The sequence below is a fragment of the Gossypium raimondii genome, chromosome 6 (assembly GCF_025698545.1).
Source record: "Gossypium raimondii isolate GPD5lz chromosome 6, ASM2569854v1, whole genome shotgun sequence".
In the NCBI taxonomy this organism is placed as follows: domain Eukaryota; kingdom Viridiplantae; phylum Streptophyta; class Magnoliopsida; order Malvales; family Malvaceae; genus Gossypium; species Gossypium raimondii.
The window spans coordinates 20,218,638-20,290,726 of NC_068570.1; the positions used below are offsets into that span (position 1 = coordinate 20,218,638).

General features: G+C 33.9%; 1 protein-coding gene, 1 long non-coding RNA gene and 1 pseudogene across 2 annotated transcripts; all 3 read right to left on the reverse strand.

Annotated features, from left to right (window-relative positions):
• Positions 1-18,938: 18,938 nt before the first annotated feature.
• On the reverse strand, positions 18,939-26,462 carry LOC105774260 (serine/threonine-protein kinase AFC3-like; annotated as a pseudogene).
• A 1,330-nt stretch (positions 26,463-27,792) lies between these two features.
• LOC105774432 (uncharacterized) lies at positions 27,793-30,236 on the reverse strand. Its single transcript, XR_001127361.2, has 4 exons — positions 30,083-30,236; positions 29,512-29,602; positions 28,263-29,295; positions 27,793-28,172 (listed from the first exon to the last, which is right to left on the reverse strand). It is a non-coding gene; the product is annotated as an uncharacterized LOC105774432 (long non-coding RNA).
• Positions 30,237-37,514: 7,278 nt separating this feature from the next.
• Positions 37,515-40,846, reverse strand: LOC105773411 (protein ALTERED PHOSPHATE STARVATION RESPONSE 1). The gene is made up of 4 exons (XM_012595284.2): positions 39,630-40,846; positions 39,013-39,188; positions 38,629-38,852; positions 37,515-38,441 (listed from the first exon to the last, which is right to left on the reverse strand). Exons 1-4 carry the CDS (start codon positions 40,609-40,611, stop codon positions 37,643-37,645), a joined length of 2,181 nt encoding a protein of 726 aa, XP_012450738.1. The 5' UTR covers positions 40,612-40,846; the 3' UTR covers positions 37,515-37,642.
• Positions 40,847-72,089: the final 31,243 nt, after the last annotated feature.

Sequence of the window (72,089 nt, forward strand, 5' to 3'; positions counted from 1 at the left end):
TTTGATAAATTAATTTGCTGATTTGTTTGGCATAGTAGCCAAAATATTATTTTTGCGAGTGGTCAAACCAGGTACGTTTCGAGCCTTAAAAGAATGATGTGTTGTCAAAATTGCTAGGTTGGCTGCATGAATATGTAATTGAGATTGTTATGCATAATTATATTATGTGATATGAGAATTTTTGATTGAATGGTATTTAATGTTGAGATATTAGGTTTGTGTATGATTTAAATGCATGACATATTTACTATGATATATATATGTGAGGTTGCTATTGGTGCACAATGAAATTTGTAAAGTATGGGAATTGAATGATATTGATAGATACCATCTTAATGGTAATTTGAAAATTGGAGATTCCTTTTCCTGAAAGTATGTGATTATTGAGGACATGTTGAACATGTCGAATAAATGTGAAAAGTATTGAAATATGATTAAGTATGAATTGGTATGACATATTGCATGTGCATTAGGATGGGATTTTGTGGTTGATGGAGGAGTTCTGTGGAGTACCGGCGGCATATTAAGTCTGTACATATTTGTAGTTAGTGCACTACATTTGGAGTACCGAGGGGATTGGCGATTATATCACATTGTTTATTTGGTAGTTTCACTGCATTATATATTATTGGTGGTTTTACCGCATCGAGCATTGCTCACATACGTTGGAGTTTGGTAGATGGGTTCTGGGGAACTCGTAGTTTGTAGCGGATGATATGGGTAGGATCTCACATGTGCATTTTTCATGATCATGTGTATTTGGAAATTATTATTGATAATGTTTTATCGTGTTATTGGTACCTCTATGAAATTGCTTGTATGAATGCTTAATACTTGTTTAGTCTCACATTGAGCTTATTAAGCTCACCCCATTATCTCAACTTCTCAGGTAATGATCGAACTTAGGATCGAAATTGGCATGCAGACGTACGACGGACTTCGGACTTTACTTCGTCATATTAATTTAATTTAATTTAATTATTTTTTTGGTTATTTTTTTAATATTATTCAATTTTGGATTGTAAAGTTTTTTAAACTGTGGTTTGGGACTGCTTGAGATTTTGGGATTTTTCATGCATGCATGACACGCATATTTGGTATAGATACATGATTTTTATAAATATGTTGAAATGGACTATGCATGATATATGACTAAATTAATAATTTGAATAGTAATGGTACATTTCCATTGCTAAGAAGATAACAAAATGATTTTTCAAAGGCAACACCGTCAGTAAGGTTTTACAAAAAATCACCTAATTCGCTAATTTGACGTAAGCATGGTTGGACTAAGTAAATGGACGTTTTCCAAAGCTAGCAATAGAAACCATCATTTTATAAAAAGGAGTACTTGAAGGTTTTTAACTATCGTTAGGGTAAGTTCAACACTAAGGTGTCCAATGTGGCCTTCTCGATTCAACCATGACGTTTAGGCCGGGTTTGGGAGGTTACACAAATTATCAAAATCTTCAAGTAATTACATGAATTATATGATTTTCTTTTGAGAATGAGGATGAACGGTAGTTTTTTTAGAAAAGTAATGTCTAGTAAAATTAAGTTGAATTATCGGCCTAGATCTATAGTTAGACACAAGTTAGGGGATTAGGAGGTAGAAATTAAGGATTTAATTAAGTTAAAAAGAAGAAGTTAAGCAAAATAGATTGTACAAAATAAGTCGAATAAGTATGTGTAAGTGGAGAGTCGTTGTATGAACACAAAGAGATAATTTAAATTATTTTTAAATTCTTAGTAATAAGTGTATTTTTGTGCAAAGCTGAAAACATTAGTAAAGCCTCAACAAATCGGGATTAAGGCAAGCATAAAGTTGTCTAGTTCGACGAGCCGTGGTGAGCTATAGGTAAGTGCATTTGTATTCCGTGTTTTAGCATGAATTGCGAAATCTAGAAAGTCAAAGTGTGGCTTGCAAACCACAACTTATGGCATGATAACCTTGACTTCTTCTTATGCAAATCCTTACAATTTTGGTTGAATCGTTGAGTAAATACACCATGCGATTTTAACAGTGCAAAATGTATGAATTTATAATATATATACATAGGCTTTATTATGTATACAATATATATACTAGTGGGTGTTATATATATATAATATATAATTGGGGAGTTGGTAATATACATATATATATATATATATATATATATATATGAGTGGGGTTGTATATATATACATATATATATGTGGGTGATTATGCATATATAATAATATGCATGGATTTATTTTATATAATATATATTAATGGATTTTGATGTTATATATATAATATATGCATGGTTCTATTGTATACAATATATATAATTATGGGTATGGTTTTATGTAATATATAAATTTACGGGACTTTTAATGTATGCTAAAATTTGACGTGACAAATATCACTAAATAGGTATGTATATATATGTCATATATATTTGTATATGGTTATGTAATGCTTATGACGGGCATAAAAATAAATACTATAATATAGATTTTTATAACATGTGAATTTTATTGATAATGTGCATTTATGTATGCATGAACCTGTAAGTGAATTATATGATATTGCGAGTTTTGATTAGTGCAAAATTATATTTTTTGTGAAATGCTAAGTGCGAGCTCAACAGTAATGCGAGCAAGTTATATTGCGTAAATAAAATGTGATTAATTAGATATCATTGGCATGCCATAGGATTGTGAGTACTCACCCTTTTTATTATGTGTTGGGCATTGTGGCCCTGAGATAGCGTTGGAGAGATAAGGGAATGTCGAGCATAGCTCCATTCACCGTTGATAGTGTGGTGTGTTTGGAGAGTGTAAGCATACATGCTACACTTACATGGAGATAGTGTACGATTTTATGAGTCATGTGGTGTGTTTTGGAGATCCATTTATCTAATGAGCATATAATTTGACTATGTTTCATATTCACGAATTGCCAATATATCACTGTGTTGAGCATGAAAATTGTGTTATATGTGAATTGTTTAAATCCTAACATGTCAAATGTGTATATATTTGTGTTGTATGCATATGTACTCACTAAGCTTTCTGAAGCTCACCCCCTTACTTTACCTTATAGATAAATAGTTCCTGGGTTAGCAAGGAGGGTGGCAAATCGGTGATCCATCGCAAGGCATCTTCTTTGAGTATGTGTGTTGAGATTTTAAGCTCCGAAATGAAGGCAATGTGGGTTGTTCCAAGGGGTTAGTATTAGAGCTAGACTTAAACTTTTTAAATAAAAATTTTAACGGGTTGTAAATGGACATTATAGACTGTTTGTTTTATTTTTTGGGATTTTGAACGTTATAATTGCTTACTCGATTGTTGGTTTAGATGGTTTTAATTACTTAATGTGATGATAATTAAATGGACTAACAAATTTTTGTAGCTAAGAGAGACCGTCGAGTATTAAGGTATGCCTTATACCTTCTGATTGTGTGAATGAAATGATTAATTTAGAAAAGCATGCACTTAGGTCTAATTTCCTATATGAAATATTTTGCAATTGTATGGTGTGTATGGTTGGTTGGTGTGGTTCATGAAGTTTTAAACGGAGAGTCACCTCAGTGGTTAATGTGATGTTCCGAATTCGGGTCGAACCATCCCGTCGAGTTTAGGGCGTCACAGTGGGATTATTTTCTCTCAGCCTTTTTCGTACTTTGTTTCGCACTTCCCTTAACCCCTTTACAGAATTTCATCATCTTGATTTGATAATTATTAACATCTTTCAGATCCAGAGGGACCAATGTGTACTTTTTCCCATGGAAAACAAGGGGATGCCTATTTAATTTACCTTGGTGAGCAACATCACGATCATACTGATATGGTCTTTTAAGTAATAAGTGGTCGACATGCATAGGAACAACATCTTCAAAGTAATCAAGGACTATTTCTTCACACGTACCTCCAAACCTTCATTAAGTTATTGGATATGGTATGGCTTAGGGTGTTTTCTACAAGACAAGGCAAGAGAATCCACAAGGTAACTGCTCACGACATTAGCACAACTCCCACTATCAATGATAAGTGAGAAAATTTTACCTTTAATCAAACCCCTAAAATGAAAGATCTTATTCCATTAAAGATCATGATCAACCCTCACTTGAATGTTGATGGTGCACCTCACCACGAAACAATAGGACTCATAAAAATCATCCCCTTCCTTTGGTGGAGCCAACACCTTTTCTTCACCATAAAATTCGCCTCCATCGTCATCATTATTAATTAATTCAGGCATATCTGGATCTAGTGTGTCTAAATTGAAAGTATACTGACCACGCCCTTTGCACTTAAAACACTTAATTTCATAAGTTCTTTGTTGCTTTTGTAAAGAACTGGTCCTATTGGATTGCTTTGAAGATGAAGAAGTCTTTGTAACCCCACTTTTCAAATCAACAAATTTATTCTTATCACGTTTGGGATGAAACTTATTGGTAGGCTAAAAAAATTTTGAATTCTTGAAAGAATAATAAGAACTTGTGCCTCTAAAGTATTGCGATGAATTGAATGGACGAGGTCGTTGTTGATATTGGTGCTGCTCAATCTTAACTGCCTCGTGTATCGCCTCCTCAAGATCAATATAGATCTGAAGATGAAGAGTATTGGCTATCAAATTGTTTAATCCATCTACAAATCGTACCATGGTAGTCTCACCATCCTCTTAGATGTTCTCTTGTTGTATTAACATATCCATCTCTTTAAAATATTCATCAAGGCCAAAATAAGAGAGCATGGACGTGATAGACTAACTCTACCTTAAAGCCCAATTACAATATCTGAAGCCAAGAAAATCAAATCAAGATTGAACTTGGTTATACAAGAGTTCATGATGAAGGCCTTACAAGCTTACACAAAGGGAAAAAAAAGATCAAGATTCACTTTCTTGGTTACAATAAAATCAAGAAACTGCATGTTGGCTCAATTCCATCTTATATGAAGATTCAAGGATTCAAGAAAATAAAGATTCCAAAACTTGGAATTCTTGGTCCAACAAACCAAATGAGTTGGAACAACATGGATTACATTGACGAGCTTAAATGAGCCAAATCTTCCAATGAAAGGATCACAAATTCAAAATCTTGAAAATCAGCCTAAGGGAACGTCCACAAGCCCATCTTGAATTTTTACCAAGAACTTAGTTGAAAATTTGGTCAAAATTTGTGAAAGTGGCCCATTTTAAGTCAATTTTCAATTTTCAGCTCGTTTTAGGTTAATAAGTGAATCATTTATAGAAATTCAGCCCAAGTAGCCCATATACATGCCTTGGCTGAATTCCACTTTTAATCCACACTTAGGAAGTTTTATTTCATATTTTTATTAGTTAGGATAAAGTTTGTTAATTAGTTTTAAGTATTAGTTGGCGATGAGTTGGCATGTTTATCATTACGCTAAAAACACTCTCTTCATAGTAATCACTTGGCAGCTTAAATATAGCATGGTTGGCTACCCGTTATTCATTATGCTTTCATTGAATAAATACTCTTTGAGTTATTCTTTACGAGAATTCTTCTTGTTTGATTTTAAAAGTTGCTTGTCGTAATATTTTAGCTTTTTTGGGGATCATCTTCAAGCTTTAACCTACTAAGTTTCTTACTTAGAGGGGAAATTAGAACCTTGGGTTATTGAACCATTTCGGTTCAAAGGATTCTTAGGGTGTCATCCATTAATCTATTATTCATTTTTCCATCTTCTACATTCGGCAATATCTATCTTTTCATCTTGTTTTTCTTATCTATCTTTTCATCTTGTTTTTCTTTTCTTTTTAATTTTGTTCTGTTACTTTCATTATTCATCTAATTGACTTGTTGTTTCTTCGGTTTAAGTTCAAGAATCAACCAAGAAGAATCAGATCACACTTATTCACATCAAGATCGTATCAATTTGATGATATCTCTCTCCTTTCTTGGATTGATTGTTCTTTTCTCATCTTGTTGTTTGTTTTTGCTTCAATTTCATTCAATTAAAAATTGTTTGGTGTTTAAATTTTAGATTTGAATTCGGCTTTGTTTCTTGTCCAAGCTTTGTTTTTTTCCTTTCTGCTTCAAGAAACCTTAATTCCATCGGATCTTGGACTCTCTTTTTCAACTATACCTTAAGCCTTTGTTTTACTTTTATTTTCATTTGTTTTTAGTGACTTCTAATCTCTTTCATTTATTTGTTTTCAGATTTGGTCGGCAGCCTTCATCATCATCAAGAATTGATCTTAGAGTTCAAAAACTTTTATTCTTTTGTTTATTTGCTAGTCGAATATTCATCGATTCATTCCCTTTGTTTTTTTGTTTGTTTTTAATTTCTCTACTGTTGAATTTGTTGCTAATCATTCTTTTTCTTTTGCTAGCCTTGATTTCATTAAGAACTCACTAAGAATAGATGTTTCTTTCAACGGTCGATCCTTGCACATTTGAACTTTGACATTTTTTTGTAAATTTTGTACATTTGAACTTTGGGGTTTGTATTTTGGTTTTTAATTAGGTTAGAAAGTTTTAATTAGATTAGGTTCAAGGCCTTAGGTAGCTAGAGGGAACCTACTAGGGACCTATTGAGAAATTAGAAGTAAAACGGAGGAATTGACAGTCCCTAGAACTTGAAAATGAAGAAAACAAGGGCGGTGTCGCGACACCGAAGCTTAATGTTGCGACACTGAACTTCGAAGCTCCCAGGATTTTTAAAATCAGGGCGGTGTCATGACATCGCATCTCCATGTCGCGACATTGCACTTTGAACCTAAAATCTTGTCAAATTCCATCTAGTGTCATGACATTGAACCTCATTGTCACAACATGGCATTTCAAACGAAAATTAATTTGAAATATTTGGCCAGTGCCGTAACATGGCACTTTGAACTTAAAATATGGAGCATTCGAAGTACGGTGTCGCGACACCAACACCTAGTGTCATGACACCATTTTTAGGTCTTCAATTTTTTATCTATTTTTTTGTGTGTTCCGTACATCCCTATATATATGCTAATCTATTTTTAACCCTAATTTTACACTCTGAACATATTCTAAACACCCCCTAAGCCCTCCTAACCGCAGATGATCACTTCCCTTCCATCTTTACTTTCGTTTTTTGTAGTATTTTGTGAGCTCTCGTCTCTTGTTCGTACCATTGTTGTCTTCTCTATTACTCTATGCCATTGGCAATCACCTCTTCACGCAACAATCTCGGTGAAACATCCTTCATTTTTTTCTATTATTTATTTTATTTTTATTTCATTGTATTAGTTGTGTTTGGACTATTGTTTGTAAATTGTCCTTAGAAAAAATTACCGCACCTCGCAACCAACCGACTCAAGGGAATTTCTTTCTACTCAATTTCAGAGCCAAGAAGTCAAAAAATACTTCTTGAAACTCCAATGCAAAACGTTTATTCAAGAACGCAGGTTTGACCCATCATTCGACTTGAACAATGAGATTTGGGATTTAATTCGTGCGAACTAATGGATCAATTTCTGCCTCACACAGAAAGAGTTGACGATTGACTCAGTGGTGTACGAGTTTTATGCCACATTAAAAGAGCGTAAAATTAATAAATCACATCATGACGTGCACACTCATGTCACCATCAAAGGCAAAGAGGTCTTATGCACTCCTCGAGAAATTTGAAATTTTTGTAATGCCCCATACTATGTCTCTGATGCTTTAGATACATTAGGTATAGAATATTTTTGAGACATAGATATGGATGAGATCATTACTTACTTAACCAAGGGGAGAAGCGTTTGGAAACACCAGTCAAGGACCAATATCCCTTTATCATTCGATTAGGAAATCATGTTTTCGGTTGCCAAAATGTTGACGCAGCTTATTTGTATGCGAATCTCTCCAGCCCTTAATGTGTCTAATGTTAATGCTTTTCAAGTTGTTCTGGTTTACTGTATTTTACAGCGTCGACATGTGTGCATCGACAAGTAGATCTACAAAGCGATGTTTACCTACATTAGTGGCAAGAAGGTTGAGATATTCTTCCCGCGCCTAGTGACTGCCATGTGCAAGAAAGCCAAGGTCCCGATGTCCACAATGGAGCAATTCATTAAGCCAACGAAGAGCATTCTTGGGAACTCCATCTAAACTTAGTACATTGAGTTCAATCAGAAGCATATCCACAACTGAAACATACATTGAAAGAAAAAGATGGATGTTCCGCCATCTCTAAAGCAGAAGAGCAAGAAAGCTAAGGGTCGAGTGAGATGAAGGACATAAAGTGGGTCATCCAGTGGATGCAATCGATGACACTGTTTGGAATTTACTATGCCCAACGATTCAGTATTCTAGTGCCAAAGTCACCACCAAATCGATACCAACCTAGGCAATCTTTTAAACAAGATGAAGAGTCGGTCCATAACAAGCACTTTGATGAGATGTTTTGACCAGAACAACCATTCATCAAAGGAGTTAACATTCACACTCTAAGCCGTACTAGCCCTACTAGTTCTACGAGTGTGAGGGTCGGCACACCAAACACAGGTCGAGGGAAGCACACGATGATTGAGGAGAATTGGTTAGATCCCGATTCTGATTAAAAACGTTTAAACCGTTAAATTTTTTTTGGGAGTTGAATTTTTATTTTTAGATGATTTTATTTTTGTTTGAACTTTAGTTATTTATTTTTGCATTAGTTTTCTATTAGCTAATTTTGTGTACGACCTCCGTACGATATGAGGCATTGCAATTTGGAGCAAAACTGGCATGAGGAGGACCACCCGACCACATTCGAGGAACGTCAACGCTCATACTGGGTAGTCTCTTCTCTTATCTATTAGGCGCACTTTAAGGATAATGTGACAAATAAAGTGTGGGGGGTAACATAGAAATTTTTCAAATTTTTTTTTGCTTTTATTAATTATTTTCATTAATTTTTGTTTTTGTGTGTTTGTTTGTGCACAAGCTTGTAGCAATACAAGTGATTGGTTAGGAGCATGTAAATAGGATTTCCTATTTGAATTGTAATTGACTTGATAGTAATTGATTTGAGGTTGTTTAGTATTACACTAATTAGTTCATTTTATTACATTGTGAATAGGTTATAGTGTGTTAGGTATACCAAATGACAAATAGGTACATAAAAAACATATGTGTTTATTTGAATAATAAGTTGTTAAAGTGTTAGTATTTAGTGAATTGTAATCCATGGATTGAGACACTTAGGGATGACCTAAGGCATTGTTTGGAAGACATTACAGAGCTAAAAAAAGCTGACCTTAACTTAAAATGCCTAGTACCCTACTTTTTTAGCCTAAATCCCTATTTCTTAATAAACCACAACGGAAGCCCTAAGCCTTAAAATATAATCTCTTGATCTGATTTTCTTAGTCCCTGCACAAACTTAGACGTCAGACCATTAATATTGAAGGTTAGGTAGATATGACACAGTGGTTTCCAAAATAAAGAAAAATAAGAGTGAACCTAATGGATAGTATAGTATGGCAAGTATAAGAGTCTTGCAAACTTATGCATAAATAGAAAATTTTAAAAAATTACCAAAAGAAAATGTTTGATAATGCTAAAATAGCCAAGCGAGAAGTTCTCGAGAAAATAGAAAAGCAAAGTTAGTGAAAAAGAAATGAAAAAGATAGAAAGGAAAAATTCCTCATTGTTGTATGTAAGTCTCGCTAGGATAATTGTATTCGCTAATATTGTACTACACCTTAGGAATCGAGGAGAAAAGGTAGGTGAGAGAAGGGGATATAATGTGGTGAGCTAAAGGGGTTCATTAAGGAAGTATTAGGGTTAACATAATGTGTCAAACCATTTTCGTGCTTAAACCATTTTGTTGCAACTATTCTTAAATTCCGAACCAAACTAAGCCGTAGAACATGACAAGACAAAAAGACCTATGTAACCTAGGTGATACTATTCGTGGATGAAAATTAGTTGAACGTTGACATTTCTAAATACTTGTATTCTTTGAGCATAAATGTAAATTTTGTGTACTTGTTTCGATGGATCAATGTACTTAACAATCTTGAATTTGTTTACTTTGTGACTTTATGAACTAATGTGTATGATGTTGAAAGTTGAGAGTCTATTATATATCATGTTAGAGTTACTTATTTATTCACATTGTTCTGTGTACATAGCTTTGAACTAATTTGTTATATGTGGCATGTTCGAGCACTGTTTGGTTTTTTTATTTTCTTGTTTTGTGTGTGTGTTTTTATTTTGCTTCTTGCCAACAAGGAACGACTTAAGTTTGGGGGAGTTTGACCATAATTCGTTGTGGCAAATTAAGGTCTTTCTGGCATTTAATGAGCTTGTTTTCTAGTATTTTTATATGTTTTAGTTTATTTTTTGTTTTTATTAATTTATGGTTAATTTATGAAAAATAAGTGTTTTTTTACGTAATTTTGAGTTATATTATGACCTAATGGGCCACTACGGCCCTAGGGATGATCTAACGGCTCTATCTATTGTTTAAGACACTGCTATCATTCTTAGAAGACGAAGGACAACTGAAGCGCCACGACACCAAACTTTGAAGCCAAAAAGATCCAAAAAATAAAGGTAGTGTCACGACACTGGTCCTGTGGTGTCGCGAGACCGAGCTGCAATTAGGAAAATTAAGCATGGGTATTTTTGTCCACACAATGTAACTTAATCAAATTTTTAGGTTGTTTAGTAACCTAATTAGGTCGGGTCATAAACTTTATAAATAGGCAAGTTAAGTCTCAATTTAGGGGCTTGTCCAAGTGAGCCACTTAGTTATTTTTAGGGTTTTATTTTAGGTTTTATTTTATTTCAATTTAGTCCTTTAAATACTTTTTGTTATTGTTTAACTTGGATTCAATTAGGATCCAAGGTTTTCATTTAATAGTTTTTCGTTATTTTCTTATGGATTCCAATTACAATTGAAGTGATTTTCATGACTGTTAAAGGAGATTTCACTTCCGAGCAAAAACTGATATCAAAACAGACTCATTTCTCTATTCCATACTTTTATTTAATTTACTGTTTAAAGAACAGATGTGTGACTAATTAACGGATGAATTAGGGTTGAAATTCAAGTTAGTTGGTTATAATTATGTACGATTAAACCCTAGGAAGTGACACCCTTAAGAAGTAATTTAGAATAAATGAGATCAAGAGCTAAGTTTACCTAGTAAATCATAATTTATCCCTGTCAAGAAAGTGAGGTTGAGAGGTAAGCGTGTATTGGTCGATTAGTTAATTAGCTAGAGGTTGAGAGGTAATAACTGGTTAATTAATAGCTAACTTGATAAAACCTGAGTTCCAAAGTTAATTAGGAACACTAAAGTGAGTTGAACTCTTGCCTATTTTTATTGGATTAAATTTAGATTGTTAATTGAAAGATTTTTAGTTTTAGATAAATTTATGTTAGTTTAATTAATCCATTTTAATTTGGTTTTCATAATATAATTTTGAATTAGTACTATTTAATCCTATTAGTCTAAAGAATTAATTTAGGTTTAATTCAACCTCCCTTGGGTACGATCCTCGGAATGCTTTCCGCAATGTATCGTTGTAACACTTAACTATATTACAATTTGACCATTATACTTGCAGACACTGCTTTTTAATTACATATTTATTTGTTGCAGTATTTCTATCACCAGTCGAACTACAGGATCTCCTATGAAATACAGGGAGTTTAATTATGTGCATTAGTTATTTATTTCTTGAACTTCAAGGTCACTTGTGAACATTGTTCTATAGATTCTCACTAAGTTCTTTCAAAATTACGTGTATTTTACCTTGAATGTAGGGTTAAGGGATGACTCGAGGATCATGTGGAGGGATCAAGCCAAACACTGCTAAGCTCATGCAAGTGGCATCATAGTTGTATCATGCATATAGAGGGGCGCCCTTAGAGTCTACGCCTAAGGTTTCAAATAAGTGAACTTTTATTAAAGTTTTAAATTCCAAATCATTGTATATATATTAACATATACATGCTCAATAAGGTAAATTGATTGTAAGAACCTTAGAAATTATAGAAAGTTTATTTGTAGTTATAGTTTGAAACCTATTGATAATTAAAGAGATTAGAGAAAAAATTATGTGATAAATATGAATTAATCCTAGCGATATTTAAGATGTAAATAATTCAAGTTAGAATTGTTGTTAAGTAACTCGGGTTAATTGTGACACTTGGTACCTGGACCCAGCGATCGGGTTGGTATAGGGTGATACAGTGACATTGATAAAAGACAGATTGAAAGTAACCTTAGATAGACAAAATTCATATGCTGACTTGAAACAAAAAGAAATTAAATATGTTGTGGAAGAAAAAAGTATTCTTGAAAGTTTCTCTATGGAAGAAAATTTTGTATTTTGTCCACAAAGGGAAGTTAAGTCCCAGGTATATTAAGCCATATGAAACTATTGAAAGAGTTAGACCGGTTTTCTATCGTTTGGCTTTGCCATCAAAGTTGCAAAAGATTCATAATATGTTCCATGTGTCATTGCTTCGCGGTATTGATCTAATCTTTTTCATGTGATACTCGTAGAAGTGGTTGAGGTGCAACTTGATTTGACGTACAAGGAAGAGCCGGTAGAAATCTTGGCTCGAGAAATGAAAGAGTTGAGAACCAAGTGTGTGTCATTAGTGAAAGTTTTATGGTGCAATCATAGCACAAAATAAGTTACTTAGGAACCGTAAGAGATGATGAGATCTCAATATTCCCACATCTTCTCAAGTAAATTTCGAGGACACAAAATTTCTTAAAGGAGGGAAGAATTTTAACGACTCGATTTTAGGCAGTGTTGGAAAATATGGTTTTGGAACCCCGTTTCCATAAATCAAATTCATAAGAATAAAATATGAAAAATCACACAATTTATATAAAAAAAATGAAAGATCTATTAAGTAATTTAACTGAGAAAACCATGAATTAAAGTTCAATCGCTATTGAGTTTTAAATTAGAAAATGTTTAAAGACCAAATTAGCAATTAACCAAAGGACCTAAGTGGTTATTTAACCATTATTGTGAAATGAATTAGTGAACGATAGTGGAAACCCACATGCTTACAATTATTTAAGCTAATTAATTAAGTTTAATTAAAGGTTAAATTTTAGATTAATTGAGTTAATTAATGCATTAATCTTAGTATAAATACCAAATAGTGGAGAGAAAATGTACTTCATATTTTTCAAGTGTGTGTTGTCCAAATAGGAAGAAAAAAGAAAGAATGAAAAATTTCTCTTTGTAGTTTAGTCTAAAATCTTAAGGTAATCATGCTTTTTCTTTGAAACTTTTATGTTTTCATGATCATCTAAGCTTGATTAAGGTTACCCATGTCTTAGATTCTTCAGTTGCTAAATATTTATCTAGTTACCATTAAAGGGTATTTGATGAAATTAGACTTGATTTAACGAGAATTAGTATTATGAATTTGGGCAAAATATTTATACATGTTATTTTAATTAACTTACTTTGATCATTTTATATTCCTTTATTGCTAATCTCGTGCTTATACTTTTTAACTTATTATTATAATTTAAGTTCACATTTTTACAATTTAATCATCTTCTTATCATCTTATGCCATATTTATTTATGACTTTCATTTTTTCATCATTTCCCCAAGTTCAAACTCTATTCTTTCTCACATGTCTATACTTCACACCTATTGTCGCGAATCATGCTAAAATTATTATCTAGTCAGGAACAATTTAAGGCTTACTTTACTATCTTTTCAAATTTCAAATTCATATTTCATTATTTTATATTCAATTTTCTTATGTGACTTGTATTTCTAGGCTTGATCTTTGTCTGAGGATCAGCTAAACTTAAGCTCTGATACCACTAAACATAACACCCCTATACCTCATCCGCTCTCCAAGGCCGGGCATTGGAATGTTACATTTGTGTCCAAAGCAACTTCAGATAAATTCAATTCAAATACTCTTCCTAATCAAATTGCAATTAATAATAAATTTTTATTTTCATTTCAAGCTTTAATCAAGCTTTTGTTAGCTCATTAAATAGTTTATAGGTCATTTATGACTTATTTGCAAACTTTTTGAACTTATAACAATTTCTTAACATCAAACTCTTTTACTATTTTTCCTTCTCCTCTCCATTCCACGTCTGTTATGTACATGTGTATTTATGTATATATGTGCCTTTTATTTGAGTATCATATGCTTATATATAACATTAATTAAGATTTCCCTCATTTCATACATACTCTTATTAAGGTTGTCCATTTGAGTGACAGATACTAAATTATTTATATCTCAGTCTACAGAATTTGAAATTAACATCCACTTTTTGTTTTTGAAACTAGGCTCAATAAAGTTTTTACTATAAAAATTCCAAAATTTCTACATAATCAAATAAATACAGTTTTTTCCTCAAATCTTCCATTGTTCTACATCTCGTCAACTGTGACCCTCCTTTGCTAAAAATTAATTATCTAACAGTACAAGTCTTGTACTAGGTTGCCATTTGTTTTTCTTGAAAATAAACTAACTAAACTTTTATTCATATAAATTTCATCTCTTAAACATTTTTGTACATTTTTTTCCATTTTTGTACAATACCCTAAACCCTAAACATTCATGAAACCCAAAATTATTCTGACCTTATTTCACAAAAATCCATATATCTCATAATTTACAATTCTATTGCTTACACTGTTTCTTTTATGCAAAACTAGACTCATTAAGTTTTAATTCCATATTTAATTCAAGCTCTAAATCGATCTCTACAATTTTTGGTGAATTTTAAAATTTAGACCACTATTGCTGTCCAAATTGCTTGGATGAATATGTTTCCTTAAAGTATTTGTACTTCGCTTAAGTATCTGTACATTGCTTAAGTATCGATACTTTTTTCAAAGTACAAATATCTTTATTATAGTATCAATACCTTTATCTTGGTATTGATACCGTTTCTGATTCAATGTTTAAGAATTTAAGAAGAATTTGATTTGGGTTATTTAATCTTAAACCTATTTCATTTCAAAAATTCTATAAAATTAACAAAAGTATTCGGGTTTTACAATTAGGTCCACTTATGTTCACAATTAAATTTAACCTATGTACTCGTCATAGCTAGTATATAATTTCATTAATTACTATCCTTTCACTTAGCATATCTTTCACTTGAATATGCTATTTCAAAATTTTAGTATACTTAGTCACTTTTGTATATTTTTCGATTTGGTCCTTTTCAATATGAAATTCAAGAATGACTAGAAATTAACTTAAATATTACTTTGCAATTAATTCAATAACATTTAACTTTTCATTTAAGCTCTTTATTATAATATCCTATCCATACTTAAACTTTTGTACCTTTTCAATTTAGTTCCTAATGTTATGGAATTTATTTTTCACTACATAAGCACTTTAATCAAATAATCAATTATAATATCTTGTTTCACATAACAAATTCTTAGGCACTTCACATCTCTTGTTTCAATTATAAATTTCACAAAGTTACAATTTAATCCCTAACATCGTGGAAATTCATTATTTACTATAATTTCACCTTAACATCACTTTGAAATCAATGCACTAACAGTTTAACACTTCATTTAAACTCTTTTCATAATACTTTATTTAAATCATAAACTTTTGTACACTTTACAAATTAGTCCTTATTATCATAATTTCAATGTAATTTAGAATTTTATCTCATTCACTTTTTATCTCATCACTATTTCATCTCACTTCATTTATATTCTCTTTCAACACTCAATTCCACAAGACTTATCTTTTTTACTTTACAATTTAGTCATTTTCTACTATTTCAATACACAAATTTATTTTCATACATAATATTTACACTTTCATAATTAAATCAACTAGTTAACATGCTTTATACTTAGATTAAAATTAAACAAAGTAAAATTCCACAACTATCTCCACTTCCACTTTCAATTTCTTTCTTCCAAGATGATATTCTAACTTTCTAGTGTCTCTACTTCACTTCTCCTTTTGGAGTGGCTATTGAAATTTCCAAGGAATTTGGAAGAAAAAGTGGATTTAATGGTAAGGGACCAAATTGTAAGGAAAATAAAAATCCCTTTTCATGTATATATAAGTGGCGTTGGAAGGATGAAGAATTTTCTTCATGTTTCCATACAAATATATTATTTAATTTATTATTTAAATAATAAATTATCTTATAAAATAATAAAATAATCAACCAATCATAATTTAACACTTTTCTTTCTTATTTATTAGATGATATAATTATCTAATTTGAGTAGTGACTATTTTATCCTTCATGTTTATTCAAAATCTCATCCTTGAGTCACTATTCACTTTTGGTAAAATTACAATTTGGTCCTTCATATTTCTTCACTTATTCAATTTGGTCCCTACACACCATTTTGATATCATAAGAATTTTGGGTTATTTTCTTTTTGGTCCTTAAATAAGGAAATGAAAGTGATAAAAGAGAAGGTTGAGGAGTATCAAAGAAAGTTAAATTGAAAGTATGTTGTAGTATATTAAATTAAAGTAAGGATTAAATCGTAAAGATGTAAAAAATTTTGAAGTTCAAGTATAATTATTTGAAATTTGGGGAATGAAGTATAAACATGAGAAAAACTCCTCAACCTTCTCTTTTATCACTTTCATTTCCTTATTTTACTTTATCGAGAAATCAATTGCATACTATCTCGATTTATAATTGCTTTTAAAATATAAAAATTTTAGAAGTGTTACAAACTATTTCAAAACAAATTTAAAATTAATTAAAATCAAAATAAAACCAATCCCGGTTAAAATGGAACATTTTCAACTATTCTATTAGTCCTTTATTAAAAGTAAAAATTCAATTTAACTTCAAAAGTAAACCAAAATTCAATTTAGTCCTATTAAATCAAAATTTTAGTTATTTTTGGAGGTGATCCCTTGGGCCATCAAAAACAAAAAGAAAATACTCACACAAAAATTCTTGTAATTGAGCAAGATATTGAGCAATGATGTCCTATTGAGCTTCAAAGGAAAGTAGTTGCACATGTACTCCTTGGTGACTAAAATAGTGCATGAACTCCTAAAGGGAACATCAACTTTAGTGGATTTCCTCTTAGCTGCAATCCCGATAGCTCTAGAAACCAAACCTCGAAGTATATAATGCTGACCCTCTACTGAAAATTCAATAGCGAGTTTTTGGCAATCCCGTAGAATTGGTCCTAATCCTTGTAACCAATCGACTTCCAATATCATATTTCATCCCATCACTCTCAATAGTTTGAGGCCTGTCAGTACCTCGAATGGCATGCAAATAAATAGCTACCTTTTGTAACTTTTCAGTTTCTTCCACACTGGGTTCCTCCCTCGACTCTAGGCAGTCCAAGATCTCTTTATGTTCTTCAGTCTCATTATTATCATCCACTAAATTTTAGTATAGCTGAGATTTGATAATTTGTGGCCAATTGAGAATTTTGTACCACATCACATGCACAAACATTTCTTTCTATGCTCCTCTCTTTCCTTCATAGTAGGTAGTTTGTTGGACCTAGGTTATTCTATTCTAGTTATGGGATGAAATGAGTGATGAAATATGATTGTTTGTAAGTTACGTAAGGTTTTCCTTGGAATATTAAACTCTATGTATTCCCATTTGTTTAGTAAGATTGTAGGCATTTGTTAAAGCTTTTCAAGTGAAATATCTTAATTGGTTTGGCTCTCTCTGGCATAAGGTTTCTAATAAAGATATGCTAAGTGCATATTCATCCAACACCAAGGAGTCCTTCAACCTCTTCATAATATTCACCCATAGTGTTTACCACAAAGCATGCACGTCGAGCTGCGTCATCACTGTGCGCACCTTTTCTTACTCTCAGGGTTGGTTAGCTTTAAAAAGTTATTCCATTTTCAACAACTATCCTCTGAAATTTAAAGATATATGAAACTTACTATCCACGTTTTGCACTAAAAGAATAGTCCATGAGCACCAACAAAGTATAGTAAGAATATCAAATACCATAAATAACTTTACAATTTTTTTTATAGAATAATTTAGGAATATTAAAAGATGGAGAATAGAAATAAGTTTTTTTAGAAAGTATATAGAAAAAAAGCTTTGTTTCCAAGTTTTGGGTATATATTGGTGTCTTACAAATGAAATTTGTCTCTTATTTATAAGAGCTTTCATGTCCCTTCATAGAGACATAAGCATCCAATATATGCCTATTTAGATAGTCACATCTTTTAATAATGCACACAACTATTTAATATATATTGCTTGAATAATCATAACTTTTATTAATAATCAAGCAACATAACTTCAAGTAACAAGACACGTAACTCATTACTTTCCAATAATAACAATTCTTGATTAGTAATAAGTGTTGTAACTTTTGGTTACTTACAATTTTTCCTTTGCAACTATTGAAATAATATATATTATGAAAATGTTCCAAATCACCACTACTGCTTCACAGCCTTTCGTTGTCCTAATGAAGATTCAACCCAAGATTACTTGGAGCGCCCATGAGCTTGGTTTGACTCTCCATCCTTTTCTTCATATGTGCAAACATGGTCCCATATTTTCATTCCAAAACTTTCCGCACTTTGTTGCATTTCCCATCGTTACTCATTACGGGTTTGCTTTCTCTCGGTAGTAAGCTTTGAACTTGATCCATTTCCTTCAGCAAACGGGTTATTGTTTCACCCCTAAGCAAATATGTTCTGCAAACGATGCATCTTAGAAGACTCCTTTTATGTTTAGTAACTGTGGCTACTTTAGTTTCTATCACGTTTGGGATTTCATCTCCTTGGAAACAGATTCTTAGGGAGCATTTTTAAGCTTTAGGTCTCTTTACGTTATTTTGCTGACCAACTTAACAGTGGTGATTGCTCGACTTCTTTTTTCACGATCATGGATAACTATATGAATAAAGTGACTTTCAAATCATCTTCAATGCATGGAGTCTTTTTTCTCAAATATGTTACGAACTATATGAATAAAGAAAGATTTTCAGCCTAAACTCTGAAGCCATAAGGTAAATAAATTATGTAACATTACCCAGAGGATGACAAGTGATTGAAGCACAAGCTTATTACAAACTATGTTTACTGTTTTATACCCCAATACCATCACTTTTGTCTCCAAGAAACCTCTCTTCAAAACACCGGCCATCGATTTTCTTCAATTCCGCTAAGCTCATGCAGTTTCGCAACATGGATCCAGCATGTTCTTTGAGATTTTCTATGAATCAACATTAATATACGAACATGGAAACCTCAAATTTGGTAGCTGGCCTTTGCCATTCATCTGCCATTTCGAGCACTATTATTTTACCGTCTACTTGGATTCTGAGAAAAAGGGATGATTTAGAGCTTGACGTGCAGTGAGACGTTCAGATGGATCGTATTTTAATAAACCTTCCAATAGGTCTGCAAGAAAATATCTCGAACTCTCTACATGTTGTGATACCATATTCTGAAATAAGGAACCGATACTGAATCAGAGAAAGGAAATCTACATGACAAAACAAACGCATGAAAGGAAATATGACCTTCAGGCGATCAAGCTTCTTAACAGCTCTAATACTCTCCCTAGAAACTGCTCCTTCAGGCCAATTTAGTCTAGAGCCGCTCCGAAATATTTTTCTGAACCTCGGCTGTATCAAACCAAAAATATGGTGAGATGCAATGCAGTTAAAACCAGTTGATTATGTGATTAAAAGTAAGCTTATAACTTACCTAGCCCTTCGAATCATATGCTCAGGAAGAGGTCCTAATACCATCTCCATCATTGCCAAATGCTCCAAGTTCTCATGGGTCTGAAATAATGCTCCACTCTACACATGAATTAACCAGCGTAAGGTCCCATGTTCCACATCTAAACAAAGCTAAATTCATCTGAAGGAATGCAAGACTGACTGTGCATAGTTCAATAAGTATACAACCAACTCCAAAGATCAGAAGGATAACTCCAACCTAGACCTGCATCAATGTATTAATAAATGTATCAAAACAACAAATGGCATAATTGAAGGGAGTCATAACAACAGATGGCACATTTGATCGGTGCCAAAACAACAATTAGCACACTTGAAAAGTGTCGAAGTAATTTAAAGCATATACAGAAGCAATCTAGGCAATTCAATCATACAAGATATTAAAATGGAAGAACTCAAAAGGGAAACCAAACAGTAAGTCATTCGACTATTTTCTATTAGATTTTCAGACGCTGTCCTAAAATACCCTTCCTTGAACTCAACTAGAAACTAGAATAATATCTAGGAAATAGAACAAAACACAAAACAAACAAAAAGAAACAGAGTATTCATTACCTAGAATAATCTCAGGGGCTCTGTAATGCCTTGTGGAAACAATGGAGCTGTGATTCTGATTATCGAATGCAGTGGTACCAAAATCAATCAGCTTAATGGCACTTGACTATGGCAAGCACCTGAAACGCGTTTCATCTGAAGAACTCCTCTGTACCATTTCAAGCATTTTTTATTCATAACCAAGTTTGTACCCCAAATCTAAAAAGGCATAAATTATTAATTATAAAAACCCAAACTACCTTCCAGCCAGGAAGCTTTACATATTCAGAAGAAACAAGAAGAATATTTTCAGGCTTCAGGTCGGTATTGATTAAGAGTAAATCATGCATATCTGCCAGATAAGTAATAGCATAGGAAGACGTTAAACAAAAGAAACATATTAAGCAACCCAATGCCACCCTTGTACAAGCAAACAAGGCCAAGTAACAGAACAAGGTGATTTCTTAGAGAAGGAAAGATGACAATGTTGAGCCAAGAACAATCCACACACATGCTACAGATTCCAAAAGCTGATGAACAAATTCGCGAACAAGATCCACAGGAAATGGGGAGTATTTATTTCTCTTTAGAAAATCAAATAAACTTGGTCCAAGCTTCTCAAACACCTGGTAACACCATTAAAAACACCGTTAAAATGCATTCACAGGAAGATTTTTGTTCAGTCCCAATTCTATAAATGAAGTCTACAAGGACAAAACATCTATAATTAAGAACTCAACTTATCTTAATAGATTCAAGTTTCAATTATCAGTATTTCAACTAATTTGCCTAAAAAGTGTTAAATTCTATACCAAAGATAAAATCTTGAATACAAACAAGAAAACAATACAACTCAAAAACTTATCTGATAGGTGCTATGAGCTATACTATATATAGGAACTATGAAATGATAACTGCATATAATAGCTAACAGCTATTAGTAACTAACAACCGTAACTGACTTCAACAGACTTATAACTGAAAGCAATTGACTTTAACCAACTGAAGTTAATGCTTAACTCATTCATACTCTAACATTCTCCTCAGTTTCTTTGTTGTTTGAACATTCGAGAGCCTCGTTGAGAGTGAAGACCCGAAGTGCTTTGCGAAGGGACTCAAACTGCTTGGGTGTTATTGGTTTTGAAAGAACATCCGCAATTTGTCCTGACGATGGGACAAAATTTACTTGCAAATCTCCAGTGAGGATCTTTTCCCGAATAAAGTGGTGGTCAATTTCTACATGTTTCATTCGTGCATGGTGTGTAGGGTTTGCGGCTATTGCAACTGTTGACGTATTATCGCACCAGACTACAGGTATCGACTGTGATAAACCAATCTCACCAACCAATTGTTTAACCCACAGAAGCTCGGACACACAGTTGGCGAGACTTCTATATTCTGCTTCTGAGGATGATCTGGACACTACACTTTGTTTCTTTGAACACCATGCAACAGGATTTGGTCCAAGGTGCACGACATAACCAGTGGTGGACCGACGATCTTCAACAGATGAAGCCCAGTCAGCATCTGAGTATCCAAAAACTGCAACATTTCCTTTGGTAAAAAACAACCCATGATCACTGGTTCCAATAAGGTATCGTAACACACGTTTGACTGCCCTCCAGTGAGTCTCACTTGGGCAATTCATATACTGGCTCAATTTGTTGACACAAAAGGATAGTTCTGGCCGAGTGATGCACACATACTGGAGCATCCCTACTACACTTCGATATAAAGAAACATCAGAAAACGCAGGACTGCCATCTGAGATAGTTAACTTTGGAACTCTTACCATAGGTGTAGGAACTACTGCAGCTCCTATCATACCAGTTTTGGTAAGGATCTCTAACATGTATTTTTTCTGACTTAGCAGCATCCCTTCCGGCATATGTTTGACGTCAATACCTAAGAAGAAATTCAGCTGCCCTATGTCTTTAAGAGCAAATCAACTATGAAGCTGTCGAACTACACTGTCCACTTCCGTATCCAAACTGCCTGTTATCACAATATCATCTACATACACTATAAGTAGCACCACGCTTCCTGATGTGGAGCGAATAAACAAAGAAGTATCAGCCTTGGAAGCCTTAAAGCCAAGATGATGAACCAAATACTGTTTAAGTGTATGAAACCATGCTCTGGGAGCTTGGCGCAATCCATAAAGAGCCTTATTTAGCTTGCATACAAGCTGCTGTCTATTTTCACCGGATACCTCAAAACCAGGTGGCTGCTCCATATAAATTTCTTCTGTCAAGTCACCGTTAAGGAAAGCATTATTGACATCTACTTGCCTTAACGGCCATCCTCTCATAACAGCCACCGCAAGTATGACTCGGATGGTTGTTGCACGGACCACTGGGCTGAACGTGTCGCAAAAATCAACTCCAGCATTCTGGGAAAAACCTTTCGCCACTAACCGAACTTTATACCTGTCCACAGTCCCATCAGCCTTTTTCTTTACCTTAAACAACCATTTGCAACCCACGGCTCGACGATTATCAGGAAGTGAACACAAAGTCCAGGTATTGTTGTTATGAAGCGCCTGAAGCTCGTTGTGAATTGCGATCTGCCAATGTTCATTCTTTATTGCTTCATGGATGTCAACAGGTGTATCACTTGATGAACAGACTGTTGTGGTTAGGTAAGCCTTAGGTTTAAATATTCCTGCTTTACTACGTGTGACCATGGTATGGGTATTGGGCTGAGTAATGGGTTGAACAACATTAGGTGAGTGACACGTAGAATGTGAACCTTGTAAGGGAGCACCAGGTGGACAAGGAGCAGATGCAAGAGATGTAGACTCTAGAGAGTGATAAGACGGGCTAGGTAGAGCAGGTGGTGTAGAGGTAGAAACAATATGAGTGTTATGAGCTGTAGGTGATGGGACGCGTGATAAAGAACGTGGAAGCATGACCAGCAACTTAGAGCTAGATTTTGAGGAGTCTGTGGTGGTGGGGTCAGATTTATGAGGTGCTGTTTTAAATGGGAATGTGGACTCACAAAAAGACACGTGACGAGAAACATACACTTTGCCATTAGCATCTTGACACCTATACCCCTTTATGGAGAGGCGAATAACCTAAGAATGTGCAGGGACTAGAACGAAATTGTAGTTTATGATTGTTATAAGGCCGAAGATTTGGAAAGCACAAACACCCAAACACTCGAAGGAAGGAATAGTCTGGTGGAACCTGAAACAACTTTTCATAGGGTGACATATTACCTAGAGGTGAAGAAGGAAGTCTGTTGATCAAGTATACTGAGCTGCTGAAGGCCTCATTCCAGCAGGACAATGGCATAGCAGCATGGGCTAACATAGATAAATCAACTTCAACAATCTGTCTATGTTTTCTTTCAACTAACCCGTTTTGCTCAGAACTGTAAGGACATGAAACCCTCTGTTGATTGCCTTGTTGAGACAGGTAGTTTCTTAAGGCCTGAAATTCACCTCCCCCATCGGTTTGTAAAGCAAGCAGCTTGCAACCAAGAGACCGTTCTGCTTGTTTATGAAAGAGAGGAAACACATGCAGCACTTCAGATTTTTTCTTTAAAAAATACACCCATGTGTACCTAGTACACGCATCAGTAAACGCTACATAGTAACGAAATCCATTAGAAAGAATTGGGGCAGGACCCCAAACATCTGCGATTATCAACTGTAACGGGGTAGAATACACAGAGGTAGTCTTAGAAAATGGCAGCTTGCATTCTTTGCCTAAGTGACAAGCAATACACGAAAACGAATCAGTAGCTGAGCCAAACTCTATATTACAATGTTGTAATGCCTTTCTAAGTGTAGCAGTACATGGATGGCCTAGCCTAGAATGCCATAGGCTGAGGGGAAGACGTTTAGCACCAGCACAACAGTAAAACGAAGTAGAGACCTCAACTGGATGAGACGAGCCAGCTAAGTCGAGCTTGTACAGCCCACCATGCATAGACCCTCGGAGTAGAACTTCATTGGTTTGAAGATCTCGAACACGGCACTGTGTAGGCAAAAACTCAAACATCACTCGATTATCTTTAGTAAACTTAGATACCGATAATAGATTTTTGGTTATCCCAGGCACACATAGCAGAGACTTCAGAAACAAAGAACGTGATTGAGTACGAAGAGAGGACTGACCGGTTGACCTGATAGAGAGTGCATGCCCATTACCCATATACACCTTACCTGATCCATTGTATGGAGTACTGTCACTCAAAGCAGTAGGGGAATTGGTGAGGTGATGCGATGCTCCTGAGTCTGGATACCAAGCATTATCGGCCACAGTGTCAGGTGTAGCAATAAGAGCCTGCGATGGAGTTGACGATGGCCCTGGAATAGATGTACTGACATGCTGCATGGGATTAGCAGCAACAGGACTCGGTCACAACTGAGTAGGTGTGGGAGGGACATACCATTGCTGTTGCGGATAGGTAGGTACCCAGGGCTGAGGCGAAACACCATTGCCTACCATGCACACATTTGCCTGAGGGAAGGGTGGTGGCCTATAGTTTGTACTTTTGTAGGTGGTATCAAATCGATAATAACACCGATCAACAAGATGACTAGCCTTCCCGCAGAGTTGACACTGAAACCGCGAGCCTGAAGAACGCCCTCGCCCACGACCACGAGCTCCTGATGAGGGTCGATATGCTGGTAAGGAGGGATTATTGTTAGTAGAGTTAGTAGGCTGAGGCATAACCATGTTGGCAGAACTAAGAGCATCAGGCACAACAAATTGCTGACGTGCTTCAGCATCGAGCAACATTGTGATAACACTCTGAACATCATAGGGAATTGGACTGGCAGTGATGATCGTAAGTACTGACTCATATTCAGAGGATAAGCCATTAAGAATGGCTGTAACATGCTCTCTTTCACTAATAGTCTCCCCACAGCTAACAAGGCTATCACAGTAGCCTTTAATTTTCATTAAAAATTCCTTCATGGACAAATCAGCCTTACGCTGTGAATGCAACGCCCTCCAATAGAACATTAACTGAGATGTTGTTTTGCTGCCAAACAACCGAACAAGAGCATTCCAAATCTGAAGACTCGTATCAAGTCCAATAAGATGGGGAAGAGCTGTAGAACTCACCGATGTTAATAACCACGACGCAAGAGCACCATATTGCTGTTCAAAACGAGCAAACTCCGGATTGTCTTGTGAAACACCATCACCATCAAGAAGAAACTGGGAAGGAGGAACAAACTGAGGATCAAGAAACCTTTGAAGCTTAAACGTTTTTACTGCTAAAAGAACCTGCTGACGCCATAGCAAGTAATTGTGATCGTCAAGAAGTACACTGATCTTCTTGGTAGAGAAAAATCGACTATCAACCATTTCATCTGGTAGAATAGATGACATTGCTGGTGCAAGAGAGTGAACTGCAGATGGGCTGGAGGGAGAAGTCATGAATGACTAACTCAGGAACGAACCTATATCTGATACCATGTTAAATTCTATACCAAAGATAAAATCTTGAATACAAACAAGAAAACAATACAACTCAAAAACTTATCTGATAGGTGCTATGAGCTATACTATATATAGGAACTATGAGCTGATAACTACATATAATAGCTAACAGCTATTAGTAACTAACAACCGTAACTGACTTCAATAGACTCATAACTGAAAGCAACTGACTTTAACCAACTGAAGTTAATGCTTAACTCATTCATACTCTAACAAAAAGAACCACAGAAAACTGAGAAGGAATGAAGGATCATGCATTCTAAGAGAACAAGCAACCACTCCTTTCATAGCAAAATGCAGAGTAAACCTCTTATTTAGAATAAAGTTGCCTATACTAAGGAAAAAACATGCCTGAAATGGAAACTCGAGAAGATGGTTAAAAGAAGGTTCTTGAATACTTACTATACAAATGTGATTGCGGATATCAAACCAATTCCGAATCTGCACACGGCTACAAATAATAACCAAAAGTGTGTTAGCACAAACTATACTAGATACAAATCCATAAACAAAATATAGGAAGACATACCCTGAGGTGCCCTTTTCATTCTTTGCCAGATGCTGAAGTATATCGATTTCAATCATAGCAGCATCATGGTATTTGCGAATGCTTCTAACTATCTTAATAGTAACATACTCTCGTGTTTGACAGTCCCAACATTCCAAAACTCGGCCAAACGTGCCTACAATACTAGCAATTTTTGCTGAGAAGTGCCACAACTAGAATCACAGAAATTAAAAGATCTCACAGCAGAGCACTTTGTCAGCTAACCTTTTCCCATCTTACTAAGTATTTTATCTGTCAAAACATTAATTATACAAATCATTAATCAAAACTACATCACAGAGGATAAAAATAAATAAATAAATAAATAATGCTTACATCTTGGAGTGAGATTTTCACCGAGATTGAAAACATAATGGCCATCATGGTCATCATCCCTCTTGGGCCGCGACGAACGCCGAGCCTTCGCTAGAGCCTTTGTTGAATCGACGGGTGACAACGACCACTTTGAAGTTTGTCATTAAGAAGATTCAGAAAAAGCTGGATAATTGGGATGTTAATCTTCTTTCTTTGGCAGGACGTATGACTCTTGCTCAGTTGGTCTTTATCTATTCCTAACTATTTTATGTAAACTGTTAGGGCACGTTTGGTTCACTATAATGGAATAGAGGCGTAATGGAATAGAGGCATAATAGCAATTCAATTGTTTGGTTGAATGTAATGGAATAGAGGCGTAATAGTATTCTTGTGTTTTTGGTTGAATATAATGATGTTGTAATAGCATAAGGAAAAAAGCTAAAATGACTAGAATACCCTTAGCAGAATTTTTTTAGGTTGATAATTATTGTTATTGTTATTAAATTTTAATAAGATTATTAATATAAATAATAAATAATTTAATCATATTTTAACATAATTATTATTAAATATAATTTAATAAAAATATATAATTTATTAAAATTCTTAATATTAAATATTATTATATGAATTTACTAAAATCATAATATATAATACTATAAAATATAATTTAACATAATTATTATTAAATATAATTTAATAAAATTCTTAATATTAAAAATTCTTATATGAATTTACTAAAATCATAATATATAATACTATAAAATATAATTTAACATAATTATTATTAAATATAATTTAATAAAAATATAATTTAATAAAATTCTTAATATTAAATATTCGATATAAATTTACTAAAATCATAATATATAATGCTATAAAATATAATTTAATAAAATATATAATTTAATGAAATTCTTAATATTAAATATTCTTATATGAATTTACTAAAATCATAATATATAATGCTATAAAAATATTGTATAATCTACTTTATTATTTTTAAACTGCAATACATATCTGAATCAGTTTCATCTTCTATTCAGGGGCTTTCAGAGTACTTTTACCGGCTGATTGAGGTTCAACCATTTTTAAATATTCAAAACATCCACTCCAAATATAAATTCATGACTCCAAGTGGAACAACAACATATATAAAGAGATAATAGAGGGATGCAATTATTTGAATTGCAATAAAAAGCAAAGCTTGTGATCCTGACACTGAAATGTAATATAAATCCAACCTATCTCGTGAATTTTGATCATATCATAAGCAATTTCTAGCTCCATTACTGAATACATAAATGGTTGCATCAAATATTAATATTCCAAACAAGGAAATAGAAGTTTTTTATTTAAACCCCTCAAATTTTTTTGAACACAATCAAATTGTCATGGAAAATAGAGAAGGGGCAACCGATTCAATAGTACAAATGTTTCAGTTAATAAAGAACAGATAACAACTAGAAATCGAGAAAGGATCCAATCAGATAGACCTGCAAAGCATTACTGGAGATTGCCAAAATTTTACTTCTTTGATTACATCTAAGTAGCTTTTTGCTTCGGGGCCTTCCTCCTTAGTTGCCTCTTTGGCATCGAGTTCTTTATCCCCACAAAGAAAATTAATGCACCACATTGCGCAACACACTGCAATTGATTAAAAGAGAAATATCAATGAAGTTCAGACATTGCAATCCCTAGGAACAACACAATAGGTATGTATGCATTTCTAAATACCTGCAAGAAATCACCAAGCAGAACAGAGTATTGGGGTTCATTGGGACGATAGCAAAACAATAGCAAAACAATTGCAACAATTTCCAGTTTCATCTTCTATTCACCAACAACAAGAAGCTAATATCTGAATCAGTACCAAACGAACCAACGAAAACCCCATTAACCAATAGATATAAACACAAAAAAATCCAGAATTTGGTACACCCAATAAGTGAAATTCCAAGAACAATCAATCAATACTGGTAAAAGATATGAAAAAGGCAAAACCTTTTTCATAAGCCAAGTTTGCATATCACAGAGAGAGGGAGGATTAATTCTTCATAAGCCAAGTTTGCAAATAAATGATTAAAGCTTTGAACTACTCATGCTTTATCAATACATTTAAGAAGGCATACCTCAGGGGCCATATAGCCAATAATACCGGTTTCACCTGTCATGTCTCGTGGATTCTGAGCTTCAATATTATAGCTTCAATATTAGTTGTACAAATAGTCAATATTATAAGAGAGCTGACTAAGACAATTTCCCCGTATCCTCCTATAGAAACCCAAAAGCATAACTCCTTACTACACCAATCATCGAGGTAACACTAGTCATGTCCTCTACTATATTGTTTTTAAGTTCAGCAAAGCCTAAAAGCCCAGTGAGTGAGAAACTATTAGCTCCTATAAAGTCAGTATTCTAAACCAAACCGTGTTAGTATTACTAATCATGAACAGCAAACAGAACTCCACTAAAGATATAAACAGCTAAATTAAATGAAACAATATTTATATATAACCATCTTTATTTTGATTGGCAGTTTAGCACACAGATATCTTATATACCGGAACCGGCTAGCGCTCTACACAAAGGATAGAGATGGTCAGACCAAACAGGGACCCTCTATCACCATGCCTTAGGCCTATTCCACACCTTCTGTTTAGAATCCATTCTTGGTGACCAACTTACAAATTCAACACGGCCTGACATCAGTGTTCTCTGCCTCGACTGGTGCAACCAATGACTTTGGTCCCCAGACTACGGTGGCTGCCTACATAAACAAAAATCATGGTTCAAATAAATCAATGCTATCAATAAAAACTCAGCAGTCTTAGTATATTTGTTACAATTTCATTGAAATGAACCGAACCTTTAACATGATTTCACACGGCAAAGACATTAACAACACAGAAAATGGAATCATTTTCTTCCAACAGATATATAGATCATAAACATGAAATTTTGAAGGGAGTCATGTTTAACTTACATATAACCTTCCTTATCTTTGATGTGATAAGAGAACAGATAGCTGAGCAAGATGCCAACACCACAATTGCCAACTGAGTATCAACAGTGCTCTTGAAAGAGTAGGAGGAAACACAAGAAAAATGAAACATAGGATATTAATACAGTATAAACGTCCATAACACTTCAATATCAAATAAACTAATTTATCTCTATATAAGAGACATTGCTAAACCATCGGTAGTAGAAGTGTACCTGGAAAATGAAGAGAATTAAAATGATACGCATGGCCCATTTTACAAAGAAATCTGATCTTTTTTTATCAGCCAATGGGTTAATAAGGAAATCAAACAAGAAAATCAAACAGGCAATACAAACAGTAAAATCAAAGCCCAATGGAAATCATAAGAAAAGAATCAATATCGCAGATTTGAGCAAAAGGAAACGAACGAGAAGAAGAAGAAGCGAACAAAAATCGATTTTAACAAACGAAAGAGAATCGATGGAAGGGAAACCAACAAAAATTGATTTTAACAAATGAATCACAGATAAAAAAAAGAAGCAGAAATCGATGGAAGGGAAAGGGAAATTACCTCTAGAAGGGAAACGTGGAAGAATCGGTGGACGTGACTTTGCTGGCAGCTTCAATTGATGTTGGGAGGGAGAGGGTAGAGGTCGATTTCGGGTAGGGAGGGAGGGTAAAACAGAGACTGTTTTGGGAAGACGTCCGTAATAGGCTAATTGTCGTTTTGGGAAGGGAATACAAAAGCATGGATTTTGGGGAATAGGTTGGTAATGTAATACGCCCGTAATAGGCATTACAGCGAACCAAACATGGGATTAGGTTGGGCACGCGGAATAGATTGGTAACCGCATACCCATTACAGCGAACCAAACACACTGTTAGAATTCCTGTTAATGTTTGAGCTAAAATTGAGAAGCTTGCCCAAAGTTTTATTTGGGGAAAATCCACAGCTAGTCATAAGCCAACCTTAGTAAAGTGGATTGATTGTTGTCAACCCCTCTCCAATGGGGAACTAGGTCTTTAACGTCTCAAGGAACAAAATGAGGCATTTTTGTTTAAATTGGGCTACCATTTTCTTACTAATAAGAATACTTTATGAGTCAGAGTCCTTCGAGCGAAATATAAGATTACGGAAGATTTCCCAACGAATATTTCAAGAGGTTGGTGTTCATTTGTTTGGAGATCTCTAGCTAAGGTTTGGCCACTTGTTCATCACAGCCTTTCTTGCTCAGTGAGTGATGGAAGTCTAGTCAAACTCTAGACAGATTCTTGGATTACAGAGCTTGGTCCATTAATTAATTTTTGTATTAACACTGAGCAGATTGATGATTCCATTACTCTCAGGGAGTTGACGACTGCTAACAGTAATTGGAATTGGAACTATCTATGTCATAATTTGAATAATGATATCATTTCTTATATTACAGGCATTTCGGCACTGAATCCTTTAGTTAGGTGTGATACTCTTATTTCCAAGTGGTATACTAATGGTATTTTTACTGTTAAATCAGCTTACAGTACTCTTATGAAAGATTCCCTACAACCAACGAATAATAATTGGAAGCTTGCATGGCATATTTCTGGTCCTTAGCATGTTCGACATTTTCTTTGGTTGGTTTTTAAAAAACGTTTACTTACCAATGTTGAACGTTGCAAAAGAGGTATGGTTGACAATCTTTCTTGCAAATTATGTAGCGATGATGAAGAATCTACTTTATACGTACTTCGAGATTTTGTAAGGCACGAGAAGTGTGGGAGCAGCTTGTTCCTTTGAGGGTAAGTAATAGTTTTTTTCTCATGTATATTGTTGCGTTGGCTATCTGGAAACTTGATGAATAAATTTCACATAGTTCTTAAGGAAGTTGATTGGCAAACCTTGTTTGGTATTATTTGCTGGAAGTTTTGGAAACAAAGGAATATTTGTGTGTTCCAAGAAGAGCAGTTCAATACTATTTACATTCTTCAGTCCTCATGGTGTTGGGCAAAAGCCATTAAAGATATGTCAGGTAGTTCATATGGGAATCTTAGTAGACAGGATCAATGTCGAACTTGGTCTTCTCCATTTATAGGTTCCATTCAGTTGAACACGGATGGGGTATGAAATTCATGCTCAGGCTTAGCTTCCTCGACAATAGTGGCTAGAGATGACCATGGTAGGTGGATTTGTGGGATTGGAAGAAATATTGACAGATGTAGTGTTGAATAAGAAGGGTTATGGGTGATTGATGATGGTATCCAATTGGCTTGATCTGCTAAATGGACTAATATGATTGTCGAAACTGATTATGCTCTAGCTATTGAAGCCCTTAATGGTAGGCTCCAAGGACAGATGAATAGGGATTTGGTTTTGAAAATTCAAGAACTTTGTAAAAGAGATTGAAGGGCGAGAATTCAACAAGTCTAGAGGGGGACAAATATCGCTGCTCACACTCTAACTAGGTTGATGAAAGGTTTCCCTTATGGCTACCTTTAGGAATGGCTTATCAAATAAGGATTGATGGTCAAAATTTAATTTATAATTCTAAAGTTTATTTGTAATTGATTGATGTGTGTTTTCCCGAAACTAACTAAAAATATGACAAATGCAAGTGCACCTATCGATAAATAGTATAGCTATGGTGAGTAAAGATATTGTATCCACGAGGACTAAAAGTATTACTGATTACCGTTTTTCTATTATTTAGCTGACAAATTGGAGTGATTGATTTAAACTAAGATTTACTAAATTAATCTAACTAAATAACTCAACAGAAAATGAATCAGGAAAATAATTGAATAATAACCAATGAGAGAAACAATACCTAGGAAAGAATCCGCCTAGACTTCATCTATTATTATGAATCTGATTTAAATGATTTATTCACTTAGTATCTTGATCCATAGAAATCCCTAAATTATGCTAATATCTCTTTCGAAAGTAAGAGCAATTGACTCTAGGTTGATTAATTAAAATTTCTTTCTAATTAAAACCCTATTGTGGAATTACTTGATCTATGGATTCCCTTATTAGATTTGACTCTAATACGGTAGATTTATGTCGTCCTATTTCTAGGATTGCATGCAACTCCACTCAGTTATGCTAGATCTACTCTTAAACAGAGACTTTTCTTCCTTTGATTTAAGCATATTAAACATGAATTAATATCCTGAAAATATTAAAACAAGAGATAAACAAATATAACTGAGAACAAGAATAAAGTATTTATCGCATAAAACATAAGTCAAATAATAGAATTCATAATAGGGTTCATCTTCCCTAGGTATCTAGAGAATTAATTCATAATTGTGAATAAAAACATCTCAAAGTTAGAATAACCACAAGAAATAAAGAAACTCATAAAAACTTCAAAAGAAATTAAAAGAAGGTCTTCAATCTTGATGGAAACCCGCTTCAGAGTTGGCTCCAATGTTGTTTTTCGAGTTGTTTTCTTTAATATTCTCTGATGGCTCCATTCTTTTTTCTTCTATTTGGTATTTATAGACTTTAGAATGCCCAGAAAGCCTAAAAATTGAGTTTTCCCGCGTGTTTGGGATGCAAATCGCGAAATCGACACGGTCTGACACATAGCCTTGTGTCCAGCCTGTGTGGCACTAGCATTCTTCTCTTCAGGGGTATCCATGGTAATCAAGGACTCATCCTGGTTGTCAGCAACAAGAACCGCAGCAGCTCCAGCTTTCTGAGCATTCCATGCCTTCAAGGTGAAGAAACAATCGCGCGAATAGCAAAAGCTAATTGAGAAGATAAAAACTGAAACCAAGGGAAAATATGGCCAACAAGTTTAAATCAATACAGTAGGCAATTCTAAATATAACACGTGCCAACTATCAACTACTAACATATTTAAGTACGCAAAACTCAGATTATCACGTGTCACATTTACAAAGATGGAACGTAATGATAACCCATCATAATTTCCAAAATTGGATCATCAATGATACTCTTGAAATATAGTATTTTTGTCTGGTTTTCGCTCGTTTTTCGCTCATTTTACTCCTAAATGCTCTCTTAAGCATAGAAATATGAATTCAAAGGATTAAGAGCATAAAATTAACCAATTTGCATAAATAATCATCCAAAAACGCATTAAGAACGAGATTAAAATATTACTTTTATCACTTATCATTGATCTATAATTATTTTCTTCTACAAAAATAATTTTATTATTTGACATATTAGTTATATATAAATTGTTTTCCTGAATCAGATTAAATTTAAAAGGTTTTACCTTTATAAAAGTGACCATCACTAAATTCAATAATTTATATTTTTTCCGAACCTATAAAATCAAATTTTAATATAATAAAATTAAACTTCAATCTCCTAAATAAATATTATATATATGAGTATGACTATTAGGTTATTTTACGAATGTTACTGTTTAAAGTATAAAAAAATCTAAATTCCTATTCAAAAGATAATATTTTAATAAATAATTTGAGACTGTAATTTTGGTAAATAATTATTTTTAATAATATTTTAGTAAAGGAAAAGCCGTGACTATTATCTACGGGTGAGCAAAACTCGATTCGACTCGAAAAAATAAAAAAAATCGAATTTTGAGTTAAACAAATCGAGTTATTCGAGTTAATCGAGTTATTCGAATCAACTCGATTTTTTTTCAAATTTCGAGTTAGAATCGAGTTGAGTTTTCGAATTCGAATAACTCGAATAATTCGAATATCAAACTATAATATTTTACATTTTTACCCCAAACTCCCAAATCTTTTTACTTTTTCCTCAAAACTTTTACTCATTTCCACTTTCCCCCCAAAACTTTTACTCCCCTCCCCTCCCAACCCCCCAATATACCCAAAATCCATTTCCCACCAAAATTTTACTCTCCCATTTACTTTTTCTCAAAATTTTACTTCCAAAAACCCTCAAAACCTTTTATTTTCCCCCAAAATTTTTACTCCCTCCCACTTTTCCCCTAAAATTTTTATTCCCTTCCCATTCCACCTCTCATTTACCCCAAACCCTCCCCCCTCTAATTTTTTTAATATTTTCCCTCCAAAATTTTATTCTCCCTACTTACTTTCCCTCAAACTTTTGTTCCCCAAAATTTTTTATTTTCTCCCCAAACTTTTACTTCTCACCCTTTACTCTCAAATAAAAAATCAAAATTATCCAAAAAAAATCACTAAACATAAATAGTAATAATTTTATTTATATCTACATTTATATTATTAAATTAAATTTCACATTTTATGTTATTTATATTATTGAATTGTTTAGTCATATTGAATATTTATATTAAAATTAAATTATTAATTATGCCATAAAATATTCTTGTTAAAATTTTATATTGGTATCAATTTCACATTTTATTTTTAAAATAACTTTTATTAAAAAATCATATTTTTACATTTAATATATTTTTAATTCCAAAATAAATAGTGACAAGAATCTGAAGATAATTGAAACAACTAAGAAAGCAAAGAAACTAACCAGTATATAAAAAATTAATAAATAAATTATGAGGTGATGAAAGTTAATAAAAAATTTGATTAAGGTGGACAAATTTTATTACGATGGGTGACAGTGGTTACAAGGACCCAAAATTATTTTTTAAAATTTAACTCGAATAAATATATTTGATTCGATTCGAATTCCATCTCACTCGACTTGATTCGAGAAAACTTCAAATAAAGTTAGGATGATAAAATGAGATACAAAAACTCGATTAACTTAAAAATTTTCGATTCAATTCGATCAAATACTCACCCTACTATTATCTACAAATTATAAAGAGAACCAACTCTAAATACTGCAAAGATTCTCTTGGCTTTTGATCATGCTGTCTTCCACTAGTAAAATAATAGTGAAAATTATGGAAAAGGCGGTGAAGGGGCCTCTGGAAAAGCATTTTCCATATTCTTGTAAATAAAGTTGAAAAAACATGGCTTCAACGTTTAAAAAGTTTTTGAATTTTTTTTCAAAAAAAAGATAATTTTTTGTATTTAATTGAATAATTAAAATTTTAAAATATATTAAAAAGACTTTTAAACTTTTATTGATTTTTATTTTTATCATTTTTCATCACGTCACTTTGTGTTGTGACACGTGATGGCTTTAAGTGGAAAAAAATGGAGGTTGTTAACTTTAGCAGTAAACGGTTAAATTTAATGGTTAAAGGAACTTTATGATACATTTTATAATTTTTATAAAAAAATAATAATTTGTATAACTTTGATTGATTTTTATTTTTTTATAATTTTTTGCCTCATGTCATGCCGTGGTTGTGACACGTGACTTTAATTAAAAAAAATTAGGACTAATTAGCTTTAACAGTCAAAGAGTAGTTTTTATACATTTTATCTATTCAAGTATCTAATTGACTATTGAGTGCCAAAAAAAAAGGGTTAATTGTCCTTTTCTTTAAATTAAAATTTTTTAATATATTTTAAAAGTTTAAGTATCTTAATTAAGTAAAAAAACACAAACTTAATTTTTTTTTAAAATTTGAGATCTTTTACACCTTTAAACAGAAAAAACATTCATAATGTTTTTTTTTTGGTCTTATTTTGAGTGATTTGCATTGAGATCATAAATTGAAGGTAATTTTATTTACCAACAACAACACTGTCAACTGATCAGCAGGAAGAACCAGAACCGAGACACATTCAAACATGCTTCTCAAACATATTATCCTGGGTTAAATAACATTCTGCTGAAGTTTTCTCCTCGACAACTAGCAGGTTTTACGGTTGGCAAGAGACGGGACCGGACAGTTTTTTTTTTCGATTTAATCGAATGCAACAAGAGAGAAGTGAATAAATGGAACGGGACGACTTTTTGCTCCATTTTTAGTCTTCACCCGATTTTTTATACTTCTTGTTTTGATTTTATTCAATAAAAAAATTATTACATTCATCCCATCTCAATTCCTTTCTAATTTTTATCCGACTCTTCTTGAAATATTAAATAATTTTATATACAAATCAAACAGAAATATATTTTAAAATTTTATAAAATAAAAATCCAATAAAATATATAAAATAGTTAAAACGTTACAAAGTCTTGTAAAGCTTTTTATTAATTTTAATTGGAAATAAAATTAAAAGAAAAAAAATAAAGAAAAGGTAAGAAAAAAAGAGATTTTATATAAATGATTAATATGTAGTTTACAACTTGAATTTATCTAAAAATATCTTGAACTTGAATTTATTTTAAAGTATCTTTAGTTCCTATTTACATCTGAATTTGTTTTCATGTTATACATTGTCTCAATTTGTTAACAACATTAACTTTTAAAAATTAACATATAATTTGCCTCATAAACTTGAATTTGTCCAAAAATACTTAGTTGATACTTGAACTTATTCAAAAATTTTACTTTTAAAATTAATTTATATATTTTAAAATTTTTAATTTATATCCATCCCATATCGTATTGAGAAACTACCATATATCATCATAGAATTGGCCATCGATATTGCATCTACATAAACTAATGGTATTAGTAGGAAAGTACCAACTTGAGTAACGAAATATAAGTTCAAATACCAATTAAGTATAAAAAAAAATTTAAGTATCAATTAAATAAGATAAAATTGACATACTATGGGTATACCTATAAATGAAATAACTGTGATTTTAAAGACGGTGAATAGAAAATATTAAAAAAAATTAAGGTTGTTTAGCTGCTTTTAAGAGTCAAAAAGTTCAGCAGCCGAAAGAATGTTTCCTTTGACAAGCTAGTAATGGCAAAAACACTATGGTAAATCTAGTTTCCTAGTAATTGGATTAAAGTTTGATGATCAACTATAAAGTCGCCATCGTAGTTAATGCGGTCCTTGCAACTTGATATATTGGACTGTAAAAAGTAATCCCATTATTTACCAAATTATCCCCCAAAAAAACAATCATTAAATGGATGTTAAAGCCAGACCCAAAATTAGTAAAATCATGTAGACCACTTCACCTAACATTCATGAGTAATGAATATCAAAGCTGCTGATGGTCCAGTGACAAATTTTCATGCAACTTTGAATTCAAATTATAAGGACATAAATAATAGATTGCTATATTGCATTGCTAAGAGGTACTGTTTACCCTAAAAGCTGCAGTTCACTAAAAGATACTATAAGTTAATAGGAAATTGCCAACAAGAGGTGGTGAGGTATGTTATGACGGGGCACCATTTGTTTTTTGTGACTGAGTGACACTCCTTAACTTTTCATAAGCTTCAGAGCAGGCGTGAGAATAGTCCGACAATGCGCGGAATATCTCAGGCAACCGGATTTTAAGACTTCCAATAGATTTCTCTCGCACTTGAATGCAGTGTTTTTTGTGAGCTTCGGCTTCCTCTTCCAACCTCTTTTTCAAGCTCTCGACCACAAGCTGCCTCTCGGAGACAGGATCCTTTGCATTTGCGTCTTCACCTGCATCTATTTCATCCAAAGCAGATCTTCGTTGCTTGTACTTGTGATACCATTCCTCGAATGCCTGGCTCTTGCGCAAGAATTCCTTCCTAGTTTCCTCGCATTTTTCTTTTAGCTTCATCTCTTCGTCTTGATGGATGATTATTGTTTTTATCACTGCAGCGAATGAAGAGATAGCGGATTTGGCAACCTCGTCAGGAAGCTTTTCAAGACAATCGTGCCATGCGTGAAGGAGTGCTTGGATGGGAGGATTCTGCGCTCGTGGAGGAGATGAGATTTTCTCTTTCAAGCTGCTTTCGATAGGGATGAGATTCAACTTTAACCAGTTGTTGAGAGCTAGGATGTATTGCTTTTGATTAGTCACAAGCTTATTAAATTGCGAATGCCACTCTTGGACAACGTTATGAAGTTGGATGGTCCAGTCGTGGTGCTGCTTTGTTGTTTCTTTGGAACTGAGGGCAACGTCAAGAGACTTAAGCTTTTCAACAACCTTGAGTTGCCTATCATGATGTATGCACATGCTTGCCCACATGTTAGCCATCCTGCAAATTAGATGTCAAAATTTATGGTCATGATTAAATTCAATTCAAGCCATTGGCAATGAGTTGGCCTCTTAATCTGAACAGGCAACACAAACAGTCCTGGATAAGCTTATGAAGTAAAGATGCCAATTACAGCAATATTAGAACCAATATACAGTTTTCTAGATATTTTCATAGGAAAACATACCCATCAACAAGCATAACAAGTTTCGGATATAACTGCTCATCACGTAATCGATTGACTTCCGACACTGTTGAATCCATGGACTGCATGTCAACTATGTACCTTGTATGCAAATGACTTACAGCCGCCTTTGTTTTCTCCAATGATTCAGCAGTAGCGCCACGTTTCTTCTGCTTGTTTAACCAAGCTACCTTCCTTTTATACTCGAGCTTCATCAGCTCTCCTTGCTACAATCGGGACCAAATTTTCATAACATTCAGAACAAGTTTAAAGAACAAGCTTAACAACATGCCTATCAACATGGATCGCCATGAAAAGCAGCTGACCATAAAAAAAGAATAAAAAAAGTGAAGAGAGAAACAGATAACCCAGAGTCTTAAAATGTACCTTTACTTCATCATAAAGTTTCTTTTCCCATGCTAGCAACTTATCCAGGACAGTGGCGTGAGACTCGTGCTCTTCAGAATCAAACTCATCCTTCCTGTCTTCAATGTTTGTCATACCTCTGAAAGAACTATTCCATGTAATGACACGCATTACCCTCGCGGAATGATCAATATGTCCTACGATCAGTGAGATCATTACATTAAAGATAAAGCAATTCTCTTTCTAATTGCAACTACAAATTGCAGGACAAGATCTGCACAAAAAATTAATAACTTTTAGATCATTTCAACTATTCCATTTTACTCGATAAAAAATAGCAGCTTTGTTTTGTGGTAAAGAATAAAGTATAAAGATGTAAGGTCAAGGCCAGATTAAAACATAAAGGTAAAGCACAACAAGATCTAAATGCAAAGACACCACTTTACACAAAAAGTCCATTAAATCATTTAAAAATACAAAAAAGAAAAATTTCCCCCAGATCCAAACAGTCGTTCACATAAAATTGCAGTGAAAACCTAAATTTATGAAATTCAACTAGGTGCAGAACAGGAAACAGGGAAAACCTAAACTCTCACAATCAAAACATATTAGGCAACTTAGAAAAGCAAGCAGGTTACCTCGATTATCAGCAAAATTGGAATGATAATGCAACCTGGTAGCCTCCAGCATCTTAGAAACCTCTTGAGCACTCTCTGAGCATTTCAAGAAATGGTCATCAATCTCATTCAAAACCAGCATCAAATTCACACTAGAAACGGTCTTCACCATTCGCCTGAAATCTGCCGGAGCCGTTTTCGAATGCTCCATCTGTACCTGTTGTTTCCCCTTCACATCATCCTCCACCGCCACCTTCTCCGGCCTCTCCGGAGTCTTGGGCTCAATCTCACTATCGGCTCCGCCATGGCTATTAAACCCCACACCACCCACATTGTTAGCGAAAGGTTCAGCATTTCTACCCTCGGTCTCGTTGTCATTGTTGTCCAAATCCAAGCTCGGACCCGGCATGTTATTGTCGACCATAAAGAAGTAATCCCAAGCCATGTGTTTAGCTTCCGGCATCGGCGGCGGGTGGTGGGTCACATTGTTGTTCTCCAATGTCGACGCCGTCATATCTTCCCCATTAGGCCCTCGTGAGTCTTTCCTGAGACCTTCATTATGATTTTTTTCAAGCACCTCTTTTTCTAAATGATTTTCTTCTTCTTCTTCTTCAATAGCGAGAGAAGAATCGAACTCCTTGCGACTCTTGATGGGCATTTCTGGCATGCTGAGGGCGCGTTTGATGGGAGCGACGGGGCTAGGGGAGAAGTTAGGAAGCGGAGGAGGTGGAGGAAGGTTGTCCATCATAGGAGGCGGAGGAGGCGGAGGAGGAGTGGAGTCAAGTGGAGGAATCCCACGTGGTTGTTCTTCGAGGGGCTCTTCAGCTTCCCCATGACCGTAGTCACTCAAGGCAGCGCCGGTGTTCTTCAACGAAATGGCGTACCCAGAGTGACCGGCGGCGAAGGCGTTTCGAGTTACGACCGCATCTTTCATCAAGTTCTTCCGGTCCTTGCATCGAACCACCGATTCTTCGTTCTCTATTCTGGACTGGGCACACCCCATTTTTAGCAGAAACAATTGGCCCAGTTAGCAACCACCGGCTCCGACAGCCAAATAAACCCAATGCTGCGCCGTTCGCGGTGGTTCTTTCGGCTATTATCTTTAGATATTTCGTTTGGGGATTAGAAATATTGAGAGTGGGATACTGCCAAGGATAGGACAGCGAGAAAACGAGAAGACAAAGGCAAATAGTGCAGCAGAGCAGCGCGGAGCTGAGGCAAAGAGAGTGATGAGAGTGGGGTATATGCATTTGTACTCGCTGTCCTTTTCTCTATATTTTTAAATTAACGGTCACATTATTTTATTTAAAAAAAAGCAATAACGTTTCACGACGGCGTTTTATTGCTGATATATATGGTTACTTCTACTTTTACTCCCTATATTATTTTTATGGTTAAGATATGCAACAAGTCCCTATACTTTTCGAAAATTAAGAATTTAGTCTATATACTTAAATTTTAATAGAATTTAGTCTCTCTATTTTTTAGATTTCAAAATTTAGGTCCAATTATTAATAATTTTAATTTTTTGTTAAATTCGTTGCTTTAATATTTTTCAAATAAAAAATTCACTTAATAGCCATGTAACTAAAAGAAGACTTTGTAATTAACTCGAATTTAACAAAAAATAAAAGTTAACAATGTTTAATAGTTAGACCTGAAATTTAAAATTTTAAAATAGAGAGATTAAATTTTATAAAATAAAAATATAAAGACTAAATTCTCAATTTTCAAGAAATTTGTGGCACATTTTAAACTATTTTATTATACTTCTTTTAAGATAACTTTGATTGGTAATATCTAAAAGAATGAAGATAGCTATTTTAACATAAATACTACATGAAATTTGAATCTGGTTTTAAAAAAAAAACACCTCGAAATCTAAGGTTTTTTTTGTCGGTTATTAGGTTTGGCTTTGTTTTCCTACGAGCTCTTCAATTTTTTTCATTGAAGTTTTTGTGTGAAAATAAGATAGAAACAAATAGATTTTAAGTTTTTCATTAAAAAAAACTTAAATAAATAATATTTAATATTTTTTGGATTTTATTAGTTAAAAGTGTCATGTGTCAAAAATAATTAGTAAAGTATTTTTAAAGTAATTTAAGTAATGGAGCATAATTTAAGTATCACTTATAACTAAAAACAAAATTTAAGGATCAACTTAACAAAAATGTGTATAATTTAAATACTATTTCATAGTTTAAGTCTTACTCAAAAAATAATTCATACATAATTTCCGCAACATGAAAATCCAACTAAAACATAAAATGGTAAACTCCACCCATGGTCACTTTTGTTTATCTTAGGTTACATTTTAGTCATTTACGTTATTGTGTTGTAACATTTTAGTTACTGAGCCGTTAATTGCCGTTAACGGTGTAATGATAAGCTGATGTGGCACGTTAAATAATCATTTCAAACAAAAATTTTAGGTAAAATTATATAATCGATCCCCATATTTTTTTTCATTTTGAGTAGTTTAATTTTTTTCTTTTATGTTCTTTAAACTTTTCTTTCTTTTTTTTTCCAGTCTCTTCTGTTTCTCCCTCTGTTTTCCTACCTTCTCCATTTCTTTTAACATATCAGGAAGTTGAATTGGCAGTGAAGAAAGAAATAGGAAGTTGAAAGCCATCATTGCCTATAACCAAAACCCATACCATGCTTCTTTCTTCACTGTCAATTCGACTTCTTGATATGTTAAAAGAAAATTTCAAATTGCTCAAAACGAAAAAATATGGAGACTAATTGTATAATTTAACTTAAATTTTTTGTTTGAAATGATGATTTAACGTGTCACTTTAGCTTACTGTTACACCGTTAACGGCAATTAACGACTCAGTGACTAAAATATTACAACAGGATAATGTAAGTGGCTAAAACGTAACATTTCAAACATAAGTGATTAAAATGTAACCTAAGGTAAACAAAAGTGACCATTAATGTAGTTTACCCAACATAAAAATTTCAAGTAATCAACTTTTACCAGCTTGCCATTGGCCAACTCCAGTTTTGTTTTGTTTTTTAGCTCTATTATTAGATAACATTACTATATAAAAGATTATTGTAGTAGATAAAAAGTTAAAATGAAAACAAACACAGTTAAAAAGGTAGCAACGAATAATCTCCATGGATTAGGTATTAGGTGAGCAGAAATTAGAGAGAGGAGAGAAGCTTAATAGATGAGTATATATTTTTATATATTGTATGTCCAATAGATACATCAGGATCTAAAATCCTAAAAGCTCGAAATAACAGCCTTTTTTGTTATGCATGCTATAATACATATTTTTTTAACATTAATTTTATTATAAATTCTTATCGATATCTTTTTTTATGCAATGTTTAAAATTAATTATAATAATGCTTTTTAATATATTCGAACCTATATTTTTCTGCACTAATAACAATACCAATATCAATTGAGTTAGAACTCAATTAACTTAATAAGTATGCATTGAAAACCATTCAAATTATATAAAAATAAACCTAGGACTACCTTATAAGCTAGATTAATTCGGTGGATGTATGAACATCCATCTCCTTGGCAAGAGTAAGTACGTAATCATAATAACAAGCTTGACCAGAACTAATCATAGGCAGCTTGAGAGGGATAAAGAGCTTCTATTATTTTTTTTATCTACTTTTAAATGCAATTAATTGCCTTGAAATAATTGGATTGGATTAGTGGTGTCAAAACTATTTTTTTTTTTTAAAAGAGTCGAATTTTATTTTTAAAGTGAAAACAAAAAAAAGGGAGTCACTACCAATTTTTTTTTATGAGGTGTGATCAAGTCACCTCGTAAAATGATTATTTTTAATAAACAGTTTGATTTATTAAAACAATGTTTTTTTGGTCTACAAAAATTTAGAAAGTGGGTTTGGGAGTCGGTTACGTACGAGGAAGGATTAGCACCCTCATAACGCCCAAAATTGGTATCTTGTTGATTACTTGATGTTTTTAGTGTCGAAATTTGAAAAAATTGAAGGAAATTTAAAGTACAATCTCTTTTTTTTTTTTTGCATGATGACAAATTTATTCAAAATCATTTAGTTAAATCCAAACGTATATGAGGAGCTTTCTTATTTCGAGTTAATGAAGAGGTCATGTTCCGTAAGTTAGGACATGACGTCCTGTATTCTCGGAAATAAAATCGCTCATCACATAATTTTTGTTTAAATCCCGTGTATTTTAATGTTTGAAGGATATTCGGTTATTTAGATTCAACGAGAAAAATCAAAACCCCATAAGTTAGGGTACGACTTCTCAAAGCTCCAAATACGGAACATTGCCTATTTTTTAAAAATTTATTTTTCCTTTTTTTTGAATAATAACACGTACAATTTAAAACAATAAGTATTTATCTTATGTTTAAACATAATGTATGGGGGTAGAATATTAAATGATATATGATAAATAAATGAAAGAATATTACAATAATAATGATACAATCATGATAATAATTCATATTATAATGATAATAAACAAAATAAATAAATTTAAGAAAGAAAGAAACATGATAATGACGATAGATATGATTTTTTTTTAAAGGAAGCATGACAATGACAATAAATAAACCCAGCATCAAATATTGAATACGATAAAATGATCAATAGGATAATGAGAACAGAATTAAAAATTACGAAGGAAATAATATGAGTAATCTATTTTAAAGTATAAAAGGGTAAAGATATAATAGCAAATAAATAAGTAGATAAATGAGTAAATGGGACGAAAATAACATGAATCAACAAATATTTATAAAGAAAATATTAACCTTACAAATTTTAATATGTATATAGAGAATATAAAATAATAAATAAATACAACATATAAAATACATAAAGGGTTAAAATTAAACAACCAAGGACTAAATCAGAATAAAAATGAAATTAAAAGTAAAAATCATGACAAAATAAGTAAATAAGGACTAAAATATAAGGCGCAAAAGTGCATAGGGGCTAAATATGAAATTATCCTAATTCTTGGGACACGCGTCACTTCAGAGGACGTGGCACTAAATTGAAAACAGTAAAAAAAATTCTAGGGCGAAATTTATAAAATATAAAAAGTGCAAATATGACTAAATTAAAACAACCCAAAAGGCGGAAGGACCGAAAGGGTAAGTAACCCAATTATCAAAAACACGTGGATCCTCCTTGTGCGGGTCGGGTCGGTCCGGGTCTTGAGTAAAACGACGTCGTTTCAAGGCTTCAGAAGACTACCCTAAACGACGTCGTATTGGGGTGTATACGAATACAAAAAATAAACCAAAAAATCTCATTTTAGCCACTTCCTTTTTTAAAAAAAAAATTCAAAACTCTCTCAACTCTCTCATGTTTTCCCTTCAGCCCCATGTCCAGCCAAACCCTGGTCATCGAACCATCGTGGCAGCCGTCGGTCGCCGTCGACGGCACCGTCGTCCACGGCGTCTAGAAAAATAAAAAGGTTTTTTTTGCTTTTTGAGCCCCCGAGCATACAAAAAGTCATTTTCATTGGAAACGACTAACCTCGGCCCTCTATGGTGGTGAAATATGAAGGGTTAGGTAGGTTTGACTTCTTCTTTTTTAATATAACTTTTTAAAATGTAAAATAAATAAAAATAAATAAAAGAAATAGAAAAAGGAACACCTTAGATTTGAACCGGTTTCAAACTTCTCTCTTTTGTGTATTTTCTTGTTGTATTTGAATCTGTGGATCCAATTTTTTTGTTCGTAAAAAAAATACATTGGTTCGATCTGGATTTTATAGCTGAAAATACAACTTTTGCTGCTGTTCATTACTGTCTGCTTCCCCTTTTTGTGTTGCTGTTGCGTGTTCTTTTTCATTTTACAGGTAGCGCTGGAGCAGGTGGGTAGAGGGCGTCTTTTATGCTGATGAAGTGACGACTGCAGCGTTGAAGGCTAGCTAGGGTTTCAACTTTTCTGAAACCCTAGTTTGACTATTGGGTCAGTTGGGTTTGGGCCTATTGGGTTTAGGTTTTAAGATTTGGGCAATTCGAGATTTTGGGCCTGATATGTAATTTTGGGCCTCTTTGCTCATCGTCGTGTAACGAGAATGGAGTAAAGACTTTCAAGAAGGACCAGTTTTTCTCAATGCCGTCGAATCTTGACTTTCTTAGTGCTCTTCTTCTTCAAATAGCCTTGTCCTAACCCACTGAAACTTTAGGGAGATAAGACTGGTGGCTTCAATCTGCTCCACTGCAACTTCAGGAAGATAAGATCCGCCATAATTTGTAGCTTTAATCTGTTCCTCTGCAACGCCAGAGAAATAAGATTCGTTGTCTTCAGTCTGCTCTGCTGCAACTTCAGGGATATAAGGCTGGTGGCTTCAACCTGCTCCACTGTAACTTCAGGAAGATAAGATCTGCCATAATTTGTAGCTTTAATCTGTTGCACTACAACGTTAGGGAAATAAGAATCGTTGTCCTCAGTCTGCTCCGCTACAACTTTAGGAGATAAGGCTGGCGGCTTCAATCTGCTCCACTACAACTTCAGGAAAATAAGATCCGCCATAATGACTTCAATCTATCCCACTGCAACTTTAGGGGTATGAGATTTGTAACTCCATTGATCTATTACACCATTCTCTAGATAACATGACCTGTAAAATTCATTTCATAGGCCTATGTTTGTGCCAAATGATTAGGATGTCATGATCAGAATGAATCAAATGCTCCTAATTGGATGTGTATGAATGATATTTGCATGAATGCAGAATGTCATGAGAATGATCCCTTTTTAATGTTTAGGTTGTTATTGCTCGTTGTTCATCAAGATTCTATCACTGACGCAATATCCTGTCTTCTTGTTCAACTGATATTTTTGACAGAAAATATGAAAAAATAATCACAATTTAGACTCTTCTTTCTCAAATATTTCCAACCCTTAGGTTTGGTGAGTTCTAAATAATAGTCCTATTTCAGGTTCTTGTACTATTTAGAAGCTTCCAGAGTAATATGCAGAACTCCTTTTATGAAAGTATTATTAGTCCATTAATCGTTATTTCAATGCAAAATGCTTGAAAAAGATCATAATGATGGACAAAACTGAAATTTATTAAGAACAAAATTTGAAAAGAATGGATTAATCAAAGAAAACAAACATTACTGGAATATAAAATATCTGAGAGAAAAAATAGGTGCCTCAGATACCGTAACCTGAGCTTCTCTGTACGAACTTCTTGAAGACCATTTTGAGCTCAACATGTGTTTAGGAGATCTAGAGTACTTTATCGATGCCCCAAGACGTAGCATCCCCCCTCATTCTTAATTCAGGCATAGAAAGACTACCGCATGCCCCACCTTCGATCAAAATTTGAATTGCCTCTTTTTGGGTTTTCAATTCAAAACCCTTTTGGTCTCAAGGCGCCCTTTGCGGGTTTTCGCCTTGGCCTCTCCTTTTTCTTTTTCTTCTTTTTTTTTTCAAGTGAAGCATTTCTTGATTGAATCTGAATTTACTGGATTAGGCAGGCTCTTATCGTCCATCTCAGTTAATATCAACGCTCTTCCAGAAAAGGCCTTATTTACCACAAAAGGTCCTTCCCAGTTTGACATCTATTTTCCTCTAAAATCTTTTTGTATGGGAAGGATCTTCTTCAATACCAAGTCCCCCTTATGGAATTCTCTAGGGCGAACCTTTTTATTGTAGGCTCGCATCATTCGCTTTCGGTACATTTGACCATGACGGATAGCTTTCAACATTTTCTCTTCAATCAAATTTAACTGATCATATCGGGCTTGGATCCATTCTGCTTCATCCAACTTCAGCTCTGACAAGGCTCAAAGGGAAGGAATCTCAACTTTGATTGGTAAAACTGCCTCCATTCCATAGACCAATAAGAAAGAAGTTGCCCCGGTAGAGGTCCTGACCAATGTTCGATAAGCATAGAGAGCAAATGGTAACTTCTCATGTCGATCTTTATAAGTCTCAGTCATTTTTCCCATAATCTTCTTGATATTCTTATTAGCCGCCTCAACTGCATATTCATTTTTGGGTGATACGGTGACGAGTTGTGGTGTTTAATTTTGAACTGATTGTAGACCTCTACTATCGTACTGTTGTTCAAATTTAATGCATTGTCCGCTATGATCCTTTTTGGCATTCTATACCAACATATGATCTCCTTCTTTAAGAACTTACTGACTGCCGACTTGGTGACATTGGCATATGAAACAACCTCTATCCACTTGGTGAAGTAATCGATGACCACAAAGATGAATCGATGCCCTTTAGAGGCTTTCGACGAGATTGGCCCAATGACATCCATGCCCCACATAGAGAAAGGCCATGGGGAAGTCATAACATGAAGAGGTGAAAGAAGTACATGAATTTTGTCTCCATAAATTTGGCACTTATGATATTTCTTGTCATAACTAATATAATCCCCTTCTATGGTGGACCAATAATACCCGAATCTCATGATTTTCCTGGCCATTGTAAAACCATTAGCATGTGTTCCACAGACACCTTCATAGACTTCTTTCAATATTTTCTTAGCTTTGACAACGTCTACACATCTTAGTAGCACCTAATCCTTTCTTCTTCTGTATAGGACCTCCCCATCTAAGACATAGTCACTGGCCAGCCTTCTCAAATTTTTTTGTTATTCTCGGTTGCTTGGTTAGGGTATTCACGATTCTTCACGTATTGCAGTATATCGTGATACCAAGGGTGATCATCTCTTTTTTCTTCTTCTTCGATGTTGTAGTAATGAGCTAGAGCCTCATAAATACTCATTTGGATAAGTTTCACATCCTCCTATTTATTTATTTAGACCATGAAAGTCAAAATAGCTAGGGCATCAACCATCTAATTTTCGTCTCACGGGAAGTAATAGAAAGTGATATTGTTGAACTCATCGATTAACTCCAGAACCAGTCTTTTATAATCAACCAGCTTGGGATCTCTAGTCTCCTATTCCCCTTTTAGTTGATAGATCACTAGTGCAGAATCTTCATATACCTTTAACACTTTGATATTGCGTTCTATGGCTGCACGAATTCCCATTATACATAATTCATATTCGGCTATATTATTTGTGCAATCAAAATCCAATTTGCAAGTAAATGGATAATGATCTCTATTTGGGGATACCAAGACTGCCCTAATTCCATTACCAACAGCGTTTGATGCTTTATCGAAGTTTAGTTTCTAAGGACGATCTTCTGGAGCGTCTTCTTCAGTGTTTACCACATACATTAGATCTTTATTTGGGAAATCAAAGTTCAAAGGCTCATAATCTTCTAGAGCTCTACTAGCTAGAAAATCTACTATTGCGCTCCTTTTTACTGCATTCTGGTTCGCATAAACTATATTAAATTCAGAAAGTAGAATTTGCCACCTGGCCATTCTTCCATTCAAATCATTCAACTCCATCATGTACTTTAGTGGGTCTAGTCTCGAGATTAGCCAAGTGGTATGGTACAACATGTACTGTCTCAGTTTTCGAGTTGTCCAGATCAAGGTGCAACATAACTTTTCAATTGTCGAGTATTTCATTTCACACTCAGTGAATTTCTTACTGAGGTAGTATAACGCCCTTTCTTTCTTTCCTGAATCATCGTGTTGGCCAAGCACACATCCCATAGAATTATTAAATACTATCAAATACAGAATCAATGGCTTATCTGGACTAAGTGGCGTCAGTACTAGGGCATTGGACATGTATTTTTTTACCTTGTCAAAAGTTTTCTAGCATTCGTCATCCCATTCACCTGGATTGTGTTTCTTAAGAAGACGGAATATGAGGTCACATTTCTCAGTTAGTTGTGAAATGAACCGGGTAATATAATTTAGTCTTCGTAGGAAACCTCAAACTTCTTTTTAAGTGCGCAGCGGAGGCAATTCTTGTATAGCCTTGACTTTGTCTAGGTCAATCTCAGTCCCCTTTTCCCTGACTACGAATCCTAGCAGTTTCCCTGACCTAGCCCCGAAGGTGCACTTTGTGAGATTGAGTTTTAGTTGGAATTTTCTCAATCTCAAAAATAACTTCCTCAACACTTGTACATGTTCCTCTTTTGTTTGGGATTTGGCGATCATACCATCGATATAAACTTTAATTTTTTTGTGCATCATATTATGGAAAAAGGTTACTATGGTTCTTTGATATGTCGCTCCCGCGTTTTTCAGTCCAAATGGCATCACCTTATAGCAAAATGTTCCCCATATGGTTACAAATCTGGTCTTATCCATGTCTTCAGGATGCATCTTTATCTGGTTGTATCTTTAGAAGCCATTCATGAAGGAGAATAATGAGTAGCCTGCCGTGTTATCTACTAAGGTGTCGATGTGAGGTAATGGGAAATTATCCTTCGGGATGGCTTTGTTCAGGTCCTTGTAATCTACGCACATTCGTACTTCCCATTTTTTTAGGGACGGGGACGATATTGGCTACCCATTCTGAGTATTTAACAACTTGTAAGTAACCAGCATCGAATTGCTTCTTGACCTATTCTTTCATTTTCAGCAAAACATCGGGCCTCATCCTTTGGAGCTTTTGTTGAATTGGTTTTCACTCTTCTTTTATGGGGAGGTGGTAGACCATGATATCAGTGCTTAGCCCGGGCATATCTTGATACGACCATGCGAAGACATCTTTGAATTCTTGAAGCAACTCAATGAGGTCTCGCTTTGTCTCTGTGGCAATGCAAGCTCTAATTTTCACATCTTTTCCTTCTTCCAATATCACAATCTCTACTGTCTCTTTGTGAGGTGGAATCTATTTCTCTTCTAGTGCTACCATCCTTAACAAATCCTAAGATAAGTTACAGTCTTTGTCATCTTCAAAGTTCTGAGATCCTTCTAGACACATGTCTCGCTCAAAAGGAGATTCTCGGTCAGTAGCAGCGTCGCTCATGTCATTAATATCTGGAGACCTGTTATAGGCACGAAGGAATATCCACAGAATAAATAAATCTAAGAACAGTTATTTATGTGGTATGAATATGAATGAAATGAAGGAATAAAATAATATTTGCTCAAAATGAGGCACAAAAATGCATTTTTATTGAAATAAAGATGTTGGACATGAGCTTATTTCACAAAAGGATTCTTATTGCTTCTAGGTTTAAAGCAACAAGCATTTTTTGAACATTACTCTGAATCAGCTTTAAAAACTACAAGAATCTCTTTCGCAGTCTAATTGTTCAGAACACTTCCAGGCTTATAAGGGCAAATGCTTGATAAATTTTCTCTTCCAATTCCTTCTTCGGATATAGCATTGATGCTCCAATTTCTGAACATTCCTTCCGGGCCTTCAGTATATTCAAAGAATTCTAGTTCCTTATTAGTCATCAGGCCTTACACCAATGCTCTGAATTCATTGCACTTTTGAATCTCGTGACCCTCTTCATCATGGAACTCACAGTAGTTCCTCGCTTTTCCGGGTTTCTCCCCTAAATCCTATGTGATTAATCCTCCTGCCATTTTCTTCCAAACCTCTCTCAGTGGGGTTTTCACTTCTGCTACATCTATCTTGATTCTCCACACTGCACTCTCAATTATCGCGTTTACCCCTTTGTCAGAATGGTTGGGTAACGGATTTTCTGCACTAGATGGACCATCAAATTTTACAATACCCATTTTGATGATTCTTTTGATTATCTTTTTGAAAGCATTGCAGTTCTCGATCGAGTGTCCTGTGATTCGCATGTGGTACTCGCATTGGGCATTCGCGTCATACCATTTGGGGTATAGGGCTGCATAGGTTTTAGGTAGAAAGGGGATAATACATGTACATCAAACAAACTTTGGCACAACTTCCCATACGTGATTGGGATGGACGTGAATCAGAGTTTTTCTAAGTTCGGTCTTGGATTAGGTTCTTGCCATGGGGGGATCTAATGGCTAGTAGTTGTCGTCCTTGGCTAGCTTACGGTAATCGGCTTTGAATAGCCCTTTTTATACATACTCGCATTATTCACCTCATTTTCCCTCTTCTTCGGGGCCTTTAAAGTATTGATTTGGGAGCTCCACTTTCACCTTTTCCGTTTGTAATGATCTTCAAATTATTTTGGGAGCTCCACTCTCGCTTATTTTGTTTTCGCTAGATCATCCAAATCAATGACAATAGGATTGGTTAGATTATCCCCCGGGTTAGAACCTAAACTTGTTAGGAAGTTTATCGGTGTCAGGGTACCGATCTGGTATTGGGGTTTGATGTTAACAGACACCGTTTTTGGATACGCGTTTAGTTGTGCTTGGGTGTTTGTTGGGGTAAAGCCTGGAGGATAAGAAGGGTCCTCGTTATCGTCCCCAGAATTGACCATAGGGCTCTTTCCTTTTTCTAATCCTCCAACCAGCAACTGTGTTAACTGGCTCATCACATTTCTTTGGAATTCTAGCATCTGATCCCTCATATCTTGTTGAATTTTGGCCAATTGCTCTTGCATCTGTATTTGCATTTGCTCTAATCTCTCCAATCTTTGGTCCATTTTTTTAGTTTTTCCTCGTGTATAGATATTCCAGGATAATTGCCAAGATTTTAGGGTCCTTTTGTGAGATTTAATGCATATGATGCAATGCAATGCTAATGTGTGAATGTAATGAATGTAAAAAAAAAAGAGGCGTTGATTCTGATTCAATTCTATTAGAACAACTTTTCTAGAAAACAAATCTTTTTACATAAAACGGATATTTATATGGTATTGCCCTCATACTCCAGGTGAAGACATCGATCCCTTTTTTCATATCTAGATGTTAAGATCAAATCTCGTGAACTTTCCAATAGATGCCTCTACTAGCTTCTTTTTGCTCGATCCAAGCTGTGACCCTTTGCTCACTCATCCTCGTGATACTCGTTAGCTTCTTTAAGAAAGCTGGGACATTGACGGCTTTCGAATAAGCTTTGTCGACTTGAATCTTCGAGCAACAGAGTAATGTCGTGTACTCTTCTACGGTAGGTACCAAATCCACTTTTCCGAAAGTAGAGCAACTATAAACAAGGTTCCAATACTGGGCGAGAGCTCGGAATAGGTGCTCATCCATTTTGATATAGAGTAGATAGGCCAAATCACCATAATGATAGTAGAATAGTTGCTTGATCTCGTCATCCCACTGATCTCGTATTTCTTTCATCTCTTGAAGATTATTTTAGGTTACGCTGATATGAGTGAAATCCTACAACTCCGACACGTATCCCTCCATAAGACTATCACTTTTCTCTCGTTCTGTTGTCTCGGCCCATATCCAGACGACCGCATTACCTTTCACTTTATTAGGAAATCCATTTTCCATGACAAGCTCTCTATTTAGCAACTAAACGTGAATTAACACCTCTTTTCTATGAAAATGCAATACAATCAAAATCAAAACAAAAGAAACACGTCAGTACAAAAAAACATAAATAACAAACAGAGCACCTATTTGGATGACCACTAAGGGTTTGGAGTGGTTCTACCTAAGGTGGGCTCTTAAGGCTCGCTATATGGGGTTCGGTTCTAAAGTAAAGGTACCCAAACTTGCAGATTCCTCGATCCTCACCCATTATAGGCTCATATGGACCGAGTTTAGTTCAGGGGAATACATTTCCTTATGGCTAGATGGAGATGAAAATCTCACGAAGACATAGGTACGGATGTATCTCGAAAGCGATCCACTATCCTACATGGAGGTGAAAACCTCACGAAGGAATAGTTTCTCACTCCCACTTAAAAAGGTAAGATCGACTGATCATGCGATGCAATGCAGAAAGACACCAAAACTTAAACCAACACAGCAATTATAAACTACAATGATGAATATCGTAACAAAGACGGATGAAATGCAAAGAAAGGATCGTACATTTAAATCAAGTTTTCAATTTTCCACAAAAACACAAAAAGTAATCAACTCGTGGCTTGACTCTCTTATTTTGGGTCCCCAGCGGAGTCGTCAAACTGTCGAAACCATTTTTTTGAAAGAGTCGACTTTTACTTTTAAAGTGAAAACAAAAAAAAAGGAGAGTCGCCACTAATCTTTTTTTATGAGGTGTGATCGGGTCACCTCGTAAAAAGATTATTTTTAACAAACAGTTTGATTTATTAAAACAATATTTTTTCAGTCTACAAAAATCTAAAAAGTGGGTTCGGGAGTTGGTTACGCACGAGGAAGGATTAGCACCCTCATAACGCCCAAAATTGATACCTTGTTGATTACTTGATTTTTTAGTGTCGAAATTTGAAAAATTGAAGGAACTTTAAAGTACGATCTCTTTTTTTGCATGATGACAAATTTATTCAAAATCATTTAGTTAAATCCAAACGTATATGAGGAGCTTTCTTATTTCGAGTTAATGAAGAGGTCATGTTCTGTAAGTTAGGACATGACGTCCCGTATTCTCGGAAATAAAATCGCTCATCACATAATTTTTTTTAAATCTCATGTATTTTAATGTTTGAAGGATAATTGGTTATTTAGGTTCAACGAGAAAAATCAAAATCCAGTAAATTAGGGTACGACTTCTCGAAGCTCCAAATATGGAACATTGCCTATTTTTTAAAAATTTCTTTTTCCTTTTTTTTTTTGAATAATAACATACGTACAATTTAAAACAATAAGTATTTATCTTATGTTTAAACATAATGTATGGGGTAGAATATTAAATGATATATGATAAATAAATGAAAGAATATTACAATAATAATGATACAATCATGATAATAATTCATATTATAATGATAATAAACAAAGTAAATGATTTTAAGAAAAGAAAGAAACATGATAATGACGATAGATATGACTTTTTCTTTAAAAAAGGAAGCATGACAATGACAATAAATAAACCCAGCATCAAATATGGAATATGATAAAATGATCAATAGGATAACGAGAACAGAATTAAAAATTACGAAGGAAATAATATGAGTAATCTACTTTAAAGTATAAAAGGGTAAAGATATGATAGCAAATAAATAAATAAGTAGATAAATGAGTAAATGGGACGAAAATAACATGAATCAACAAATATTTATAAAGAAAATATTAACCTTACAAATTTTAATATGTATATAGAGGCTATAAAATAATAAATAAATAAATATAACTTATAAAATACATAAAGGGTTGAAATTAAACTGCCAAGGATTAAATCAGAATAAAAATGAAATTAAAAGTAAAAATCGTGACAAAATAAGTAAATAAGGACTAAAATATAAGGCGCGAAAGTGCACAGGGGCTAAATATGAAATTATCCCAATTCTTGGGACACGCGCCCCTTCAAAGGACACAGGACTAAATTGAAAACAGTAAAAAAATACTAGGGAAAAATTTATAAAATATAAAAAGTGCGAATAGGACTAAATTAAAACAACCCAAAAAGTCGGAAGGACCGAAAGGATAGATAACCCAATTATCAAAAACACGCGGATCCTCCTTGTGCTAGTCAGGTCGGTCCGGGTCTTGAGTAAAACGACGTCATTTCAGGGCTTCAGAAGACTGCCCTAAACGACGTCGTATTGGGGTGTATATGGATACAAAAAATAAACCAAAAAATCTCATTTTAGCGACTTCCTTTTTTTAAAAAAAAAATTCAAAACTCTCTCAACTCTCTCCTATTTTCCCTTCAGCCCCATGTTCGGCCAAACTTTGGTCACCGGACCACCGTGGTTGCTACCGGTCGCCGGCAACGGCGCCGCCGTCCACGGTGGCAAAAAAGAGTCTTTTTTTTTTTTTGCTTTTCGAGCCCCGAAGCACTCAAAATGTCAGTTTTCATTGGAAACGACTAACCTCGGCCCTCTATGGTGGTGAAATACGAAGGGTTAGGTAGGTTCGACTTCTTTTTTTTAATATCTCTTTTTAAAATGTAAAAAAATAAAAATAAATAAAAGAAATAGAAAAAGGAACACCTTAGATTTGAATCGGTTTCAAACTTCTCTCTTTTATGTATTTTCTTGTTGTATTCGAATTCGTGTATCCAATTTTTTTATTTGTAAAAAACATAAATTGGTTCGATCTGGCTTTTATAGCCGAAAATACAACATTTGCTGCTATTCAGTACTGTCTGCTTCTCGTTTTTGCACTACTGTTGTGTGTTCTCTTTCATCTTACAGGTAGCGCTGGAGCAGGTGGGTAGAGTGCGTCTTTTGCGCTGATGAAGTGACGACTGTGGCGTTAAAGGCTAGCTAGGGTTTCAGCTTTTCTAAAACCCTAGTTTGATTATTGGGTCAGTTGGGTTTGGGCCTATTGGGCTTAGGTTTTGAGATTTGGGACATTTGGGATTTTGGGCCTGATATGTAATTTTGGATTGGACCATTAGTTTATTTGGATTTTCTTTGTTTCTGTTTTCGCTGTTTTTTATTCCTGGGCCTGGGAAAAAATGGGCCATTACAAGTGGATTAAACAAAAAAAATGAAACTTTAATCAATTTAAACGATGACATTAATTGAAAATAGCTAGAACCATTTCAAATAAATAAAAATTGGAAAATAAATAAAATCAGATTTTTATTATAATTTATTTTTAACAAAAAAATTGAATTTTTTATTATGTTTTTGGTTCATTTTTATCTTCGATTTTTATGAATATATATTTTTCTGATTTTTATTTTAATATTTAAAATATTCATGAATTGTTTAAATTATTATTAATTTATTCTTTTAATTTTAAAATGATTACACCATCCAAAAATAAAAATGGAAAATCCAAGATCTCACTTTTATAATACTAGTTTCTAGTGACTACAAACAAATTGTCATATAATGACGACTCTCAAGCTTCTTCGTTATACTAATTATTTACTTATTATTTTCATGAAATTTTTTTTCACGACTCTTAAGCTTCTTCGTTTAACATTGTCCATTTACTCTTCTTCGTTAAGCTAGAGTTAAGATTTCGTTTAATCAGTGGATTATTCATCTTTCTGGTAAGTCTTATAGTTCTGTATTTTATGATTGTTGAAGAGTAAGAATGTTAAAAGATGTAAGAATAATAAGGTGTAAGTGGAGGCCCTGCATGGGGGTTGCATATAGTCGAAACGTTAGTAAACTATCTACAAATGAGGATTCTAATGAAATTCCATGATCTTTTAAGCAATTGCTGCTGCTGGATTAGGAAGGGCAATTGAAACAAAAGCTCCAGGATGAGGTATAGGTAGGTCTCTGGTGAGTCTCTAAACTCGACTCCTGTACGTTATCTTATGTATGTATGTATGTATGTATGTATGTATGTATGTATGTATGTATGCATGTATGTATGTATGCATGCATGATTGTATAGATGCATGGATGTATATATGGATGTATGGATGCATGGATGTATGCATGGATGTATGGATGCATGCATGCATGTATGTGTATGTATGTATGTATGTATGTATGTATGTATGTATGTATGTATGTATGTATGTATGTATGTATGTATGTATGTATGTATGTATGTATGTATGTATGTATGTATGTATGTATGTATGTATGTATGTATGTATGTATGTATGTATGTATATATGCATGCATGCATGTATAGATGCATGGATGTATGTATGGATGTATGTATGTATGTATGTATGTATGTATGTATGTATGTATGTATGTATGTATGTATGTGTGTATGTATGTATGTATAGATGCATGGATGTGTACGATGTACTGCATGAAAATGACGATGTGTGGTAAGCATGTATTGGCACTTAGTGTGCGAGATACTTGAGTATCCGATAGTATTCCAAATGGTTCAACAGGCACAGTGATGATATGAGGTTATACGAGTTCGATACGAACTAGTACAGGTATTCATGTGAAATACGAGAAGTAATTTATATTTTGATATATAAACACGTTGGCTAACATGATTGTGATTATGTGATAGGATTTGGGCCAAATTAAGTTGCACCTATGCTTTAATATTTGTTTACTTAAATTGTGGTTGATTTGGTAATTTGTATTTATTAGTTATATGAACTTACTAAGCTTAATTGCTTACTCCGTTTTAATTTCTGTGTTTTATAGTGATTCGAAAGCTCGCCCGGTTTGGAAGTTGTCAGAGATTGCGTCACACTATCAAGCTCTTATTTTGGTACTTTGGACTTTATATTTTGGTTAAATGGCATGTATAGGTTATTTGGCTAATGTAGCCTATATGTTTTGGTCATATATTTAGCCATTTGATTTGGCTTATTTTGGTATATTTTTGTTATGTATATATATGTGTGTAAAAGGCCTTATGTTATGTGGTGTTTAGTTGCTATGGGAATGCCATGTTGTGAATTGGTATTTTGGGTACCAAATGGTTGAATTTGAGATGTGGCATGCATGATAAGTTAGGCACAATGTTTCACATATGAGTTTGACCATTTAGGTATATTTTGGAAGTGTGATTGGTATGTTTTAAAGTGGTCAATGAATGTGTTGGTGGATATCATGTTGTATGTGTGAATATTACATGTTATGAACTTGATATTGGTTGGGTTTGAATGCTTATTTATGCCATGGTTGTATGTGCATTGTTGAGCTTAGGTTGGTACCACATTGGGTGAGATATATGACTTGGAAAATCGCCTAATTTTGTCCACACAGGCAGAGACACTAGCGTGTATCTTAGCCGTGTGTGACACACGGCCAAGTGACACGACCGTGTGTCCCCTAATACTTCTATAGAAATCAAGTCAGTAGCTTCACACGGCCTAGCACACAGGCATGTGGCTTGACCGTGTGGCACAAGTCAATATACCCTCCACTTTTCACACGCCTTAGCACATGGCCTGACACACTGGCGTGTGGTCTGGTCGTGTGACCCTAGTCAGTGAGTTTCACGGGGTAGGACATGGGCTGGGACACGACCGTTGTCCTCATTTCAAATGCCCACACGGCTTGAGACACAGGCATGTCACTTGGCCGTGTGAGATACACGGCCTGGCCACACGGGTGTGTGTCTTTTGTACTTTGAAAAGTTTTCATGTTTTTCTAAAAATTCCTTAAGTACTTGGTTTAGTCCCGAACCACTTTTAATGCCTATTTAGGGCCTTGAGGGCTCGTATTAGGGACTATATGAATGAATTTGAATGGCCTTTGTTTGGAATGAGAAATGAATATAAAATGTATAATTTTTTGAGTTATAAGTCCTGTAATGCTCTATAACCCTGTTTTGGCATCGAACACGGGTTAAGGATGTTACACAATGTGGCAAATACGTAGTCCATCGGGATTGTAAACACGAGGTTCACCAAGGCAGTAAACACGAGAAAATGCTAATATGCAAAATATGTGGAAAGACCATGGCCATGGCACATTCTAGAAATGGCAGAGAAGCCACATTTGTCTACTAGGGTTTCTGCATTTCCCGGGGGTGGTGATGGGAAAACTTCAGGTGATGTTGAGTTTAGACAAATCCATATCACTAAACATGAAAACTTTATATAGTGCCTTAGTGGCAAACCAAACCTAGCATTGGTGGCGGGTTATCTATAAAGCCTTTGTGGCGAGTTATCTGTAAAGCCTTTATGGCGAGTTAATTGTAAAGTCTTTGTGGTGAGTTAATTGTAAGGCCTTTGTGGCGAGTTATCTGTAAAGAATTTTTGGAAAACTATCTATAAAGCTCTTATGGTGAATTATCTAAAAAGCCTATGTGACGTATTATTCATAAAGCCTTAGTGGCGAAGTTATCTGGGAAGCCCTTATGGCAAGTCATGTGGAAAGTCTATGTGGTGATTCTGTAACACCTAAGTGTGAGATGTTAGTCTGTCCTTGTGGCGAGATCTAGGTATGCCTTTGCAACATTTTTTGTAAGAGTTCTCGATAGTGTAACCAATAGATGAACCTGCCATAATAACCCGCTAGGACAGAAAACTTGGATATCTGTAATTATAGGTGGTGTAAGTGCCCGCCAAACCTGGAAGTTCTCACGTTACGTATCGAAGTCATCTAGGATTCTATTGGATTATCTAAAACATTGTATTCATCGGAATAAGTTTGTTGTTTGGATTGACTTAAAGATATGGTATGATTGGAATTCTGTCAACTGCCAAAGCTAGTATAAGAATCCGCCAATAGTAGTATCCGCATGTATATCATTCCTAGAAATGCATCCAAATTCTATCTTCAGAAGAGATTGTGAAATAGGATCCGCATTATGGTGTGAAGTTTGTGATCCACTTATCCGGTGGAATGTGTATAAGGTGGTTAAGTGTAGAGATGGATGTATAGCTATCTGCCAGGAATAAGAAAAGTATCCGTCAAAGTCTGAAAGGAAGTCCAAAATCTTAAATTAGAGGAATCCAATAATAATGTTAAATGTAATATTGGTTGAGACTTATTAAGTTCCATTGAACTTACAGGTGTCTATTTGTAATGTACGTTCTTGGAATTGAACCAATACACTAGAAGGGACCAAGCCAGGAATAAGACAAGGTGATTGTTCGTAGAGCGATATTATGCATATAGAGGGACACTCGTAGGAATGTGGCAAACAATACTCTACACCATGATTAAATGGGTTTTAACTAAGTTTTAAGTTATAATGTATTAAACTACTTTCGAGAATCTACTGCATTTAGTAAATGTCTCTTTTAAAATCTTTTGACTTGAAAGAATATAAATAAATATGAAGTATGTTAAATATGGTTTTCAAATTTTTTGTAAAGTATTTTTGTATTGTGGCATCCTATATCCGGGTCCGATAAATTGGGTCAAGTATAGGGCGTTATAATCTCATAAAAAATTGATCCTACAAAATTAAAAAAGACTCACCAAAATTTTTGAGAAATATTTATCTTATAGAATAAATTATTATATAAAATCAATGAATCTCTCCCATCACTAAAACCTAAAAATTCCAAATTCTTTTATTTTCTTCCAACACTCATCACTTTTTTCTCAAACTTTGTTTATTCTCTTACTCTCTAGAATTTTTACAAGACAAGTGTTAAATCTTTCAATACTTTCATGTTGGTCTCCCAATTTGGTAAAAACTTTTCTTTTCTTTTCATGCTTTATTACTTAATCTCTAGAAAATTAGGATTGTGGCTTTTCTTATGATAGATTAGGATTTTTATACAAGGTTTAGTTTTTTCTTATTGAATGATTTTGGATTATTGATTTTGTATGATATTCCTAACATCGTGATTGAGTAATAATTTTAAAGGTTGATTAATACAAATGCCTGAAGAAATTAGGATTGATTAATACAAACCCTTAAAGAAATAAAGATTGATTAAAAAATTACCATTTTTATTTAGACATTGTTGTTGCTAATGTGATAATTGTGAATCTCATGTTAAAAAATGTAACCTCCCTAACCCGACCTAAACGTTATGGCCAAATTGAGAAGACTACATTAGCCACCAGAATGGCTAAGAAAACCAACTAATCTAATTTTAAGAAAATCGTGGTCGTTACTTTGAGTCAGGTTAAAGCCTTCATTTATTAGGTCATCTATACTTTAGGATTCATTTTATTGTTAATAGTGATGTTTTAGTAAAACCATTGTGTATTCGATTTGTTTTGTAAAACCTGTGGCAATTTAATGCAACGGAAAATCATCAATTATGTCAGATTGTACTTAAACTGAATAACATGCAATTACCGTTTATTAAATTCAAACTACTCGAATGAATAATGCATGTATAAAAATCCCAAACCAACACTACCAAACCATAGTCCAAATAACAAATTTAGAATCCCAACCAGTGAAATAGTTTAATGGAAATTATTTTTTTTTAAAAATAAAGCAGTCCGAAGTTTGAAAGGTCGTCCGCATGTCGAGTACAATCCTAGTCTCGATCATTACTTGAGAAGTTTAAGACTAAAGGGATGAGCTTATGGAAGCTCAGTGTGAGTCAAAATTACAAAACATCATATAAACATTCATATCAGATATAATAGTCAACATTACCAATCCATACCGTTGCATAACAATATTCAATCACTGTATGAGCATGCTATTTTGTATGATGCAATGTAAAAAGGGTCCTACCCAACCATTCACTGCACACCACGTGTTCCCCAGAACCCATCTACCGAACTCTAAATAGTGCGAGCTGAAGCTCGATGTGGATAAACCACCAGTAATAGTAATGCAGATAAATTGCCGGTAAAAGTGCAGTCAAGTTGCCAGTAATGTGGACTAGCCACCAATGTTGCAGATAAGCTGCTAGTAATGTGATTAAATTGCCCAATCTCCTCTATACTCCATAGTGCACTGAAAATAATATTGTGGACTTTAAATGTCATTGGTACTCCACGAAATTCTTCAATCAACCACAAATAACCACCCAATGCAGATGCAATATGTCATACAATCAATAAACACATCATGCTTCCAATAGTAATTTCGATACAATGACATGCTTAACATGCATAGCAATAAACAATATTGGTGTATGCCTTACTTACTTTTCATTTAATGGTAACAGAGGCATGCGTACATGCCTTCCATATAGCCAATATCACATATGGTATATAATTTAAATACATACAAGCTCAATGTCAATTATGGCATATTACATGCATATCAATCAGCGTTTCAAAAATTCAACGTGCTATACATGCATTCAACATAACTTTTAGTACGGATTTAGCAATCAGAGACATAACATATCAAACATGCGATCAACCAAATTATAGCACAAAATCATACATTACATATAGCTCGTACACAATTCAATCGGTCCTAACAAAACCTTTTACATTCGGGTTTCCTATTTAAATATGTACCTTGCTCGATACTCTATTTATTAGCTCTTAGGTCATTCAGCCATGCCAAAACCAACAAGCATAACTACCATTTTAAAACATATGTTAAGATTTTTAGACTAATTCAGCAAAGGGAAAGACCAACACCTTAATTCGTAACACGCAACACTAAACCATAAAATCCGCACTGCTGCACTTAAGCCTTAGATGAGATTAGATCCAAAAACAACACTTAATACATTAAAATACGGTTAATGACCAGCCTTCAAACGCCCCTAAGGGGACAAAGTAGTGTCACATTAACGAATTTTCATATTCGAAATGACAAGCGAATTTACACTGAGTTGATGCAAAATGATGGTGAGGACGAGATCTGACTTCATTGCTGACTCAGAACGTTCCAATCAACACCTACGATTAAATTAACACTTAAAATCAGTAATGATCAATTAAAGGTCTTAGAGCGTTCGACTCACCCAGAAAATTTAACAAAATTAATACGGCACAATAACTCGCTTAAATCAACGTTTACACTTCACGTTAACTAGATCTAAGATGCTGTATGATCGAGATCGGATGCACTCCTAATTGATAGGGTTAAGGGTTGCTTTAAACAGAAGAGAATTGAGGAAAACACTGCTATAAATGTGTGACAAAATCAAAAAAAATTAGCAACCGATAAGTGGTGCACAAAGGGGTGGCACACCACCACTAACAGTGGCGAGAAAAGGGGCTGATTTGGGGCAGCACAACAATGGTGGAAAACACCCTTGTTTGGACTACACAATGAAAAAGAGAAAAAAATGAAGAAGAAAATGAGAGATTTTTTAGAGAGAAGAAGGGTTGGACGACAAGTGAGGCAAAATCAAATGAATAGGCTAAAAAACTTAATGAAAAATAACATATATACCTAGGTTAAACTAAATTGGAAGACACACACATAGAGGACTGGGAGAAAAATAGCAAAATTAATTAATTTTCATGGGAAAGGAATCAAACTTGGATCTCCAAGACAAATGCACCATCTCTTTACTATCTCTTAATCACTAAGCCAATAGCTCATTCTTGAAATAGTTTTACGAACTTTAAATTAAAAAGAATTGGGATGTTACAGAAAAATTGATATATTGCATTCTCATGACACTGAAAAACACTTAAGTGATGTTTATATTTGTGAAAGAAAATTACTAGTGGTATGTTGGCTTCATGAAAGCCTTTGTATGTTTAAGGCTTAGATATATTTGTTCTAAATTGTTAACATAGGAAAACATTTTAAAACAAAATTTACTAGTGAAGTAAAGGAAAAACAATAAAAAAGTTATGCATTAATTTGTATGACTTTTATAAACATTGTAATTTTTTAAAAGGTTGACCCTATAATCTAAATTTCTTAACTCTACCCTTGAATAACATGGAACCAAATATTAGAACCAATGTTAATAATCCAAACTCAATTAGTACTAAAATTATTTTGCAAACTACCTTGTGGCCATAAAAATGGCTTGCTTGATCACACTTGTAGAGTTGGGTCCCCTCTCTCCATCAATACCAACACCATAGCAACTTCAAAGAAATCTTATGATTTTTCTGTAATCCTACATCAATAAAGCATGCTATTCTAAAGAAGTTGCATCCTAGATTCAACCTAAAAGCACACCAACTTGAATCATCAATAAAAAATTAGCATTGACTAATTGTAGTGAAAAAGGTTTAGAATCCTTTATATATATATACATACATATATATATAAATAATAAATATATATATACTTACAATAGAGATAAAGAGTAACACTAAGATGATGTTAACTAATTCATTAATGAAACAATACAAGCTAATTAGAGTTTGAAAATCCACTAGAATTTTCCACTTACAATCTTATAAATGAGAGGTAGGAGAATGTTTGATAACTCATTTTACAACTTACATATTGTTATAAAAGATTCTCTATTATTATTTAAATTTTAATTTTTTTAATAAAATATTAGAAAATGTTGAAATCCTGTCCACTTTTGAGAACCCTAAGGAAATTAGTAGTTTGATATTTGGGTGGGGAACTTTTCATTTGACAAAATACTACTTTAGTAATTATAAAAATAAAAATAAATACCACTCAAACAATAAATAGAATAAATCCTTTGAAACAAAAGAAGGTCAAATGAAAAAAAATCAATTCAATAGCATTTGAATAAGGAGTGGCTCAACGAGTGCGCGCGGATGGCCGTACGTGTTGTATCTTTAGTGGTGACCATCTAGCTGATCATTCATGACCAGCTATTTCTGCATTTCACACCACCCATTTCTGGTCTCAAATGGGCCACCGACTTTTATCCTTCTAGGGGACTATTAAAGGACCACCAAGGCATGACAACCTTGTACCATGTCAATAAAGAGAATGTTAGAGCATGACCACAAATTACTAAACTGGACGATAACTAATTTGCAATGGACTTGTCACTTGGTCGACCACATAGGTAGTCTACCATCTATATTGTTGATGATACAACACTACATGACAAGGGGACTTCAACACATGAGATATGAAAGATCCTTTTCTTTCCCAAACGTATCGCTTGATAACTTAACCTTCTCCTCTTCCCCCCTCCTCTCTCTCTTCCTAGCCCATTTATTTTAGCTTTTCTCTTGTTACAAGTGAACTAGCCACATGGTCTCCAACATTATCTGTAACACCCCTAACCCGTATCCATCAGCGGAGCCTGATTACGGAGTATTACTAGAGTTTACAGATCAAATAGACATAAATTTCAAACATTTCATACCATATAATAATATTAAGGTCAGAAACCAATCAACCTCATACATACGGTCCCTTATTTGAGCCCTTGAGGCCCAAAATACGCATTCGAAACAAGTCGGGACTAATTCAGAAACTCAGAGAATTTTTCAGAATACATTAAAAGTTTTCAAAGTTACAAGTGTCACACGGCCGTGTGACTCACACGGCCAAGTCACATGCCCGTGTGTCTGGCCGTGTGGGCATTCGAAGTAGGGACACACGGCTGTGTCTGAGCCCATGTCGGTGCCTATGTAACTCTCTGACATGGGTCACACGGCCAAGCCACATGCCCGCGTGCCAGGCCGTGTACCCTTTTGAAATGGCCTCACATACCCATGTGCTAGCCATGTGTCTCACACGGCATAGTCACACGGTCGTGTGTCTGGCTGTGTAGACCTAAAAGGTGCCTTAAACAACCAATTTACCATTTTCTACATGCTCGGGCATTAAACAACTCAAAAACCATTCGTTTAACCAGTTCAAAACATATCATCAAAGCATCATTCAAATCCAAATTATAAACATACCAAATTCAATCCATTTTGCCTAGTTCATAAGCACTTAAACACTAACTTAAATTCACATGCACGTATCTAAATTTGGTTAAATTTATCATGCCATAATATGGCTTCAAAAACAAACACATGTATATATATACACCAAACCAACATTAAACTTATAACCTCATTTACAATTAATCCACAAAATAACTATTATTTAGACCTGCTAGGTACATGCCGGCACAAAAGGTAAACATCACCACATTTGAGTTCGAGACCATTGTTGGATGCTGAATCGACAATAAAAAATGAAGTATCTAACCTGCGCACAGAAAAACAAAGCCGTACATTAAGTAAAACTCAGTGGTATTTCTATAGTCCGAATATTTAAAGGCAAGATAATATAATATGCACAATTGAATTTTAAGCACATATTAATGTCTAGTATCATGACTATCGTATGCTATTATATTTCATTTGTTAAATAATGTCCAAATTCACATAATTGATATATAAATAGTTATTCATATATCAAACCACATTTATTTGTACAATGACATTAGTCATTCAATACTCAACTCATGAATACATCATTTTATATGACCTCAATTCTTATCATTTTCTATATAATAACTTTTCACAATTTGATTCACATATAATTTAAACAATAACATTATCCATTCCATATCCAATTCATGAGTACATAACTCATGTATCTCATTTTCATGTTTCAAATTACTATCCCATTTTCAATTCACATACAATATCATCCAATATCAATCATAGTACCATTTTATTTAATTACCCCTATTAACACGACTCGGACTCGGACAGATACACAGATCAAACCAACACACAAGTTTGGCACCCAGTGCCTCATCAGATAAATTCGAAGTATTAATCGCGCGTAGCGCTATATAAATTGACACCCACTGTCTCATCGGTTAAACCGAAGTAAATTGGCACCCAGTGCATCATCGACTCGCGGTCGAAGAAATCCCTGTGCTCTTCTTATCCTATGGCATGCCATTTATATCCGACTCAGCTCGATACAGTTAAAAGGGTTTAATTTGACATTTCATATACAACCAGTATCCAATATTAAGTTTTCATATAATCACATATACACAAGAATTCAATTCAATCTATAATAATCAATATCCAACTTTCACATTAACACATATATTCATTTCACTCAACTATCAAAATGTCAAATACTCACCTCAACACTTACCATATGTATTAAATTGAATTACAACAATAAACAACTAAATTCGGATTATAGAAATACAAACCAGGAATTCCGAGCTATTCGACGTCGACTTTATCTTTTCCCTTTTTAGTCGAGGATTCCGATACAATGTTAGTTACTAAATTAAAACAATTAAAATTAATCAATATAACACAATTCAATTTCATATTGAATATTTCAATTTTTACTCACTATTTGCCTAAATTTGAATTTTGTCCCAAAATCGAGACTAATTTTATTCTTCACTTTTAATTCTATATTTTTATAAAAATTCCACTTTAAACTAAATTTAACTCCCATTTTCACTTAAACCCTATATTTCAATTTTTCACAATTTAATCCTGTTTTTCAAAATTTACAATTTATTCTACAATTTAATCCTTTTCACTTCTAGCTTAAAATCTATCAATTTAATCCCTAATACTAAAATTATTCAACATTAACAACACTTAAAAACTTAATAATTGCTAAAATTTCGACATGGGTCGGGTAATACTTAACACCGGGATTCCAAAAATATACAAATTACAAGAAAAATGACTAAATTGACTAACCAATTGAACTTAAATATTTTTGAGGCCCTTAGGCTGTGTGTCTACTTCTTCCGTTCTTTCTCTTTTTCTTTCTTTCTTTTCTTTGTTTTATTATTATTATATAATATATATACTTAATAATTAAGATTTCATATTATAATATAATATATAAATTAAATTTACATATAATATATATATCACTAACCGTCGCACTTAAAGAAACAATGGTAAAATTACTTCTTTAGTCCCTTTAATTATTCTATAATCTATAATTCAACTTTCACCGTATATGCAATTTAGTCCTTATATCTAATTACTTTTAATTTATGCAAATTAACTTAACCGAAATCTAATTAACTACACAACTAGCTTTGTAAATTTTTATTAAAAATATTTATGAGTTTAATTTACGGAATGGAGTCACAGGAATGTACTTTTTTTCAATTTGGTTCTTTTAGTTAATTAACTATCGAAACATTAAAATTTTTCAACGAAACTTTAATACCACCTTAATGACACTCTGTAAATATTTATAAAAATATTTACGGCTCGATTTATAAAAACAAAGTCCCGATACCTCATTTTCTAAAACCACATAAACTTAATAAATCATTTATATAACATAAATTATCAAATCAAAAACCTTTTTAAAAATCATATTTGACTCGTAAATATTAAATAATAATATTTACGAACTTACTTATCGGATTTAGTGGCCCCGAAACCACTGTTTCCGACACCACTAAAAAATGGGTTGTTACAACTCTTCCCCCTTACAAAAATTTCGTCCTCGAAATTTCTCACCTGGTACAAGCTATTAAGTCAAGTCTTTCTTCCACCTTTTCAATCGAAGTCCATAAAGATCAATCATAACTCATATAATTTTCAAACTCATATCAGAACTCATTTTAGAACTTGATACTATACCTGAACTTAACTGAGTAGCTCTGATGTTCTCCTGTCATCACTTTATCATTAGTAGTATAACTACAAATTCCTAGTAATTGTCTGTCGAAACATAACCGAGAAACCTGGATTATCAAACTCAGACTGATGCTTCTGACGTGGTTGCATCTGTAATTTTCAACTGATAATTGTTCCCATTTTTCTAGGAAAGCGTCAATCAATATCATTTTACACAAGTGCGATAACTTTAACAATCAGGACGACTTAACCCATAATAACATTTCCCGATTAGAACTGACCTGATAGTTACATTTCTGTATCAAGTCTTCTAAAATTTGAATTTCTCATTTTGACTGTATCTATTTATCCGTGAATACATAAAATTTATTCCCGGACCTGAAGATAGACTCAAATATGTATAACTCAATTAACTTTTCAAATGAATAATCCACTCTAATTAAAACAACCGAGTCAATTTTATCTATCAGATAATAGCATTTCAGAATAATCCCTTCTTCTTGTTGTTAAGACAACCTAGACATACAATCTATCACAATTCCCTTAGAATGAAACATAAGATCCCGTTTTAACTTGTTGACATTAATCAAGATTACTTGAGGAATGAAAACTAATATACAAGTTTGAGCTCAATCTTCCACGGTCTACTCTTTTGTCGATGTCAACCCTTTCATGAAAGCTAGAAAGGGATTATATATAATAAAGTTATTTCAATTATTAAAATCGAAGCTTTGAACTATACCGAAATTAAAAACCATAGTGCTATAATAGGACCGACGTTTCAACCGTATAGATAGAACAATACCTCAACATCAATAGTGCACTCCAAAATAGAATAGGAAAATCGAAAGTAGTCCTAATAACAACTAGTGCAGTAATACAACTTCTATAATCTGAGATCCATATCATCGAGCTCCCATGATCGGACCAGGATTTATAATAGTAATAAATGTAATTACCTCTGGCCAATGAATATCTTTTACAGATGAACCATGTTTGATAAATTAAACAATAAGAATGATAAGAAAATCGAGATAATGAAATCCAAGATGTGAAGCTATACTGAATTTTCGAGAACACAACCCATATTGAATGATAAAGAGCTTGATGATTCCTCAGAGAAAATCCAGAAGAACATCGTTCATACGCAATGGAATCAGTTGTGATAGAAACAACATAATTTGCGTATATATAAAGCAAAACAACAACTAGTAGAAACAGAGTAATAACATCGTATGAGTTTTATCATCCAATTTTCTACCAAACATAATGGAATAAAATGCCAAAGAAAGATAGAGTAATGCCGATTAGAAATCAACTAGCCTAACAATACTTCCGTCTAACATTATGATTAGCTAACGTTATCTTACGATAATAATCACCTCCGAAGATGAATTATTACATATACTTCTAAGAATAAATGAACATATAGAATACCCAGAAGAGATCACTATAAGATACTCGACTATAACAACTGCATTTAGATATATTTGTAATTTCAACACTATCCCACTGACTACTACAATCATCAATAATCCCACATTGTTCCAATCACTAAAGAAATCAATTCAGAAGAAATTTCGGTTAACCCGTTCTTTAAATGCCATACCCGAATAAGTCAATTACTCGTGAATAACTTCTTCCTTAATAGCGACATTGCGTATCTCGAATCTTCAGAAAAATCTGATATCTCTTCTAGAACTCTCTTTACTTGCTAACCCATCCTCGACTCTGGCCGCGCTATTATTCATTCAGCTATTGAACTCTTCAGTTTCACAATTGTAAGCTTAATGAATACAAATCTTGTAAATTCCGTTGTATGAAACTGTACAGGTGAGGGGGTGAAGGTCGTAAAGCCTCAAAATTTGACTCTCATATATACACACGTATAACATAACATTTATCATCAACACAATCATTATAATCATTCGACATTTTTAACTATAAAACAAAAATAAATATATCAGCATCCAAATCCTGACTTAATTCGACTCAATTATGGCATGTACCTCTAGACTCAATTTCGAGCTCGATTTAGTCTAGGAATCGGTTAAACTTGCAAACTTTTGATACCACTAAATGTAACACCCTTAACCCATATCCATAACTGGAATCGAGTTATGGAGCATTACCAAAGTTTACAGATCAAGCAGACAAAAATTTCAAACATTTAAAATCATATAATATTTAGGTTAGAAACCAATCAAACTCATACATACTTTCCCTTATTCGAGCATTCGAGGCCTAAAATATGAGTTAGAAACAAGTAGGGACTAATTCGAAAACTCAGAGAATTTTTTGAAATACATTAAAAATTTTCAAAGCTGCAAGTGTCACACGGCCGTGTGGGCATTCGAAGTAGGGACACACGGCCATGTCCCAGCCCATGTCGGTGCCCGTGTAACTCTCTAGCTTGGGTCACATGGCCCAGCCACACATCCGTGTGCCAGACTGTCTACCCTTTTGAAATGGCCTTGCATGCCCTTGTGCTAATAGTGTGTCTCACACGGCATAGTCACATGCCCGTGTGTCTGGCTGTATGGACTTAAAAGGTGCCTTAAATAACCAATTTACAATTTTCTATGCTCGGGCATTAAACAACTTAAAAACTATTCGTTTAACCAGTTCAAAACATGATCAAATACGTTCAAAATATATCATCAAAACATCATTCAAATCATACCAAATTCAATCCATTTTGCCTAGTTCATAAGCACTTAAACACTAACTTAAATTCACATGCTAATATCTAAATTTGGTTCAATTTATCATGCCATAATATGGCTTCAAAAACAAGCACATGTTTATATATATACCAAACTAACATTAAACTGATAACCTCATTTACAATCAATCCACAAAATAACTATTATTGAGACACCTTAGATACATGCTGACATAAAAGGAAAACATCACCACATTTGAGTTCGGGATTGTTGTTGGATGCTGAATCAGCAATCAAATGTGAAGTATCTAACCTGCGCATGAAAAAACAAAACCGTACGCTGAGTAAAACTCAGTGATATTTCTATAATTCGAATATTTAAAGACAAGATAATATAATATGCACAATTGAATTTTAAGCACATATTAATGTCTAGTATCATGACTATCATATGCTATTATATTTCATTTGTTAAATAATGTCCAAATTCACATAATTGATATATAAATAGTTATTCACATACCAAACCACATTTATTTTTACAATGACATTAGCCATGCAATACTCAAATCATGAATACATCATTTTATATGACCCTCAATTCTCATCATTTGCTATATAATAGCTTTTCACAATTTGATTCACATATCGTTTAAACAATAACATTATCCATTCCATAGCCAATTAATGAGTACATAACTCATGTATCCCATTTTCATGTTTTGAATTACTATCTCATTTTCAATTCACATACAATATCATCCAATATCAATCATAGTACCATTTTATTTAATTACCCCTATTAACACGACTCAGATTTGGACGGATACACGGATTTAACCAACACACCAGTTTGGCACCCAATGCTTCATCTGATAAATCTGAAGTATTAACTGCACCTAGTGCTATATAAATTGACACCTAGTGTCTCATCGGTTAAACTGAAGTAAATTGGCACCCAGTGCCTCATCGACTCGAGGTCGAAGAAATCCCTATGCTCTTCTTATCTTATGGCATGCCATTTATATCCGACTCATCCCGATACAGTTAATAGGGTTTAATTTGACATTTCATATGCAACCAATATCCAATATTAAGTTTTTATATAATCACATATACACATGAATTCAATTCAATCTATAACAATCAATATCCAACTTTCACATTAACACATATATTCATTTCACTCAACTGTCAAAATGTCAAATACTC

What these genes read in the sequence shown, in the direction of transcription:
- LOC105773411 (XM_012595284.2), bottom strand. Translation starts at nt 40,611, where the DNA reads ATGGGGTGTGCCCAGTCCAGAATAGAGAACGAAGAATCGGTGGTTCGA. An exon ending in CAATTTTGCTGATAATCGAG is followed by an intron (nt 39,189 to 39,629) that starts GTAACCTGCTTG and finishes CACTGATCGTAG; the next exon opens with GACATATTGATCATTCCGCG. An exon ending in CTTGTTATGCTTGTTGATGG is followed by an intron (nt 38,442 to 38,628) that starts GTATGTTTTCCT and finishes TCTAATTTGCAG; the next exon opens with GATGGCTAACATGTGGGCAA.